This window comes from Malania oleifera, chromosome 1 (assembly GCF_029873635.1).
Source record: "Malania oleifera isolate guangnan ecotype guangnan chromosome 1, ASM2987363v1, whole genome shotgun sequence".
Taxonomy (NCBI): Eukaryota; Viridiplantae; Streptophyta; class Magnoliopsida; order Santalales; family Ximeniaceae; genus Malania; species Malania oleifera.
In genome coordinates, this window is record NC_080417.1 from 14307670 (window position 1) to 14379758 (window position 72089).

The 72089-nt window shown below is 36.3% G+C and overlaps 3 protein-coding genes across 4 annotated transcripts; all 3 read left to right on the forward strand.

Annotated features, from left to right (window-relative positions):
- Window positions 1-19202: 19202 nt before the first annotated feature.
- On the forward strand, window positions 19203-28281 carry LOC131163621 (microtubule-associated protein RP/EB family member 1C). Its single transcript, XM_058120240.1, has 6 exons — window positions 19203-19386; window positions 19497-19652; window positions 19753-19859; window positions 27262-27472; window positions 27555-27668; window positions 27764-28281. Exons 1-6 carry the CDS (start codon window positions 19279-19281, stop codon window positions 28040-28042), a joined length of 975 nt encoding a protein of 324 aa, XP_057976223.1. The 5' UTR covers window positions 19203-19278; the 3' UTR covers window positions 28043-28281.
- Window positions 28282-28935: 654 nt separating this feature from the next.
- Window positions 28936-29549, forward strand: LOC131163637 (uncharacterized). Its single transcript, XM_058120274.1, has 2 exons — window positions 28936-29068; window positions 29156-29549. Exons 1-2 carry the CDS (start codon window positions 29030-29032, stop codon window positions 29375-29377), a joined length of 261 nt encoding a protein of 86 aa, XP_057976257.1. The 5' UTR covers window positions 28936-29029; the 3' UTR covers window positions 29378-29549.
- A 317-nt stretch (window positions 29550-29866) lies between these two features.
- Window positions 29867-52663, forward strand: LOC131163628 (ADP-ribosylation factor 1-like). Of its 2 annotated transcripts, none has more exons than XM_058120251.1 (7): window positions 29867-30084; window positions 30189-30342; window positions 51073-51143; window positions 51658-51777; window positions 51921-52039; window positions 52175-52270; window positions 52355-52663. In XM_058120251.1, the coding sequence occupies exons 2-6, from the start codon at window positions 30195-30197 to the stop codon at window positions 52263-52265; spliced, it is 549 nt and encodes a 182-aa protein (XP_057976234.1). In that variant the 5' UTR covers window positions 29867-30084; window positions 30189-30194; the 3' UTR covers window positions 52266-52270; window positions 52355-52663. The 2 variants fall into 2 exon arrangements, with proteins under 2 accessions (XP_057976234.1, XP_057976244.1); XM_058120261.1 differs by having other exon boundaries at window positions 52175-52265.
- Window positions 52664-72089: the final 19426 nt, after the last annotated feature.

Sequence of the window (72089 nt, forward strand, 5' to 3'; positions counted from 1 at the left end):
AGAAGTTAAATAAAGCAGTTTAATTGAGAACACATGCACCGAAAAGCAATAAAGTAAAAGTGACATGCAGAGATGTTATCGAGGTTCGGCCAATTGCTTACGTCCCCGCCTTGGTTAACAAGCACAAGGATCACCACTATACTTTGCTCAAACGGGTGGAATGACACCTAACAAACCAGGTCAATTAGCATAAGACTGACCTTAACCTTTACAACCAATCCTTGTTGGGCTGGATTACCACCCCCTTAGGCCACGCCTGGAAACACTCAGATTTTACAATCAAAGAATATCAGTACAGTGATTATGCTTTCATGTAAAGCAAATATGTACCCTAAAACGCTCAGTCACATACACCACAAAATGATTTAATATGTAAGTTCAGTGTGGTCTATTATTTCAGCTCTCAAATATATTTGCTATCAATGTAATGAGTGCGTGAGAGTGCCAACAAGCAATCTTTGTATCTCAAGATATTTAATCAACGTGTTCACACAAGGATATCAAGTAAGTCTCAAGAATATCAATCAGTAGGATATCTCAATCACGTAAATGTCAAATAATGTTTATGCTTGGTTTGCAAAAGATATTTAATCTTTGTATTCAACAAAATGATATGTAAGTCAATGAATATTACACCAAAGATTATTATCACATTAACAAATATCTTTTCAAAAAATATGTCAAAATCAATCACCCAAGATATTTGAGAATGTTTTTGAAAAAAAGTTTTTGCAACCCAAAAACAAATACGAACTTCCTAAGATATTGTAACGAGTATGTAATACTCAGAAGTTTAATACAAGTCTTCTTAGGAGAGACTTATTAACAAAGTCCCCTAAGAACACTTAGGTTGAGCTCTCAATAAAATCGAATCAATCAAACAAAGATGGGAGAGCAAACCTATCAAAACAAACACTCAATCAACTTACAAAGAGTTTAAGCAATAGTAGAGGGTAAGTATGAGTGAATGGAGTATAAAAATGAGTAGTAGGATTTTGAGAGTGAGAGAGAATTTCTTAATCGGGTTTGCTAATCGAGTTGCTAATTATCCCAAATAAAGGGGTATAAATAGACTCCCCTTGAATTATAACCATTAGGGACAAGGTTGAGATTATTAGAAAAGATTTAATGATTTTTAACTTATTTTAAATCTGTTTAACCGAGTTAACCGTGGTAAAAAATAGGTTTAACCCGAGAGCACCGGTTGATCAGGACAAATTCGGTTTACCAAAGTTCTTGGGGTTTGGTCGATAGGGCCAAAAATGAACTATCAGTTCGATCGACCAGACATGTATGTACAAGGGCGATTTTTCAAATTAGCGAGGTTCGGTTGACCAGGGTCATTTTGAACTATACTGGTCAGTCGACCATACCATTGGGTTCCCACACATGGGAACTCGGTTGACCAGGTTGGTGGTATACAAAATTCTCTCGGTCGACTAGGAAGTTAAAGTGTTGACTTTAGGGAGGTTCGGTCGACCGGGGTCAAATGAACTGACATAACTCCGTCGACCAGGCTGTGGTCAACTTGTTGACCTAGATTGGGTTTCGGTCGACCGGGGGTAAAATGAACTACACAGGTTGATCAACTGAAGGTGCACAACTTGTGCATTTTGGTCTTGTTTTATCCAACAATTACCCTAGTTAAGTGTCTAACACATACATGTATAATAGTGAGTGTCCTATGGTCATTTCTAGGTCTAGTTTTAGTTATGATTCAATTCGAGCTTACCTATTAGACCATACATGTGATGTGTGTGATGATTACAAGTAAAAACCCTAATTACTATTACAGGCCATTTACATAAATGAAATATATTACAAAATAAAAGTAATTAGGTCTTCATTCTTCACTTTCTTTCATGTGCATTAAGATCTTCCAATTTAAGTTCCTGTACAAAACCTCAAACACCCATTAGCTATAATGAGTATTTATCATAATCAAAATCGGGCGTGACCTGTAAGGTCAACATAAAATAAGACAACTAAATAAAAACAAGGGAAAGAGAGAGATAAAGAGATAGAGAGAGAGATAGATAGATAGATAGATAGAGAGAGAGAGAGAGAGATGAGTGGCCGAATGGTGTATTCCACACAGCAGCAATAGCTGTTACCCTTTCCTTTGCTATGGCACAACTCCAAAAAAAAAAAACCCTCCAAAAGCACACCCACATTAAAACCCTATTCCTTTTTTTTTTAATAAAACCTTAAAGCCTGCTGTCCTACTCTAAAGCGGCGCCTTTTTGCTTCCCATCGCATGGGCCTTACATGCATGGCCCATGCAAATCCCTACGGCCTCTAGCTTGGCTGCTTCAGCGCACAGCCCAACTACATTTAGTGCATGGCCTATGCATGCATGGACCTCCCTTGCTTTCCCTTTTTCCTTGTCTTCTCACGGCCTCCAACACATGACAACCTTACGAATTTCATGGCCCAGTTGCATGGCGCATGCATGCATGCATGTCATGGCCCTCCAAATTTCCTACGCACCGCCCAAGCCCCAAAACAAAACCCAATGACCTTTTCATGAAATTTCTCTCAACCCTACGCACACCAGCTTCCTCCCCTCTCTGCCGCACAACATCCTCTACTTTAATTGGAAACCCTTTGGGCTTGGCTTTTAGTTTACGGCTCACTGTGGGCCAATGCAATAATTTAAAGCCCAAGTTGGGCAGGTTACTTCTTCTTCTTCTTTCTTCTTGTTGGCATGATGGTTTCCTCTGGAAGTCTCAATTGGGTAAACCCAACAACCCAAACACTTACTATTCCTGCATGCATGCCTTTATTTGTCCATCAATGCTCCTTTTGTTGTTTTGTATTATTGTGCACAACCACCGTAATTTACATTTTTGTGTCTCCTTTAACTTCCAAAAATTATCCTACAATAATTAAACATGAATATTCATAAATTTATGGCAAAATAAGATAATTATCTTAATATTATCAATTGAGTTCAATGATCAAATACTTGACATAATTAGGCATTTAAATGAAATTACAATCTTTAATTCATGATTTTAAACACCTAATTACGCAACTTGACGCGTAATCAGACTCTTTGTCTTAATATTTTATTTTCTTCGATCTCATCGTTGAAGCTTTGTGCCTACTCCGATGCCGACTGGGCTAATGATCCTACTAATAAAAAATCCACTATCGGCTTTTGCATATTTTTAGGTGACTCCCTTATTTCCTAGAAAAGCAAGAATCAAACAGTTGTTTCGCACTTTTCCACCGAGGCTAAATATCATGCAATGGCGTCTACCATGACTAAGATTGTGTGGTTATGTTGGTTGTTGGCTGATATGGGTGTTATATTTTCTGCTCCTACTCCTCTGTGTAGTGACAATAGGAGTGTTATCCAAATTGCACGGAATTCGGTGTTTTATGAACATACCAAACACATTGAAATTGATTATCATGTCACTAGACACCACCTTCAGCAAGGGACTATTACTTTGCCCTTTGTCCCCTCCTCCATGCAGGTTGCTAACTTATTTATGAAGTCCCACACCGTCCAGCGCTTTTGTTTTTTAGTTGACAAAATCTTGATGCTTCTTGCTGCTACATCATGAGTCTGAGGGGGAATCTTAGTGATAATAATTATTTGCATTATATAATGGTAGAATAGTCTTTTCCTTTTATTCTTGTAGGTTATATAAGTCATCTTTATCTCTTGTAGAACCCTAATGATTTAATGAAAGCTTTTTCTTTTCCCAATCTTTTGCTCCTCTTTGATTCTAACAGTTTTGTCATTTCCTTTTATACTTTTTCAAATATATATATTAGTTTTCACAAAAATGCTTTGTCATAATACTCAATTGGTAACATTAACAATCTCACCTATATGGTGATCCTCTAAACATTGGTCGTGTTTGACTCAAAATTGGTTGCATTAGCTAGGGACCTCTAAAAGAGCATGCTTATACTCTTCCAAATTTTGAAAACATAGCAAGTAGGAGATCATTCCCCAACTCTACGAGCAATAAATATCCACTCAATATTCACAATTGTTGGAATATCTTCATCATATAACTATACCCTACGCATCTTCCTAACACTCTGATAATCATAGTATATGTGGTGTTATCACTCTATTCACCCTCCTTGTCAAAGGAGGTGTCCATCCAACTCTTCAAGACCATCCCCATAAAAGCTACTTTCCATGTACACCCCCCACCCTCCCCCATTAGCTTTTCATGAAGGAATACTTGATGTTGAATATATTTATAAGACCATGATACACACTCTCCATGAAATTGTAGCTCTTGATCTGATTGATTTTTCATGCCACTTTCACCTTCTTGTCATTGTGAGCAACAAGATCTCTTTCCTTGTGAGATAATACCTACTATATTCATCCATTACTCATATTTTAAATGTAATTAGGTCATTCTTTTTCGAAATAAAGTTTATCTTAAAGTATAATAACTTGTGCTTTCTAGGCATCACATTTGGTTATTTTTAATTCAAATATAATGTTGTCTATGTATCTTTAGCCTCTAATTTAAATTTACATTTTACTCCTCTCCCCCCTCCCCCACCTTTTTTGGTGGCCAAGATATTAAATTGAGAAAAACCAATCCAGCACTTCACACATTTAATTTTTGAAGAACTCCCACTCCGTGGTAGATGACATGGTGATAAGATTGTTGTCTATCTAAAAATTTGCACACAATGAAACTCATTAGTAATCGATGGCAAATGTGACACGGTAATTAGTGAAACAACTCCCTGCGAGTTCCTCCTCCATATATGCCTTTGTCCAAATTGGCTAAACAATTGTGGTCGACATGGCACCCTTTTATGGATATTGTAATTATTTGAGTGCAATCGCTTCTAGTTCAATATGTGAGCCTTGCCTTTTTTTAAAAAAAATGCATAATTTAGTATTGCAATGAGCGGAAGCACATCATAAATACCCACACGGAATAAAAATATATTAAACTGTTAATTAAATAAGTGAAACTAACTATAGAGGGATTTCGGCATTTACTCTATTATTGCTGCGGCTCTTTAACATTTGAATTTAAATACCTCAAAATGTCTATAGAAAAGTAAATAGGATGAAAGTAACTTCTTTTATTTGTAAGATTTGAATCCTAAATCTCTCACAACCACCCTAATTCTTTACACTAAGTTAGTTTCCTTGGGGCTAAAAAGTAGGCCAAAATAAATGTCTGAATGTTTTTATATTATTATTATTATTTTTTTCATGATAGCACATTTGTTTTTGTTTAAACTATTAAATTCTTCTACTTTTACTATTATATTCTTAAGAACAGTTATTTTTATGGATAAAAAATAACCTTAATAGTAATTTACCTGTCTTTCTTTCATTGTACGCAATTTGGATGTAACTTATTCTTTCCTTAGTTAAATACACAATCCATGCTCTTAGCCTCATTGTATGCATTTGACAAAACACACCCAAAGGACGACTCCTATTGTGACGGCCCGAACCCGCCAAGTGGGGTCCGGGTGTCACGCATTCCATTTACCTGTATCTGATACTATAACATCAATTATGCAGCGGAAAAATAAATTAACATCCTTTATAACATACCAGAGTTTTATATATATCCCAAAAGATAGCATTCTCCAATACCCAATATTCAAATATATACATTTCAGAAAACCTAAACAAAACCCCAAAAATATACATCAAAAGTCTATACCCTCTCTCTCTAAAAAATGCTACGCAAAGCCCTGAGCTCATTGAGCTCGATCACGCAGAGGTCCTGAAAAAGATGAAATTTATATCGAGTAAGACACATCTTAGTAAGACGGAATAAATTAACACCAGTGTGTGGCTATCATGAGGTTTGTGTACAAAATATAATCATCATTTACAAATTAATCCACAATTATAAAATCATTCTCTGTCCCTATTCACACACATGCAACATATTTTACTAATGAGAGTTCCCAAGGATATGGGCGATTATTCGCCCATATAAGTCGCACCTCTCTACTCTAATACCTTATGCAACCTATGGCTAGAACTGAAGCCTACTGTTTTCTTTTTAAAAATTTCCCTTTCTTCATTCCTTTATGATTCTCCATAAATAAATTTTTTTGGTCTCTACATTCTCTTTTCTTTATAAAAACTTCATCCTCAAAATTTCGCTACTCGTTCATTTTCACATTTCTACAATCTATTAATTATCTAAATCTCATACAATTCAGTATATACCACCATCTGAATTTCTACATTAACTACAATTAAATAAAACCTTCATTATCTTAAACATATACTCGTACCTACCCACTTGGCAATATCTGCCTTGGTCAGGATCATCGTGTATGCATGTGCTGGACCACCTCCACCTCGGGGTACATTTTGGTTTCCTCGTATCTGATTCGGTACAGGTGCATTGGGTAGAAGTTCACAGCAATTCCTTGCAATGTGTCCTGGTTTACCGCACCTATAACAGTTAGGTTCCCCAGTTCGGCAGTCACCCCTATGCCTCCTATTAAATCTACGGCATACAGGGTAAGATGAATCATCCTGATAACCAGGATAACCCCGATCCCTCGTCTCCTACCTCGGACCCACAATATCCATTTCTCTCTTCCATGATCCCTGACTAGCCTTATCTTGAAAACTGGGAGGTGCATGCCTCTTTCTATGCTCTAATGACTCTGTACTACCCTGCAAGCTCTTCTCCAGTACCGAGGCCTTATCCACCAAGTCCGAGAAGTTCTGGACCTGGAACCCCACCACAAATTCAAAGATCTTTCTTCTCATACCTTTTTCGAATATTGTGGCCTTTCTCGCCTCATTCGAGATCTTTCTAGGATCCTTCCTTATTTCTACCTTGACTTGATGAGCTAAACCCCTCAACATTGTGGAGGTATCAAAATCCTCTTCACTTGAAGCCTCCGAGTCATAAGTTCCTTCTCTAGTATCTACATCCTTACCTCTAGGATCCATCCTAAAAATAGGACAGAAAAAAGTTAAGAATTCCATTATCATAATCTACTCAACACAATCATTAAACTAAAATCCAATATACTTCCAAATTCTCAACTTAAGGACCAGTCCCATAGTTTAGAAACAGAATTATCTAAGATTTTCCGTGGTTTGTCTGAAATAGTCGACTGCTTTAGAAAAATCAGAGAAAGCCATCGACGTACTTCCTCCTTCAAGCTACAATACAAAATCCTATAACTCTCAACTCTTAATCTACCAATTTCCTATCCTCATTGTCATATGTTCCTATACTCTAGTATTAATCATCCCTAAGTTTGCAGAACCTAAAACCTAATACTCTGATATCACCTTGTGATGCCCCGAACCCACCAAGTGGGGCCTAGGTGCCACGTGTTCCATTTACCTGTATCTGATATTATAACATCAATTACGCAACGGAAAAATAAATTAACATCCTTTATAACATACTAGAGTTCTATATATATATATATATATATATATATATATATATATATATATATATATCCCAAAAGATAGCATCCTCCAACAACCAGTATTCAAATATATACATCTTAGAAAACTTAAACGCCAAAAATATACATCAAAAGTCTATACCCTCACTCTCTAAAAAATGCTATGCCAAGCCCCGAGCTCACTGAGCTTGATCATGCAGAAGTCCTGAAAAAGATGAAATTCATATCGGGTGAGACACATCTCAGTAAGACAGAATAGATTAACACAAGTGCATGGCTATCATGAGGTTTGTGTACAAAATATAATCATCATTTAAAAATCAATCCACAATTATAAAATCATTCTCTATCCCTACTCACACACATGCAACATATTTTACTAACGAGAGTTCTCGAGGATTGGGGTGATTACCCGCCCATACAAGTAGCACCTCTCTACTTTGATACCTTATGCAACCTATGGCTACAACTGAAACATGTCAGGGCACTTACCTTACTCAGCAAGCCCTCAGGTGGATAGTTTATCTCGTATTCACACACATTCACACAAATGTTTATGGGCAGAAGTTCTTGAGAATAGGGAAGATTACCCGCCCAAACAAGTAGCTTCCCTCTGCCCTAATACGTTATGCAGCCTAGTATGGCTACATCTGATATTAATCAGGGCACTCGCCTTTCTCAGCAAGCACTTGGGCGAAGAGTTTACCTCGCCCCAATAAATATGATACTACAATATATAATGCATTTATACTTTACTCTGAATCTGATATCTCTTTTACATTCATCTCTTCAAGTTCTTAGTTTTCACACTTCTCAGTATTTCACATCACATAAATCTCACTTCCATATTTCACATTCACATTTCACTTTCTCTATATTCCCGTATGTATTCATATATTTTGTTCTCATTTTAATCACTGGTTAAATTAACAATTATGCATTTAGAAATCACTATCAGATGGATAACACACTGTCATGCTTCCCCCCATGATGGGTAGTGCAACCCGTAGGCTGGACTTAACCCTGGTCAGCCCACCAGAGTTAAATCAATAACAACCTCTTCAGTTTGTAAGTTAGATTGGCTGTTCCCATAGTGGTCTAGACTCCATGAGGGACTCAACCCTTCTCAGCCCAATCGACCATCCTATCTCCACACTCTCTCTAAGACGTGTGGGTGTACTAAGCTTTGCAGAAATCAAGCGCAACAGTACTGTGCCTGCTATGGTCCACTAGGGTTCTCAAATCATACATTGCAATTTAACAATCACATTCTACTCTGATTAAACAATACACATGCAATATAACCCTATACATTTCATTATTTCCAACATGTCATACATATATCACAACTCAACTCAGTATATTCATTTTACTCATGCCACACATTTTAAAAAATACGCATAAATGTTTATCATCTAAAAAAATAAGCCAACGCATATTCATCATCTGTTTTACTCAAAATACACATTTAATGATCTCCACAATTTCCATAAAATCCACTATTTTAATCATTCAATTTTTGCAAAATAATAACTATAGCCTTAGGTTCAAAAACCACAGTTCAAATGGTTGACTTTCAATACTCGTAGGATAATCATATAAATACACAAATAATTTCCTTTTTAACTGCTGAAATCACAAATCTACTAGCTTAATCTATTCCCCTTACATGGTTTCCTAAACTACACTAGTAGGGACCCCAAAATGATGCCTATGACGCTCACCCAAACCCTGATTCAATAACCCTAGTTTATCAACTCAAACTCTAGATCAACAACTATTAAACATTCTCAAGCCTTTACACCCCTTTTAAATAATCATATAATAGACAAACGGCTCATTTCTACCCTTACCTTAACTTTGGGGTAAAGCCTAAAAAAACCCCGTTCGGAAATCCACTCCGCTAGACTTGTAGAGAATTTCTCCTAGATTCTCGTAGCAGCCGATCGTCGAATCAGGCAATGAATGGTGAGATATTGAAGAGAGAAGGTAAGGAGCGTCGTTTTTTAGGGAGAGAAAATGAGAAAATAAGTGTTGGAAATGACGTCTTTGTCGATGAGTTACCAAAGAACATTTGTTGACGAAAGAAGGACTTCATTGACAAACCCTAAATATGAAATTTATGTCGTTCGCGATCTATTCATCGACAACACCTGAACTTCGTCGACAAACCACTAAAGGACATTTGTTGATGAAAATAGGGGATTCATCGACGAAGCCTACTGTTTCCTTTTTAAAATTTTCTCTTTCTTCATTCCTTTATTATTATTCTCCATAAATAAATTTTCCGGGTCTTTACACCTACCGTATATCCTAACACAATATTCCCTACTATAACAGGTTTATAAAGTGGTCTATGCATGTGTTTCTAACATTTCTTCATTTTCAATGTAAGACTATGATAGAAATGGATTTGATAAATGTAAATCAAGAAAATGACTTTTTATTTTTTATTTTTATAAACCAAGTTATATACAACAAAATTTTGAGCATTACCTACGAGAGTTTTTAGTTTTAAGAAATTGTTCAAAAAAATGTGCTCTTCCTTTAAAAAAAAAAAAAAAAAAGGAGATGGTAGTGCACAATACTCTTTTTTTCTTTTTCTGGAATTACATATACTCTTCTAGTGACGATAAAGTAAACTATATTTATAAGAGGGAAAGAATTTGCACGAATTCTGTTTACTACTAAAAATCTGAATTTTAAATCTCCATTATTTTATTCCAATTCTTGATAAATTTTTGTTAGGGTTTGGCTTAGGGCAAATTTGTGGATATCTACAAGGCCGTGTGTGTGGAGGCAAGCCCTTCCTCTCCTAATCCAATAATGTAAGTTTGCTTTATCTTTTTTGGGCATGGCATGTTACAGTGAACAAAATATATTCCCACATCATATGATTACTACTAGCAAGCACTGCAGTGGTCCCAAATGTAGCCCGTTTGAGGGCAAAGGACATTTCACAAAAAGAAATATGGGCCCATGGCCAGGCCCGCAAAGTGGGTCTGCTAAAGCCCAGAAAGAAGGCCCAATCGGCCTAGACCTCTAATTATTAGGTCCCACATCAATTATATTAAGCTACTTCTAAAAGAATAAATACAAATTTTTTATAAAGACAGATTTTTTTATAGTACTTAAAGTGACAAAATATGTGATGTCACATGTGTCTTACCCATCCTCTCCCACTATCCTTCAAATTTTAGAGCAATCATTCATAATGGTGAATTGGTTTTTAATTTTATTTTACTTATAAATAGTACATCATGTAATCTAAGAATCCATTAATTCTTAAATTTAGAAGGGATACTAATATAATTTTTTTTCTATTTATAAAATAGAGGGATGTCAGGTAAATTTAGATTTGTATGTGTTTAGTATTTAATATTCTATTTTAGCATTTAATTTTAACTTAAATTTAATATGGGCGTGTAATTTAAAGAAACTTCTCCCAATAATCATGTACTCTTTTATGATTATGTTTTGAGCAATATTGCAATGTTAAATGATAAGGGTTTGTATCATCATAGGTTCATATGTTAGTAGCTGAGTGAATAAAGCAGATGGGATGCACACTATTTCATTCATTCAACTATTGACGCATGAGCCCATAATGACACAAATCTATGTCTTTCAGTACTTTCCTTATGTTTATGGGATAATATTTGGTTTTGTTTTGTACCACTTTATTGTTTTTTTTTTTTTCATTTGACATGGTGAAATATATTAATCAATGAATGGGACATTATCTGATGAAATGATAAAAATAAAACAAAATAAAAACTCACGTTGACAAGCACTAATATGCAGGTTTGAATTTGATTTTTGGTCACTTCTAGCAGCATTGCGTGATGATGGGGGATGTCTCAGTTTAATGCCTTTTGACATAATATATTAAATGTTTGAATCCGGAGCTCTCAAATTAGAAAGTATGGAAGAGATGGGCCCCTCCATGCAGACTATGCATCTTTGCACTTCTTGCCTAAACGTGAGACATGTGATTGTAGTCCCACTCTTGATAATTGGATCGTTTAAGAGCAATCTTGTAAGGGATAATTGAGTGGGATGTTGCCTGTCACATGCCTCACATTTAAACTATAGAGGCAATGACACATTGAGGGGCTTATCCTTTGTGTAATTTCTCTTTCTAGACATAAGAATTAGTCTTGCTTTTTATTGTTTTGATCAAAATTATTATTTTTATCTAATTGAATTTGGAAAAATATTTTTAACAGCCTTATTTTCTTTAAAATTAATTTTAAAGTTGAAAGTAAAATACAATTGCAAATAAAAAAAAATTATAATTGAAATTGAAATTTAAAAAATGTGCCATTTGATTTCCTCCCCTCGTTTTGAACATTTTGCTACTAAATGGCATGCTCGACAGTTAGAGGTGTCTGCTCCCCAACATTTCATTTTGTACATCCTCTTCCCTTGTCAAGACTTAATCCTATTATTCTTGAAAAAAAGAAACATGTCAGTTATGATTTTTTTAAGAGAATGTTTTTAATCATGAACTTATAATACTACGAGTTCAAATATCTCTAAGGGCAGCTCAGACAGTAAACTCAAGACTTTCCTAATTAAACAATCAAGATTCGAATCTTGGGTTACGACTTTTCATTTGAAATAATACTTTAATATTTAAGTGGAGAAAGGTAGAAGAACAAATTCATTATTCCAGCAAATTAAAAAAATATTCAAAAGAATCTAAGACATCATCATTTTAATATATATATGTTATCATCGTCTTGTTGGGAAAAATATAATATATACAAACAAATTCCCACAAGTAAATCAATGGAGTAATGCAAACAATAAATAAAAAAATGAGACACAAGAAATTTAACGTGGTTCCCTCAAATGTTGAGGTACGTCCACGGGACACAGTGGTCCAAATCCACTATCACCAAATATGTTGTACAAAGTGGATACAAAAGGCATAAGCCTTACAAATACACAATAGTGTATAAACAAATATAACAAGATGGAAATGTCTCGCCAAATAGTCTGAACAAAGCTCCCAAAAGAACCAAAAAAAAAAAAAAAAACACATCCAGCAAAATACCAATATGTTGTTGATAAAAATAGCTTGAGTTGCAGGAGTGACCAACGGAGCTGCTGCAGAAAAATGGAGAGGACTAGTGGCTCTAATACTGGCTGCAGGCAGAGGGAGCTTGTATTTGAAAAACATAGAGTGAAGTCACCGCAAGCAGGAAAAAATACAGATGAAATACAAAAGAGATGAAGGGGCAGCATGCTACCCCTGCGCGTGAGGCCTTGGAGCGTAAATCAAAAAGCATGCTGTAGCTGTTTTCCTTTCTGGGAAGCCAACAACATTAAAGAAACCAATTTTCCAATTTGTTGGGCCCCACAAGGAGGGAAACCCAACAAATCTCCCCCTCCCGACTTATGGGGACAACTCCACCAATCCGGCCAAAACTCGACACTCCACATGCTTGTCTCTAGTCAATGCTTTTGTCATCATATCCGAACCATTATCATCGGTGTGAATTTTGTTAAGTTCCAACAATTTCTTATCCAACACATCTCGAATCCAATGATATCTAACATCAATATGTTTTGACTTTGAATGAAAGATAAAATTCTTACTCAAATGAATTGTACTTTGGCTATCACAATAAAGAACATACATTTCTTGTTCCATGCCCAACTCTTTTTAGAATCTTTTCAACCAAAGCAATTCTTGGCAAGCTTTCGTAATGGCTATAAACTCGACTTCCGTAGTAGATAGAGCAACACATTTCTGTAATTTAGATTGTCATGTCAGAGCTCCCCCTGCAAAAGTCATCAAATAACCCGAAGTGGATTTTCTAGAATCAACATCACCGGCCATGTCGGCATCTGTGAATCCATGGAGCGTAGATTTATCATTTTCAAAGCACAAGCACACCTTTGAAGTGCCTCTAAGTTATCGGAGAATCCATTTTACTGCTAACCAATGCTCCTTTCCTGGATTAGAGAGAAACCAACTAACAACTCCAACAACATAAGCTAAATCCGGTCTTGTACAAACCATTGCATACATTAAGGAACCAATGACCGAAGCATACTGAATTTTCTTCATCTCTTCCTTGTGTTTCTCATTTGTAGGACTTTGTTTTGTACTAAGTTTGAAGTGACTAGCAAGTAGGCAACCAACGGGTTTTGCTTTATCCATATTGAACCTCTCAAGCACTTTTTCAATGTAACTTTCTTGAGACAACCAAATTTGCCCTTTTTCACGATCACGAACAATTCTCATGCCAAGAATTTACTTTGCTGGTCTCAAGTCTTTCATAGCAAAAGACTTGCTCAACTCTAACTTCAACTTGTCAATCTTGGAGAAGTCATGTCCTACAATGAGTATATCATCAACATAAAGTAAGAGAATAATATAAGTACCATCCAAAATTTTTTTCACAAACACACAATCATCTAAAGAGGTTTTTGAGTAACCATGATCAGTCATGAGAGAATCAAATTTCTTATACCATCTCCGTGGTACTTGCTTCAACCCATACAAACTTTTCTTTAATTTGCACACTAAATTCTCTTTCCCCTTTTGTTTGAAGCCTTCGGGTTGTTCCATGTAAATTTCATTTTCCAAGTCACCGTGTAAGAAAGCGATTTTCACATCTAGTTGCTCAACTTCTAAATTCAAGTATGCTGCCATGCCAAGAACGACCCGAATAGATGACATCTTCACAACCGATGAGAATATTTCATTAAAGTCAATTCCCTTTTTCTGACCAAAACCTTTTACCACAAGCCTAGCCTTGTACTGAAGATTCTTTCCATCATTTTTCAGCCTAAACACCCATTTGTTTTTCAAAGCTTTCTTTCTAGGAGGAAGTTTAACTAAATCATAAGTGTGATTGTCAACTATGGAATTCATTTCCTCTTGCATAACTTCCATCCATTCAACTTTTTTTTCATGGTTCATGGCTTCTTGAGAGCTTTTGAGTTCCCCTTGATCCGTTAGAGTAACATAGTCACTTGATGGATATTTAGTTGAAGGTCTTGGCTCTCTTGAAGACCTTCTCAATTGAGCTTGCTCTTGAACTTGTTGCTCCCCCTCATTTTCATCTTCAACATCATTGGGAATTTCATCATTTCCAACATCTTAAAGAGGTGGAAGAACATCTTCCATATTTTCATCATGTGCCAAAGGTAGAGAAGGTAAATCTAAGTCAACAAAATCATTTCCATTAGATTGTGGTTGCTCAACCGTGCCCAAATCTTTAATTGTTTGATCTTTGAAAAATACAACATCTCGGTTCTAACAATTTTCTTGTCAACCGAATCCCACAATCTATATCCAAATTCATCATGTCCATAGCCAAGAAAAATACATTGCATTGTCTTGTCATCAAGTTTGGATCTTTCATCTCTTTGGAATGTGGACAAATGCACGACAACCAAACACTTTCAAGTGATCGTAAGTGACATCTTTACCTTTCCAAATTTTTTCAGAAACTTCACCAAGTAAAGGAGTTGAAGGGGACAAATTAATCAAGTCCACCGCTTCAACCCAAAAATGATTTTGGCAACTTCGCATGAGGGAGCATACATCTCATTCTCTCCAATATAGGGCGGTTCATCCTTTCGACAATACCATTTTGTCGAGGGGTTTTCTTGACGGTCTTTTGATGTCTAATTTCTTGGCTGTAACAATATGCATCAAATGGGCCAATGTACTCTCTACCATTATCCGAGCGCACACATTTCACTTTCTTTCCAGTCTCCTTTTCAACTTTAACCTGAAAATGCTTAAACACATCTAAAACTTGATCTGTAGTCTTCAAAGTGTAAGCCCAAACTTTTCTTGAACAATCATCAATAAAGGTAACAAAATAATGTGCACCACCATAAGATTTAACTTTCAAAGGATCACAAACATCTGAATGTATCAAATCTAAAACATTAGATTTTTTAGTAACAAATTTTGTACGAAAAGGAGCTTTATGTTGCTTACCGACCAAACAATGAACACAAGCTTTAAGAGAGGTATCTTTCTTCCCGGGTAGGAGCTTTTTTTGAACAAAAACTGCATTCCTTTTTCACTTATGTGCCCAAGCCGCTTATGCTACAAATCGGTGGAAGAGTGACTTTCAATTACATTCACAACACCATTACCAATTTTACCTTGCATCATATAAAGTGTACCAGTCTACTTGCCTTTAGCTACCACCAAATTACCATTTGTGAGCTTCCATTTTCCATCTCCAAAATGGTTGTCAAACCCTTCATCATCAAGCTTTCCGGTAGATATCAAATTTAGTCGAATATCGGGTACATGTCTCACATCTTTGAGCACCAACTTGCATCCCAAATTTGTTTCCAAACAAACATTTCCTATGCCAACAATTTTTAACAAACCTTCATTTCCTATCTGAACAACTCCGTAATTTCCTTTGGAATAAGAAGTGAAGAAATCTCCTTGAGAAGTGACATGGAATGACGCACCGGAATCAATAACCCAATCAGTTTCTTGACTTGTCAAATTAATGCAACTTCCATCACAAGCAACCATGAGATCACCATCAGATGCAACTGAAGTTGTGTCTTCTTGCTTTTTCTCAAATTTTTTCTCTTTGTTTTGTTCCTTGAATTTCAATTTTCTACACTCCTACTTCATATGCCCTTTTTTATAACAATAGTGACACTCAATATCTTTTTTTCGAAACTGAGCTGGACCGACCTCTTGATTTATCATTATGGTGAGAATATCTACTTTTGCTTCTCCCTCTCCCCCAATATTCTGTTACAAGTGCCTCTGAATGAGAAGAGCCAACTAATTTTCTTCTAATTTTTTCATTCAACAAGCTGCTAGTTACTTGGTTCATAGTAACAATTCCATCGGGAGCCGAATTACTAACTGTTACAACCAAAGTTTCTCAACTTTTTGGCAAAGAGCTAAGAAGCAATAAGGCCTGCAATTCATCATCAAAAACTATTTTCATAGTAGTAAGCTGATTGATAATATTTTTCATCTCATTCAAATATTCGGTAATAAGACCACCATCTTTATATTTCAAATTCACCAATTTTCAGAAAAAAAAAGCTTTATTTGTAGCCGACTTTCTATCATAAAGACCCTCTAATTTTTTCCACAATTCATGTGCCGAAATTTCGGTAGAAACATGATGAAAAACACTATCATCAATCCATTGCCGGATAACACCAACGATTTTCCTATTAAGCCTATTCCACTCATTATCACTCATGTCTTTAAGCTTTTGGCTATCAGCCTCAATAAGCCCATCCAAATCTTTGCAAAATAAAAGATCTTGTATTTTTATTTTTCAAATTACCCAATTGCTTCCATTGAAGTTAATCATACGACCAACACCACCATCCATGATTTACACAAATTTAATGCGTACAAATAACACGACTTTGATACCACTTGTTGGGAAAAATATAATATATATGAACAAATTCTCACAAGTAAATCAATGGAGTAATGCAAATAATAAATAAAAAAGTGAGACACAAGAAATTTAACATGGTTCCCTCAAATGTTGAGGTACGTCCACAAGGCACGGCGGTCCAAATCCACTATCACCAAATATGTTGTACAAAGTGCATACAAAAGGCTTCCTTATAAATACACAATAGTGTATAAACAAATATAGCAAGATGAAAATGTCTCACCAAATATTCTGAACAAAGCTCCCAAAAGAACCAACCAAAAAGAAAAAAAAAAGCACATCCAGCAAAATACCAATATGTTGTTGATAAAAACAGCTTGAGTTGCACGAGTGATCGGCGGAGCTGCTGCAGAAAAATGGAGAGGACGAGTGGCTTTAATACTGGCTGCAGGCAGAGGGAGCTTTTATTTGAAAAACAGAGAGTGAAGTCACTACAAGCAGGAAAAAATGTAGATGAAACAAAAAGGAGATAAAGGGGCAGCATGCTACCCCTGCGCGTGAGGCCTTGAAGCCTAAATCAAAAAGCATGTTGCAGCTGTTTTCCTTTCTGGGAAGCCAACAACATTAAAGAAACCAATTTTCCAATTTGTTGGGTCCCACAAGGAGGGAAACCCAACACGTCTAAATTACAAAAAAAAAAAAAAAAGAGAAGAGGAGAGGTATTGCAAACGTATGTACGATTGTATCCCTCTACTCTTCTGTCTTTCTGTCACGACTACAATAATCATGGGATGGTTATGGGTTTGATTTGAATTTTTTATCTTAAAAAAGAAAAAGAAAAAACTCTCCCTCACACATACACACATATACACACACCTCAAGTAACCTTTTGAGTTCGATTTTATTGATAGAAAAAGAATGGAGCAAAGGATTTGAGGATCCAAGATATTTATACCTAAATCATTCTTAAAACAATCATTTATGATTTGTTGTAATTAATGTTAACAAAATCATGAAATTTAAACACTTTTAAAGATAAACATTTTTCAAAATATGAAACTAAAGCATTCAATTAAAATTTATTATGTTACTTTTTTATACAATTTTATTAAATATAAAACTTAAGAGTCTATTTAGTTTTGAAAAACAATTTTCGTTTTTCATTTTAGTTTTCTAAAAGTTAGCAAATATTTCATTTTTACAGTATTTATGTGAAATAAAGGAATAATAATAGACTATTTTGGTAATATTTTTTTCATAAAAATGTTTTTATTTTTTATTTCTAAGTTTTTAAATAATTGCAAAAAAAAAAATGTCACCTTATTTTTATAAAATTTATATATAAAAGTTAGAAAACATCTTTTCATTATTTTTCTAAATTTCAAACTCTTACTTTACATATGAGAGCATAAGATTGGAATGTTGAACTTTAATATGTGTAAATAATGTATAATTTTTTTCTTCTAAATTTACACAAATCCATAATTTCAGATATTATCTTACATAAAATCTGAAAATTTTAAAAACAAGTTATTTTTTATGATTGTTTTAAAATCTAAAAATAAAAAGTTATTTCGCACATTTAAACAAAATCTTTATTTTCCACATTTTAATATGAATCTTGAAAATTTTTAAAAATAAGTTAAAATTTTCATAATTCTTTGGAAAAAATAAAAGTTAGAAAATAGAAAATGTTTTCTAAAGCTAATCAAACTCTAAAATTATAAATATTTTGTACATGACTAGAAATTCCTATTGCTATACCTAAATGTGAGAAATGGCGGTGTCACAAGTTAGAAAAATTAATTCTTCATTTCACAATTACTTTTTACTTGATCTTTCGAAAGAAAATACTCAGTGTCACAAACCCATAATGATATGGGTTCACGTGACAAGGCCTCACTAGGTGCAATAGTATAGGGTCCACATTATTGTATGAATGAAGCCCTCTCACATGAGTTCGTGTCATCACAAGCCCCTAATGCATTGCATACCTCTTTTCGAATGTTAAAATATATGTAACTTTTAACTTCTAAACTTTGAAAAAGAAAAAAGAATAATAATAAAAAAATTAATTATTTTTAAAAATCAAAGCAAGATTTTAAAATTTTCAAAATATATTTATAATCATCCCTTTTTATATTAAAAATGTTCAGTAAAAATTTTAAAAATTATATTGGCACTTCAAAAAATTTAGTGTTTAACTGCCAATAGCACCTCCAAAAAAGAAACAATTATTTCTAAAATTTTAAAAATAGAGAATTTGAGGGTAGTGGAAATGGAGCTACACTCCCGTTATTTCGCGAGATTTCGCGAGATTTCGCCTGCGGGCGGCGCGTTCAGGCAACGGATCAATTTTGAAATGAAAGATCCCGCTCGTTTCTCAATTTAAATGACCTTCCTCTCTCTCTCTCTCTCTCTCTCTCTCTCTCTCTCCAAATTATAAAAATCAGAGAAACGTTACAGAGAACAAGAAACCTTACACAGAAACTCGAAAATGGCGACGAATATTGGCATGATGGATTCGGCATATTTCGTCGGCAGATCAGAGATCTTGGCATGGATCAACTCCACCCTGCATCTCAGTCTCTCCAAAGTGGAAGAGGTATGATTTCTCCTCATGTTACTATAGATTTTTTGCCTTCTTTGTGTTTAGTTTTTCGGTTTTGTCAAAAGCATAGAATGATTTATCAATAGAGGATTTGTGGATCGCAGGCATGCTCGGGTGCGGTTCAGTGTCAGCTGATGGACGCGGCGCATCCAGGCATCGTGCCGATGCACAAGGTGAACTTCGACGCCAAGAACGAGTACGAAATGATCCAGAACTACAAGGTCCTTCAGGACGTCTTCAACAAACTCAAGATCACCAAGGTGATTTTCGTGTTTTGCACTCTTTGAGGGTTTGTTTTGTTTGCCTTTCGGTTTTTGTTTGCTTGGTTGTTGATGTGTTTGTTTTGTTTGAGCGATCTAGCATATTGAGGTGAGCAAGCTCGTGAAAGGAAGGCCACTGGATAATCTGGAGTTCATGCAGTGGATGAAGAGATACTGTGATTCGGTCAACGGTGGTGCTCTGCACGGGTAATTTTATTCCCCTTTTTACGGAGCTGTCGGCCCTTTCAGTTTCCAGCTTTTTTTTTTTATGGAGCAATTGATACCTTGATTCACAATTTTCACAGCAAAATTTTGGATATCCGAGCTTTCCCACAGTAAATACAGTGCCAGGACTTTTGAAATCTGATCTTTTGATTCTGTTTTGATCCTACATCGATCTCATCTGTTTTTGATTGTCTCACTAATTTTATTAAGTTTACAAATGCATATTTCTAGGTCATGAAAGTAGAACTTAACACTGATTGATCAAAATATGAAGGTTCGATTAGGCCAATGATTTAAGATGATTTGGAATGCATATTGAAAATTTGATTGCAGTAGAAGCAGCCAAGGGGCAAGGACTGCCTGCTGTGGGTAGACAAATTAGAAATAGTGACAAAGAAACAATCCATTGTTAGACTGCTTCAATATCAATATTTGTGATGATGCTTTTCAATACAAAGTGAAGTCAAGTGAGAAAGTATGGGGCGTATAGACATCCAAATGCCCTCGATAAATGTTTGTTCATCTTTCTTAATTTCAGGTTTGTTTATTTCTGGTTATTAGTATTTGGATTTCTCTCAAGACAACAATAACTCTTTGGAGGATTTCCCTAAACTCCATCAGCTTGCTTGATCCCAAAATTAGCCAACTTTAAGCAGAAAAATCAGAATATTTTTAATCTTCCTGATATTTTGACAGGGAAATTGTGTCTGGTTGATTTTTCCTGAAATTGATCTAAGAGCAACAGGATTGATTTTGTTGTGAATGTCATCATTTTTCATATTAGGAATTGAGCCATTGTTTTGACCCCTGATACACAAGAAGAATTTTTGTCTCTTGTTGGATTAGTGTGAGGATATTGTAAGAATTTGCCTACGCTTGCTGTGAGTGTGAGCTGCACAGCAAGACAGATAAAAAAAGGGTAGACCAGAACAGAGAACAGAGAAAGGAGAGGAAAAAGAGATGGAGAGGGACTTTCTGTATATTTCTTCCATGGCCAAAGGACTGTACAAGAGCTATATATGTATGCAAGCCAGAGAGAGAATCAAGGAGGCAGTTAGTTGCTAACTGTGGGAATGAGAATAAGAATAAAAATCTGGTATTCCTAACAAAAAAAACTGTAACGAGAAGAGGAATAATAAAATAAAAATAAAACAAGAAAAGGGAAGGAATCTGAGCTGTTGGGGACTGCAGCTGGCAAGATGATCAGCTTCCTTCAATCTTCAACAGCCCCCCGCAAATGGAGAGTAGATGTCTTCTACTCCCATCTTAGATAAACACGAATAAAAAGCCTGTGAGCCTAAGCTCTTTGTGAGAATGTCTGCCACTTGCAGCTTGCTTGTCACATGCTTCGTTGAGATGCAACCCTCTTGAATCTTGTCTCTAATCAAGTGGTAGTCTATTTCTATATGCTTTGTCCTCTCGTGGAATATGGGATTGGTGGCAATGTGTATAGCTGATTTGCTGTCACAGTACAAAAAGGCGGCTTGTGAATGAGCAATCTGAAAGTCTCTAAGCAGGTACCTCAGCCAAGTCAATTCACAGTTGACATTTGCCATAGCTCGGTACTCTACCTCTGCAGAAGACCTAGAGACCACACTTTGTTTCTTTGACTTCCAAGATACCAAGGATTTTCCAAGGAACACACAATACCCTGTCACGGACCTCCGAGTGTCTGGACAAGCCCCCAAATCTGAATCACTAAAACCTCCAAGTTGAATTTCTGAATCTGTGGGATAGAATAAACCTTGTCCTGGTGACCTTTTGATGAACCGCAGCACCTTGTGAGCTGCCTGTAGGTGTGGCACTCTTGGGTTGTTCATGAATTGACTTAGCATTTGGACTGAGTAGGCTAAATCAAGCTGGTTATGGTTAGGTACAACAATCTGCCGATCAACCTTCTATAAAGAGCAGGCTCAGGAAGTAATTCTCCTTCTTCTTTGGACATTCTCACATTTTGATCTAAAGGAATCTTTGATGGAGTAGACCCAATGGTACCTGAGTCTCCTAAGATGTCCAAAGCATATTTGTGTTGGCATAAAAAGATTCCCTTTGCTGTCCTGGCTACTTCAATACCCAAAAAATATTTCAACTTGCCAAGGTCTTTAATTTTGAATTGGTCATCAAGAGATCTCTTCAATTGATCAATTGCATCCATATCATTTCCAACAATTATATCATCCACATATACTAAAATAGCCGCGAAGGAGCCTTCAGTTATCTTTGTGAACAAGCTATAATCTGCCTTGGACTGAACATACCCTTGGTTAATGATGAAATTTGAGAGCTTTGAGTACCATTGACGTGAAGCTTGTTTGAGACCATACAAGCTTTTGTTTAACTTGCATACTTTTCTCCCATTTTCATTAGGATACCTTGGGGGCAACTCTATGTACACTTCCTCCTCTAAATCCCCATGTAGGAAGGCATTGTTGACATCAAACTGCTGCAAAGACCACCCTTTTACTGCTGCAATGGCTAACAAGGTTCTCACAGTAACCATTTTTGCCACGGGAGAAAAGGTTTCATGATAATCTAGCCCCTCTTGCTGTGTGTACCCTTTTGCAACGAGCCTGGCCTTGTATCTTTCTATGTTACCATCAGCAAGAAATTTGATTTTGTAAACCCATTTACAGCCTATTGGTTCTTTGTCAAGAGGTAAATCCATAATAACCCAAGTGTCATTGAGTTCAAGAGCAGCAATTTCAGTTTTCATGGCCTCGACCCAATTGGATGATGTGCTGGCTTCTAGGTAAGTTTTAGGTTCAGTGTGTGAGGTTATGGAGGTCACAAAGGTCCTGTGTGGTGTAGATAACTTATCATAAGATATGCTGGCACTTAGGGGAGAGGGCTTTCCTGGTAAGATTTGATTTTTCTGCTTGTCCAAAGCCTGAGATGGGAGAAGAAAGCTTGACTGTTGACATATGTAATTTTGCAAATGAGTAGGAGCTCTCCTTATCCTGGTTGATTTTCGGGGTAAGTGTGTATGGAGGTTGTCATGAATTTCTGTTTCTGGTCTGGAGTCATTTTGCAAGCTGATCAGTTCGTTGTTTTGAGAATCAAGTGATACAGCAGGCATTGGCTCTGCTTCTGAAATGATATTGGGGTTGACAGTGTGTTCAGAGTGACTAAAAACAGGAGTGGGGATGGAAATAACAGGGTTCTGAGCAAAACTCAGTTTGTTTGGATTTGGCAGTGAGTTAGTGTTGCTGAGATTTCTGTCAGGAAGACTGTCTCTGTAAGTTTTGAATGGAAATACACTTTCATAAAACACAACATTTCGAGATATGAAAATCTTCTGAGTATCTAGGTCCAGAAGTCTATATCCTTTGACACCAAAAGGATAGCCAATAAATACAGACTTTCTAGCCCTTGGATCAAATTTATGTCTTCCATTGGCCAAGGTGGTAGTAAAAGCCAGGCACCCAAAGACCTTTAAATGAGCATAGCTGGGTTTCTTTTTGAACAAAATCTCAAAGGGGCTTTTATGATTTAATAATGGAGATGGAGTTCTATTAATGAGGTATACAGTCGTAAGAATGCAGTGGTTCCAATACCTCAATGAAATGCTACTTTGAAATTTTAATGCTCTTGCAACATTTAAAATATGTTGATGTTTCCTTTCAACAGTAGCATTTTGTTGAGGTGTCTCCACGCATGTTCTTTGGTGCAAAATCCCATGTTTTAGATAAAATTCTTTCATGTCAAACTCACCTCCATTATCACTCCGAATGGTTTTCACTTTTGTTTCAAATTAAGTTTCTACCATTGCACAAAAGTTTTGTAAATTGATGCTGGCTTCTGATTTTAATTTCAGTGTATAAGTCCAAGTACACCTACTGAAATCATCTACAATAGTCAGAAAATATCTGCAGCCATCATGACTAATTTCATTACATGGTCCCCATATATCACAATGTATCAGTTCAAAGCTCAAAGCATTTCTTAGATTGATGCTGGCTAGCAGGAAAAGGTAGCTTGTGTTGTTTAGCTAGTGGACAAATGAGACATGGGTGATCATCAGAGGGTTTTGGTGTGCTGACTTTGCTATTTGTGTCAAATTGAGAGTAAGAGGAGTGGCCTACTCTATAGTGCCAGAGATAAAAACAAATCATTGTTGTCGCTGATAGAGGTTGAAAAGCTGGTTTTGAGTTTGTATTTGGATAAAGCATCAGATAAAGCTGAAGGAGAGACTTCCTTTTGCAGCATATGATAGAGTCCTCGCCTTACTTCACCCATCCCAATCGTTGTCCAAGTTAAAAGGTCCTGAATATAACAGCAATCAAAGAAGAAAACAAGACAACAATTTAGTTCTTGAGTCATTTTCTTTGCTGAAATTAGATTAAAAGAGAAACTGGGGACGCAAAGGACATTATGCAGTGTGAGATTGTTGGTGACCTTGACTGTTCCTATATGAGTAACAGGCACAATCTCACCATTCGGTAAGGCTACAAAGGAGGAAATAGTTCTTTGGATAGAATGGAATAAAGAGTTGGAGCAGATCATGTGGTCTGTTGCTCCAATGTCAAGAATCCAAGGAGTTTCTGAGATATTGTTGGATTTGGGAGTAAAAGTAGAGAGACACAATGATATACCAGAGATTTTGTGAGTATTTGCATCTGAGGATGAAGGTGTAACCATGGCATGGACATGATTGGCCGAGGGAGTGAAAACTTGGTTGCTGGAGACTGGTTTCAGGAGGGCGAGAAGCTGATTATACTGCTCTTGAGTCAGCGACATTTGAGATTTGTCTTTCAGAACCTCCTGCTCAAGACCAACTGCTGCATTTGCATTTGCCAGGTTCATGGCAGGTTTGTTCCTCCCTTCTCCCTTATATCCTGCTAGGTATCCATGGAGTTTGAAGCATTTGTCTGCTATGTGGCCTGGCATTTGACAGTGAGTACATGTGGGCTTGTTTGGATTTGTTTTGAAGCATCTCTCCAGAGAGTGTCCTGGAATTTTACAGAAGGTGCAGTAATACCTTTCCCTTCTTTGTTGCCCAATAGATTGTTAGTTAAAGTTCCCTTTGCTCACCATAGCCATAGAATCACTTCCTAGGCTGGTTATAGAGATTTCTCTTCTCTTTTCTTCTTGCTGAATAATGGAGTAAACCTCATTCAGGCTGGGAAAAGGTTTGATTAACAGAATCTGTGCCTTAATGGCCTTATAAGTATCATTGAGCCCCATTAAGAATTTCATCACACTGTCCCTTTGCTGATTGTGAACAACAACCTTTAATCCTCCACAGGTACAATTAGGGATTGACTCATACTTGAGTAATTCATCAAGCAGAGTTTTAAGTTTAGAGAAATAAACACTCACTGAGTCTTGGTTTTGCTTTAGGTCTGTGATGCCTTGTTTCACTTCGAAAATCTTTGGAGCATTTTGCTGAGCAAAACGTTGCTCTAGCTCCAGCCAGAGCTGATGTGCAGTCTCTGCATATGTAGTGCTAGACTTGATGTCAACTGCCATTGTGTTCTGTATCCATGTGATCACAATATCATTGCACCTCAGTCAGTGTTCCATTAGAGGATCATTGGGGTCAGAAGGCTCACGGATGGTACCATCAATGAACCCGAGCTTGTTCTTGATCCGCAAAGCCCTTTTCTTAGATCTGGCCCAAGAATAATAGTTGCTGGAGTCCAAGGTGTGCGTGACAAGCATGGCACCTGAGCCATCGCTGCTGCCAATGTAATAAGGACTGGTGGGCTGTGTTGGGTCGTGAGAGGCAGCTCTTGACGAATTGGTGTTTGGTTGTGCAGGAATGGTGTTTGGCGGTGGGTTTGGAGGAGTGATTTGGCTGGTATTGAAGGATTCATCCATAATTGGCTCTAATACCATGTAAGAATTTGCCTATGCTTGCTGTGAGTGTGAGCTGCACAGCAAGACAGATAAAAAAAGGGTAGACCAGAACAGAGAACAGAGAAAGGAGAGGAAAAAGAGATGGAGAGGGACTTTCTGTGTATTTCTTCCATGGCCAAAGGACTGTACAAGAGCTATATATGTATGCAAGCCAGAGAGAGAATCAAGGAGGCAGTTAGTTGCTAACTGCGGGAATGAGAATAAGAATAAAAATCTGGTATTCCTAACAAAAAAAACTGTAACGAGAAGAGGAATAATAAAATAAAAATAAAACAAGAAAAGGGAAAGAATCTGAGCCGTTGGGGACTGCAGCTGGCAGGATGATCAGCTTCCTTCAATCTTCAACAGATATTGGTGCTATTCCATTTAACAATACACAGTATTCTAAGTTAAAATTTACCACATGGAAATCTCTGTAGGTTTCTTTGCTTTGGTTTCTAGTTCCAGATAACCCCAAGACATGAATTGGTCTTGTGGATGCATTCCGTTTTACTTTTGTGAAAGAGGCAACTCTTTCTATTCCCAGTGCTTGGGCTAATTTTAATGTTTTCTTAATTTGTTCATCAGAACTCTCTTCAATTCTTTTTCACTTTCACGGTATCGTCCTTTTTTTTGTGCACGTCACAAGATTGAGGTTTTATTCGCTAAAAGTCTAAAATTTGTATTAGTGTGTAGGCAAATTAGCATATTTTTAATCTTCTTGATGTTTTAACAGGGAAATTGTGTCTGGTTGATTTTCCCTGGAATTGTCTAAGACCAACACTCAATTTTGTTGAGAATGTCATAACTTTTCATATTGAAATTGAGCAATGTTTTGACCCCTGATACACACCAAGAATTTTTGTCTCTTGTTGGATTAGTGTGAGGATATGGTGAACTGTGGATCTATTTCATTTATGATTTTACAATACACAATATACTAAGTTAAAATTTACCACATGGAAATCTCTGCAGGTTTCTTTGTTTGGGTTTCTAGGTCTATATAACAACAAGGCATGAATTGGTTTTGTGGATTCTTTCAGTTTTTCTTTTGTGAAAAAGGCAACTCTTTCTATTCCCAGTGCTTGGGCTAATTTTAATGTTTTCTTAATTTATTCATCAGAACTCTCTTTAACTCTTTTTCACTTTTATGGTATTGTTCTTTTCTTTTGTGCAAGTCACAAGATCAAGGTTTTATTCACTAAAAGTCTAAAATTAGTATTAGAGTGTAGAATATATTTGAATTTATTTAGATGCTTATACAATCATCTTCACAAGTATTTCATTTTAGAGGAACTGCTGTTTTATTATCAAGTTCATCCAGCTGCCCTGTCGTTGTCTTCCAAGTTACATTTCTTAGAATGTGTTAATTTGCAAGGTGATTGGACAGACCTTTGTTACTTTATTAGGATGTAATTTGCAAGGTCATTGGACAGACCTTTTGTCATAACTAGGTTAAAAATTCAGTATATTTTTCAACAAAAGGTTCTTTTTCACATCAATCAATTTCACTATATATGATTTTGTTCTTTACTGTTTATATTAGTTACAATCCTTTGGAAAGGCGGGAGGCTTGTAAGGGAGGAAAAGAAGTGACTAAGAAATGCGCCCCACCTACGAAGTCTGCAACTACTGCCTCTAAAACCCAATCCTCTCACAATGCTCGAAGGCATGATGCATCTTCCGTAAACCAAACAAATCAATCAGCTAAGGTCCCTAGATCATCTTCAGGTGGAGGGCCAGCTTTTGATGAACAGGTACTCAGCAAGCACTTCTAATGTGTAAAAATGCAAATGTTATTTCAAAAATATTTAAAAAATAATTTTAATGTTAATGCAGATCACTGAGTTGAAGCTCTCAATAGACAGCCTTGAGAAGGAGAGGGATTTTTACTTTGCAAAGTTGAGGGATATTGAGATACTGTGCCAGAGTCAAGAGATCGAACAATTACCTGTAATGTCCTCCAAGTCATTTTTCTGGAGCCATTTAAACTAAGTTTGAATAAAATACATAACAGATCATGATTTGTCTCTTTAATTTCTTTTCAGATTGTTGGGGCAATAAAGAAGATCCTTTATGCTACGGGTGATGATGCATCAGTGGTAGTAGAGGCTCAAGCCATGTTGTCAGCCACCCAGAAACAGGCTGAACAGCTGAGTCCAATTCCTGAGGTACCAGAGGACAGGCCAAAGCTTGAAACCCAGAAGAGAAAGAACATTGTGAATCTGGAAGTTGATGTTGCAGCCAACACCACTTTGTCTCCAAGGCAAAGACTTTCTGATGTTTCTGATGTCCATTGCAGTGGCTCACCCCTCTTGACCTGCTGATTATTTTCTTGTGCTACTGATTTTGAATTCTTGATTCTATCTGGGTTTTGTTCCCTCTTACCATCCTCAGAATCTCCATTCCATTATCAGAGTTAAGAGGTGCATGTAATAGTAATACATAATACATAGTAAGGACAAATAATATGATGTATGCTCCTCATTTTAGGAGACCCAATTTGTTGTCCTTTTTGTATGCAAAGAACTCGATGATCTAACAGATTATACTTTGTTTTGCAAAATTTGTGGTACTATGACTTTACTGGTCTCCATGCTGTCATTCAATCTTCAGTTTTTATAGACCTTGACCTATTCTCCTATCAGTTTATGCATGTGTTCATTTTTATTCTTGGGGCAGGCTATTTTATGTTTGGGAGATCTAAGTGGTCTACATTGTTCTTTATGATAATTGTACTCAATTTGGTTATAACCATTTACAAAATATTCAATTAAAATCAATCATCAAAACTAATGGCATGCGAGATTGCTAATGGTTACAAAATGTGTCATACACTGGCTTGGCTTAACAAGTCCACCGTGTTGAGCGTGTGGACAGTTTCAGGCCCAGATGATTCTTGCAATCCCAAACCTTGTGATTGTTATGATAATTATGGTACCTATTGGGAAACAAATGCATCAAGCCATCTTTTAAGAGAGAGTTACACCTCAATGGATGCACATGTTCAAATCCTAGAGAGATAGGCCTGAAATTTTGGATCTGATCATCAGCCTTTGGGTAAAGAAGCCCCAAGCGCTCACACCATGATGCAGATTTGGTAAAAGAGGGAGTGGATTTAGGACTTCTGTTAATGTAATTTGCATATCACTCGGTCATTTCGGAGTGTGGGGAGACTGTCCATTTTAAAGGCCAAGCTGGCCACCCCCCCTCAAAGAAGCAAGAACATGAGGAAACAACTGAGAGTAGCCTTTGCTATTCAAACAATCTAGCACACATTCTCCATCCTTTGTCTCAGTCTGAATTACTGTGAAATGGAACGGAGCTCTAACATGAACACATCCGCAAGAAAAGTATGCAGCCAATGGTCTTACCTATCTGTCTCAAATGCTATAATCTTTTTTATATTCTAAATCAAATTTCATGAATGTGAAAATCAGGGGAATGAGATGGCCAGTGCACAAGGTCCAGTGGAATCAAAAGTGGACACGGTAGATTACCGGACACCAGTGGGGCAACACCAAGAGCAGAGGCCTGTGCAGGTGGTTCACCAGTTACACCCCAAAGAGGAATCAAGCACCGGCGGAGGGGTCCTGGCTGAGGCTGCAGCTGCTGTGACTAATACCCTCCAGGCTGCCAAAGATGCCCTCTCTGGAAAATAGCCTCATAAGACCATATCGCAAATATTCTCTCTTCTCCTCCCCCTATTAGGATGAATCCGTGTATCAATTTTATTTTAATATTGCCCTTGGCTGCAACTTGATCATCAATTGTGGTCTTAGTTTAAGGTTTTCATATGGATACTTTTATATTAGAGATCTCATATTCGAATTCTACGGTCCTGCAACAGAACGAAAAATGCCACGAAGTGTAGCAAATTTGTACATTTAAATCTATATACATTATAAACTTCGATTGGTGACGTAGCATCATGTGAACCGTTTGATCTATTATAACAAACACATACCATGCATCTGGAGCAAGAGAAAAAGCAAAAGCAAACCAACGCACACCCCGCCCCACTTGAGGATTGACCCATTGAGTTGTAGAGCACAGCCTCAACCCATTTCACGGATTCAAAAATGATGGGGGTGTCGTCAAAAAATTCTTGCCCAATTGAGAATGGCTACCACCGAAAGCACACCAAAGCTGCTTCACTTTATTCTCCTCCAATTGGCAATGCCCATGACCCGAATCCAATTCTTCCCAATCCAATCTTTATTATCATCTACTAGACTACACATGGACATGATGAGCTCTGTTTTGCTTCTCTCTGTTTCTCATCAATCTCAGCTCTAACTTTGTTTTCCCTCTTCAGTGTTTTCCATACCAATCCTTCTCTTTCCTCTTTGCTCTTCTTCGATTTAAGGTGCTGTAAATTGTCATCAGTTCCTTCTTTTTTTCTTCCTTTTGGTAAAATTGGTTTGCAGATTTTGTGGTTACCTTTTTGTTGTTGATTGAATGAAAGTGCAGTAAGCGATGGGTTTGATGATATCGCGGCTGCTGAAGGCGATGTTTGCAAAGAGGGAAATGAGAATTTTGATGGTGGGACTTGATGCTGCCGGGAAAACAACCATACTGTACAAGCTGAAGCTTGGGGAAGTTGTTACTACTATCCCAACCATTGGTACCACTCCTCTTCGTTAAATTACACATGTTCTTGGTTTTCTCTCTTCTTTGTTTGCCAAGGCTAAATTTTCCATCTCCTAAATAAAATTTGTGAATGTGAAGTTTCATGACAAACAAATACGCAAATTAAGATATTCCACATAAATACATTTTTTGTCACAAAACATGGGTAATACAATATCTCAAGTATGAACTTTGGATCAGTATCAGTAACACCAAGAAGAACGTAAAATTGAACCATGCCGTGTGACATATAGTTCAACTTTCCATTCTCGTTTGGGTCATCTCTTGTAGGCTTTATGCCTGTTTATCTTTGGTCATGTCTCTTTCTTTGGTGGGTGGTTGGCTGTGGGCATTTATGCCCTTTGATCATCTTGGCCTATGGACCAGGCGATTGTAGAATATAGAATATAGTAGTATTAGTTGTAGGCAAATAAAATAAAATGAGAGAGAGAGAGAGAGCCTTAGATTGTTTTTAGAGTTTGAACTTCAACTGTACTAAAGAATATAATTGTCTGTAGAAAAATAGTTCAAATGTTGATGATAATGATAAGGATGGGTCAAACCCGACGTTTCAATTTATTATTTTTCAGAACTGAAATTTGTCAAGTGCATCAAGATTCATAACAAAACTAGTAGTTTGTTTAACTCATAATCTTCAAAATTTTTAACCTTCAATTTTGTAAAGTTATTCCTAATTTATTAAATTTATAAGGAAGCCAACATAGAAGACAGAATGATGTACGAAGGAAAGCTTTAGGATGTTTCAGTCTATGAAACCGTCGATGGTTCTCTTGGTTGTTTATCGTCAGTTTTATTTCTGTCTGAAACCATCGACGGTTTGCCCTGTAATCGTCGATGGTTTCCCTTTTGTTAAGTTTGTTTTCTTCTGTTTTCAGTATTAGTTTCTTGATTAGTTAGTAGTTAGACGGTTTGTTAGTTACAATTTTAGTGTATATATATATATGAGGTTTGTTGATGTACATGTATGTAGGCAAGAAATAATATAAATTGGAGATTCAATTTCACTTTCCAAGATTTTGTTTTATTTCTCTGTTTCTTGCAATGTATTTTTCATTTCATTCTGATATGGTATCAGAGCAAGGTTCTCGATTTTTGATTGAAGATTTTTTCTAATCCATATTTCATCATGGAGAAAGCTCCGGTTCAATCTTGGTTTCTCAACCTTTAAATGGTGAGAATTACTTTACGTGGAGCAGATCAATGTTAACAGCTCTTAATGCCAAGAACAAGACGGGTTTTGTGGACATAATGTTTTCTCAGCCTGAAGATTAGTTTGATCCGTTGTACATTATATGGTTCCGATGCAACAACATGGTCCTTTCATGGATCTTGAATTCTCTCACATGAGAAATTGCTGCAGTGTCATCAGCACTTTAATTGCTGAAGAAGTTTGGAGGAATTCGAAATCAGATTCAAACAAGGTAATGGCCCCAATTTATTTCAGTTCAAGAAAGATCTTACTTCATTAGTTTAAGATCGATCTTTTGTTAGTTCTTATTACACAAAGTTGAAAGTTGTATGGGATGGATTTTCTACTGTGAAACTCATTCCCAGTTGTTCTTGTAATCCATAATGTTCTTATGGAGCTTTAAAAACAGTAATTGAGCAACATCAAAAGGAATATGTTGTTCAATTTTTTATGGTTCTTAATGATTCTTTTACACATATTCGAGGACAAATTCTACTCATGGATCCAATGCCATCCATTGATAGAGTTTTATCTCTCACTTTACAAGAAGAAAAGCAAAGAAAGGTGGTGGGATCAATTTTGATGTCTAATATTGCTGCTTTATTAAGTAAGAATGCTTCTGGAACAATGGCCAAGAATCATCAGAAGCAACGTCTCAGGCCTGTTTGTACTCATTGTGGTCTCACTAAGCATATGGTCGGCAGATGCTACAAGTTATATGGATACCCACCTAGATATCGTTAGAATCCACTAACTAAAACATCTTCTACGCATCAAGTTTCATTATCTTCCAATGACCTAGATTATTCTTCCACAAATCCTCGGTTTCCTTTCACCAAAGAACAGTGCCAACAACTTCTTTCTTTCTTACAAACCTTTTCACAAACACCACCTCAACCCACAACCATGAGTGCTATGAGCAAATCATTTGCTGTTTCAAATTCTTGAGTTTATCAGGTATGATTAATCTACCTGAATTTGTTTCTAAGCAATCAAATTCATGGATAATTGATAGTGGTGCTACTGATCACATGGTTAATTCTATTTCGAATTTCACTACAATTACCTCTGTTATAAACACATCAGTAAAATTGTCTAATGGAACATGTGTTCCTGTTACATATATTGGAATTGTGAAAATATCATATTCATTAATTCTTCATAATGTTTTGTATGTCTCATTTGTCTCTTTTAACCTCATTTCAGTCAAAAGACTCACAGAAAATTCTTGTTGTTTGTTGTTTCTTTCTCATTCTTGTTTTATACAAGACCTACACTCATAGAAGACGATTGGAGTGGCTGAGCAAGTAGCTAGATTATATCTATTGCAAGCTTCTGTTATGAATTCTAGTGTTCTTTCTACTGCAAATTTCACTTTCGCTGTAAATCTTCCATCTTTCGATCTTTGGCATTTCAAACTAGACCATCCTTCTTTTCATAAGATTCAAAGACTACAAAAGAAGTTGCCTGACATACATACTCCTTCATATTTCAATTGCAATGTTTATCCATTGGCAAAACATAAAAGATTGCCATTCAATACTAGTCATTCCATCAGAAATAAAATTTTTGATTTGATAAATTGTGACATATGGGGTCCTTTCTCTATTGAGTCAATTACTGGCTTTAGATTTTTTCTTACAATTGTGGATGATCATTCATGTTGTACTTGGGTATATCTAAAGAAAAATAAATTAGACACTCATTCTCTAGTTTAGTCATTTTTTAAGCTCATAGAAATACAATTTGATATTCATATCAAAACTATAAGGACTGATAGAGGGGTTGAGTTTGATATGCCTAAATTCTATTCTTCTAAAGGAGTCTTGCATTAGCAAACATGTGTTGCTACACCTCAACAAAATGGTGTAGTTGAGTGTAAGCATCAACATCTATTAAATGGGGCAAGATCTCTTAGATTCCATGCCAATTTACCCCTTGTTTTCTGGAGTGAATATGTTCTCACAGCAGCTTACTTAATCAATAGAACATCTTCTCCTTTTCTATCTGATAAAACACCATATGAGGTGTTATTCTCAAAACCACCAATTTATACTCATCTTAGAGTATTTGGTTACCTCTGTTTTGCATCTACTCTATCTCGTAATTGCTTTAAATTTGCACCTAGAGCTCATCCTTGTGTTTTTCTTGGATATCCATATGGCACCAAGGGATACAAACTATATGACTTAGAAACCAATGTCATTTTCTTATCTAGAGATGCAATTTTCTAAAATCTATATTTCCATTCAAAACTGGTCATGATCTCCCTCCTCCGTCTGTAGTCATACTAGTTCCTCAAACAGATGATCTCATTCCTATTGATATATTCACATATCCTATAACTCAGACTACTCAAAACATTCCTTCAAATCCTATTGATACTATTTCCAACTCCATGGATGAACCAGTAAATACTTAAGCTCTAACTACTTCTCAGAAAAATCTTGATTCTACTCCTTCACAGCCTACGATTAGAAAATCCACTAGAATTCACAACATTCTATCATATCTTGTAGATTATCATTGCAACTTAACTAAATTGCATATGCCACTTCATCATCTAATTTTTTAAGTAAAGGTCTTCTCTCAGGTGCTTCCTATCCAATTTCTATTTTTCTATCATATTCTAATCTTTCTTGTTCTCATAAAGCATTCACACTTTCTATTTCTTTGCAAAAAGAACCAACATATTTTCGACAAGCCATTCAACACACTCAATGGTGTAATGTCATGGCTGATGAAATTCAAACTTTGGAAGATAATAAAACTTGGACTATAACTCACTTACCTCCTAACAAGCAAGATGTTGGATGTAAATGGGTTTAAAAAATTAAATATAACTCTAATGGTTCTGTGGAAAGATACAAGGCCCAATTAGTTGCTAAGGGTTATACACAACAAGAAGGATTGGACTAGCTGGAAACTTTTTCTCCAGTTGCCAAGCTAGTTACTGTATGAGTTTTGTTAGCCATAGCTGCATCCAAGAACTGGTCTACATCAACTGGATGTCAATAATGCATTTTTTTGCATGGATACTTGGAAGAGGAGGTGTACATGTCCTTACCTCCTGGTTTTCATTACAATTTGAAGGGATCATCTACTCAAGTGGAGTTTCTACCGTTTGCTTAAGCTACTTCTACTAGCTCTCAGCTTGTGTGCAAACTGCATAAGTCTTTGTAGAGTCTTAAGCAAGCATCAAGACAGTGGTTCTCAGAGTTTTCCTCTGCCTTGCTAGTTTATGGTTTTGTTCAATCTTTAGCTAATCGCACTTTGTTCACTCGACAGAAAAATAATTTGTTTATTGCTTTACTGGTTTATGTAGATGATATCATCATTACTAGTAATGATGACAATGTTGTAGCTGTTTTAAAGAAGTATCTTCATTCTCAATTTAAGCTCAAAGATATCATAACTTTGAAGTACTTTCTTGGTCTTGAGATTGCTCATTCCACAAAAGGAATTGTAGTCTCACAAAGGAAGTATGCTCTCGAAATATTGTATGATTACTAATATTTGGAATGTAAACCAGCTTTATTTCCTATGGATTAGAACTTGAGATTATCCAAAACCAAAGGCAAGCCTCTCTCAGATCCTTTTTGTTATAGAATATTAGTAGGCAAACTTCTTTACTTGACCATTACAAGACCCGACTTGTCATTTTTTGTTCAAATATTAAGTCAGTATGTTGCAAATCACACTGAAGCTCATTTGGCTACTGCTCATTGTGTTTTTAGATACATTAAAAGCAATCCCGGTCGAGAAACTAGAAGATCCATTACTGGTTTTTGTGTGTTTCTTGGACAATCCCTCATTTCATGGAAATCCAAGAAGTAGAGTACTGTGTCTAAATCTACAGCAGAGGCTGAATATCGTGCCATGGCAACGACTACATGTGAAATTACTTGGTTGAAACATTTGTTGAAAGATTTACTTGCAATTCAGTGTAAACTAGCTGTGCTTTTTGTGACAAGAAGGCTACAGTGCATATAGTTGCAAACCTAGCTTTTCATGAACGTACCAAATATATTAACATTGATTTTCATATTGTTAGAGAAAAATTGTTGGTAGGCACTTTGAAAGCGTTACATGTTTCTTCAACTGGTCAGTTAGCCGATATTTTAACTAAGCCCCTTGGTTATAGTCTCTTCTATAATATTCTTTCCAAGATGGGTGTTATAAATGTTTACACTTCATCTTGAGGGGAAGTATTAAATTTATAAAGAAGCCAACATGGAAGGCAACATGGTGACCAAGGAAAGCTTCACGACTTTTCAGTCTATGAAACCATCGACGGTTACAGATGATTTTATCGACGTTTTGTTCTCTGTCTAAATCCTTTGATGATACCTTCGATGGTTATCTTGGTTGTTTATTGGCAGTTTCATTTTTGTCTAAAATTATCGCCGGTTTGCCTTGTAACCGTTAACGGTTTCCCTTCTATTAAGTTAGTTTTCTTCTATTTTCATTATTAGTTTCTTGATTAGTTAGTAGTTAGATGGTTTGTTAGTTACAATTTACGTATATATATGAGGTTTGTTGGTGTACATGTATGTATACAAGAAGTAATACAAATTGGACATTCACTTTTACTCTCCAAGATTCTATTTTACTTCTTTATTTCTTGTAGTGTATTTTTCCTTTCATTCTAATATAATTCACATGTTGAGATGTTTTGAAATCATGTAATTTCAACTCACATCTTATCGCGCACATTCTCACACACTCAAACAACCAGTTAGAATTAGTAGAGATGGTCTAAAAGCTAGCTTTTTAAATGGTATGTGTGTGTGTGAGAGAGAGAGAGAGAGAGAGAGTTAAAAAAGGGTAATAATAATAATAATAATAATAAAACTTAAATGAAAGGATGAGAAGGTTATTTATAGGGTTGAAATGCATGTTATTAACGATTAGTGAGAGAACTATAAGAAATTTAAGCAACCTATTAAAAGGTTAAAAGGGGTCGAGCCTCACTCAAAGTGAATTTGGCTTTCCTTTTCTAGGTGAACTTCTACTTTTAAAGATTAAAATTACCGAATAACTTTTTTGATTTTTAAAAAGTTTGCTTTTAGTTTTTTAAAAAATATTTAAAAGTTACGAATTTGAAACTCTTACATGTCAAAATTAAAAAATTATTCTATTTCATGGATATGCTTAATTTTTTTTCAAACGTTAAAAACTTATCCACACATTAATCACGTTAAATAAATAGATATTAATTTTGCTCATTTCAACATTTTCAAGAACGTTATTACATTTTTACCAAGCATGGAAAATCAATTTTTCTTTAAAGACCTCAAAATTTCTACCATTTCTTTCTTTCTATATATATATATATATATATATATATATATATATATATATATATCCTGCAATAATATAATATTACTCTTGATACCTGTAACAATATCCACTATATCATCTTGGACCTCAAGTGGTACCGAGGATACCTGTTCACAAAATATACCACCTATACAACGGAAAACATAAAAATACATTACCTTTATTTACAATACCAGAGTTTTAGTAATTCCCAAAAATATACACATACATCTCCCAAAACCAAACATAGTGCCCTAGGGCATGGCCAAAAATATGACTCCCAGCTCAAAAACTTACTCTACGGCTAGAGCAATACAAAAGTCCCTTCTATCTCAGAGCACGCTCCGCACGCCTAACTGGATTACCTAAAACGGTTGGAATGCTGGGGTGAGACACTTCTCAGTAAGACGGAATATGTTGCAAGTGTGTGACAAATGAGTTTACTTGAATATAAACTTTAAAATAAACTTTCTATTTGAACATACTTATAACTTTAATAGGTAGTTCCCGTTCTCTGTAAAACTATACACATATATTTATATAACTGTGAAAGCTTCCCTGGATGGATAATTGTATGCATGAATTAACCCCGCATGCTTGGGTTGTGCGGCCCGTGAGCGGGACTTAACTCTGGCTGGCTTAGCAGGCTAAGTCAAACTATAAACCTTCGAGTACAATTGGCCCCCTCAACATGGTCTCACTAGGGAGCTCATCGTCTCTCCTCTAGGCATAATTGACTATTCCACACTCTATCTGAGAGGTGTGGTTGCACTCTATACTGTGTTAGCTATGGTACCGTGCTCTGTAATCTGTACTATCCATCAGAGATATGATACTATATAATACTATGTCTATATATTACTATTTTACCATGATTCGGTATAAACTGTAATACCATAATTCTGTATAAACTGTAAATCTCTGCTCTGTAATATCTGTATATCATGGTTCTATAAAAGTTGTGCATAATCATGGTTATGTAAAAACTGTATATTCATGGTACTATAAAGGCTATATAAAATTCTGCATTTAATCTCTATACTATATCCGCTATTTCTCATGCCATACAATTTAAATAAAACTCTTTTACTATAATCTGTATGAGAAGAACTGTGTTTTCCTGCTATATGAAGATAATACATGCATATCATTTGTAAAACTTTACTATAACCCAAATTTCTGAATTTTCACAAACATATAATAGATGTAAATTCAAATCCCATAAACACATATTATACTTCAATTAATAAAATTTTCAAAATTAACTATTTATCACCCTTACCTCATTTCCTAAGGAAACGCCTACAATAACCCTAAACCTGCGCCTGCGGCATTCACACCAAAACCCTGTATTCCACCAATCCCAATTTATCAATTCACCTCAGAATTATGTTCATATTCACATTCCTAGATCTATACACCCATTAAATTAATTAAAATACCAATCAACATTATAAACAACTTCCTCATCTTAGTTTGGGATGGTGTCTGGGGTTCTTAGAACACAATTATGCTTCGGTCAAATTGAAGAGAATCGCCGCTAGGCCCTAAATATAGAGTCTGATCGTCGATTGGGCGATTCTAGAGAGAGAGAATGAAAAGAGAGAGAGAGAGAGAGAGAGAGAGAGAGAGAGAGAGAGAGAGAGAGAGAGAGAGAGAGAGAGAGAGAGGGAGCTTCACAGCCTTTCAGAGGAGAGAGAGAGTTTTTTTTTTTTTTAAACAAGAAAGTGACATGCAGCCCTTTATAAGCATTTTATCCCTGGAAAAAACCGTCGACGGTTTTCTTAGGCTCTCAGAAAATCTTCGCCGGTTTTCTCTTTAACTAGCCCAGTTTTTACCGTTTGCCCATTTAACCAACTGCGGTAAAACCATATAACCGTCTACGATTTTCTTAATACTCTAGAAAATCATCGCCGATTTTCTCCTCACCAACCCATTTTCCATCCTTTTCTTATTTATTCTCAATATTATATTTTTCGGGTCTCTACATTCTCCCTTCCTTACAAAATTTCATCCTCAAAATTTGCCATTTATGTTTTATATATATATATATATATATATATATATATATATATATATCAAACTATGAGGAAAACTCATTGCAATTTAATTAATTACCCTCACTTATGGCGGAGGAATACCGTGGTTACAAGAAAGAGTTTTGGGAGATTACAATCATTCAAAGAAAAAGAAAACTCTCTCAAAACCATTTATAACCTAAAACCAAAAATACTAACTATCCTACCCTATACTATAGAAGTCAAAATATACACACACTGTTATTTATTTTATTCTTAACATCTCATCTCTGATCTTCACTGAACAAATGTGGATAATGCTGGCGCTTCTGTTCCTCTAATTCCCACAAAACCTCCTCAACTGCATGGTTGCACCATAATACTTTTACCAGTGGAATCCTCTTTGTGTGTAACTCCTGTTCTTTTCGATCTAAAATCTGTACAGGCACTTCTTCATAAGAAAAGGCATCTCCAAGCTCTAGTGCCTCATAGTTAATCACATGAGAGGTATCCGAGACATATTTTTTCAACATCGATACATGGAATACGTTATGAAATCTAGATAGAACTGGTGGTAAGACTAACATGTAAGCAACCAAACCCGCTCTTTCAAGTATCTCAAATGGCCCAATGTACCTACGGCTCAGCTTACCCTTTCTCCTGAACCTCATCACCCCTTTCATCGGTGCAATTTTAAAAAACACATGATCTCCTACACCAAATTCCAACTCTCACCGGCGAGTATTCGCATAACTTTTTTGCCGACTCTGAGCTGTCCGGATTCTATCTTTATGAGTTTGACTTGATCTTAAGTTTGTTGAACCAACCCCGTCCCCAAAATCTGTCTCTCACCAATTTCATCCCAATATAACGAGGATCGACATCTCCTGCAATATAACGCCTCATATGGTGTCATCCCCGATAGTTATTATTATAAGCAAATTCAACTAATGGCATGTACTAGATCCACCTACCCTAAAATCTAATACACATGCTCCCAACATATCCTCCAATATTTGAATTATCCTCTCCGTCTGTCCATTTGTTTGAGGATGAAAGGCCGTACTAAATGGCAGTTGTGTACCCATGGCTCTTTGTAAACTTTTCCAAAACTGCAATGCGAACCGTGGGTCTCGGTCAGAGAAGATGGAGACCGACACTCCATGTAATCTTACTATCTCCTGTATATATATATATATATATATATATATATATATATTTGCCAACCTACTCATGGAGTAACCAACTCTGATGGGGAGAAAGTGGGTAGTCTTTGTCAACCGGTCTACGATTACCCAGATACCATCATGTCCATGTAATGCCGGCGGTAACCCTGTAACGAAATTCATAGAAATATAATCTCACTTCCACTTAGGAATGTGGAGTGGCTGTAATTGTCACACTGGTCTTTGGTGCTCTATTTTTACCCGCTAGCATGTTAAGCACTGCTCTATGTACTTAGCTATCTCTTTCTTTATATTACTTCACCAAAAGGATTCCCAAAGATCCCTGTACATTTTAGTGCTTCCTGGGTGCACTGTATACAAGGATCGATGTGCCTCTTCCAAGATGGTTCTTTTAATATCAGGATCTGCAAGTACGCACAGTCTGGACCAAACCTCAGGACACCATCATCTGAAATAGTAAAATCAACTCCCTGTCCACTCTGTACTTTATCTTTAATCTTTACTAATTCTGTATCTTGCATCTGAGTGATCTTAATTTTCTCCAGCAAAGTTGGCTAAAGTACCAAGCTAGCAATAAATGCCTGGTGTTCTTCCTTTACCACCTCTACCCCAAGCCTTTCCAAATCCATTCTGATCTGATGCTGTATCACCACTACTGACATAAAGGCATTCCCTGATTTCCGACTCAAGGCATTAGTTACCAAATTTTCTTTCCCTGGGGAGTAACTGATGGTGTAGTCGTAATCTTTAATTAACTCCAACCATCTCCTCTGTCTCATATTCAATTCTTTTTGTGTAAATAAATATTTCAAGCTCTTATGATCTGTAAAGATCTCACATTTCCCACCATATAGATAATGCCTCATGTTGGCTTTAGTGTATTCCCAAGAGGGGGGGTGAATTAAGTATTTAAAATTTATTCCTAGGTTTAGCTAATTTCAATAGCAGTATTTCATAACGTAGGGTCTTTCAATATACACATAAACCCAAATGCGCAAATAATATATGGAAATTAAATCATGCGCATCATTCACACAATAACATACACATGCAGGAATATAAATTGCGAAAATATAAATAGACACACGATATGTTATCGGGGTTCAGCCAACTGTGCCTACGTCCCTGCCTTGGCTCACTAGCACAAGGATTCCACTACAAGCTCACTTAACGGGTGGAGCGGCACCGGTTATAACCAGGTCAATTAGCCAGGCTGATCTCAACCTACACCTTACTAGGATGGTGCACCTAACTTTCCTAACTGGGTCTAAGCCAATCTGGGACTATTCAACAGGACTAGTCTCCCTCTTCAGGCCTGTTCTTGGAATATAACAAATTTAACCAATAATATGTGTACACGTAAAATGCTTCTTACACTAAACATATATGTACCAATAAGCTCAACTGAATAATGCACTCATGTATGATAGGATATTAAGCTCAAGTGAGATTTTGTTAACTCATGTGTTAACTCTCAGCTAAATGTATATCAATGTATGTGTGAGAGTAAGACTTTTGATCTTAAGCTAATATGCTTCTTGTGTGAATAATCAAACGGCCTCTACAACCCTAAATAAAAATCAGAAAAATATTTCTCAAATATAAAGCACAGTAGATAATAGGGTTTTAAGCTTGCTAAAGATAGTTTTGTCAAAGCATAAATCAAACTTATGAATCTTGCAATGAGGATGCAAAATCTTAGGTCAAATAAGAATTTTTCCCAATCAAATATTTATGAGTGAAATATTATGGGAAAAATCTTAAGCAACTCTTTAAAAATCAATACACAAGAAAATATAAATGAGAGAGAGTTTGAGCTTGTATAAAGATTATGTAAAAACAATCTTACTCAAAATAAATGGCTAGATGAGTATAAGAGAAGAGATTTTGGCAATGAGTATGAAAAATATGGAAGTATAAATGATTTTGGCCAAAAATATTTTCAGAGGAATTTGGATAATCTTAAAACCCTAATCTTGTGCTAGTTTTGCAAATTAGGGTCTATATATATAATTTGAAAATTATAGCCGTTGGGGACACGCTGGGTATTTTAGAAAAAGATTAAGTGAGTTTAATTAAAATTAACCCAATTTAAACTCGGTAAAAATTGGGCAACCCGAGAGGGTCGGTTGACCATCTTGATGGTTCAGTCAACCGTGGTGCACAATTCGGTCGACCAGGGATAATTTGAACTACGAGTTCGGTCGACCAGACTTGAGGTGATTTTTGATTTTCGAGGTTCAGTCGATTAGAATGTTGGGACATCCCCCGAGGTGGTTTGGTCGACCAAAGCGTTGCAGCTCATTTCTGGTCGGTCGATCGAAGAGTCAACTTGTTGACCCTAGGGAGGTTCGGTCGATCGAAGGTGTTCTGTATGTATTGGTTCGGTTGACCGAACATACGAAAACTGTGCATTTAAGTTCTGATTTCTATATAAAGTCACCCTTCTCACATAATTCTCATTTCTAAGTTATAGGGGACTTTTCATGTGATATTTTGGGGTCCTAAAGTCAATCTATGGTCTTTGAGAGATAACTCCAAAAATTTGGCGTTGGTCGACCGAAGGGTGCCCTAAGGTCATTCGAATCCCTATGGTCATTTGAGCTTATCAGTCCTATCATGCATGCAATGCATTAATTATTACAGACCATATAAGATTACAGACCCAAATAAAAACTTAAATTAAAATACAACAAATAAAAATTCAGGGTCTTTATTCTCTTCAAGTCCATGTGCACTAAATTGGAATCTCTACTTGAACCTGCACACAAACTCATTAACCATTAAATAGCACAGTATTTGTCATGATCAAAATCGGGTATAACCCATAAGTTCAACACCTCCAGATCTTTAAGGTGTACACCACTGCTGCCAACTCTAAATCATGCATCGGGTAGTTTTTTTCGTATTACTTGAGTTGCCGAGAAGCGTATGCCACAACCTTTCCTTCTTGCATCAATACACACCCAAGTCCTCTCATAGACGTGTCATTGTAGATCACATAATCTCCATCCCCTGATGGAATGATCAAAACTAGTGCAGCGACGAGCCACTGCTTTAACTCCTGAAAGCTCTGCTCACATTTGTCGATCCACTCAAACTTCATACTTTTCCTTGTGAGTCATGTCAAAGGACTTGATAATTTGGAAAAACCCTCTACAACCCGCTGGTAGTATCCTACCAGACCCAAGAAACTTCGGATCTCCTGAACATTCCTCGGCCTCGTTCAATTCACCATCACTTCTATCTTGCTCAAATCTACTGAAATGCCACATCCAGAGATTACATGTCCAAGGAATGTAACTTCCCTAAGCTAGACTTCACATTTCTTAAACTTAGCGTACAACTTATTTTCTCTTAACACTTGTAGCACCATCCTCAGATGATCTTCGTGCTCCTTAAAACTCTTTGAGTAGACCACAATATCATCAATAAAAACAACAACAACAAGCTGGTCCAAATACTGGTGGAATACCCTGTTCATTAGATCCATAAACGCTGCTGGTGCATTGGTCAATCCAAAGGGTATAACCAAAAACTCGTAGTGGCCATACCTGGTTCGGAAGGCTATTTTTGGGGACATCTTCTACTTTAATTTTTACCTAATGGTATCCCGACCGAAGATCAATCTTAGAGTAGAACCGGGTTCCCTGGAGCTAATCAAATAAGTCATCAATACGAGGAACAGGATACTTGTTCTTTACTGTCACTTTATTTATCTCTTTGTAGTCTATACACATCCTCATCATCCCATCTTTCTTCTTTACAAATAAAATTGGCGCTCCCCAAGGCGACACACTAGATCTAATAAACACTTTGTCTAATAATTCTTGCAACTGGTTCTTCAGTTCTTCTAGTTTAGCTGGAGCCATTCTGTAGGGTGCTTTAGAAATTGGTGCCGACCTTAGAAATAGATCAACAACAAATTCAATTTCACGATCCGGTGGTAAATTAGGTAACTCTTCTGGAAAAACATCTGAAAATTCCTTGACTACTGAAATATCAGCAAGTTTCAATTTTCCTTCTGGCACCTCTTTTATACAAACTATGTATCCCCAGCAACTGTCCCAAAGTAGTCTCCTTACTTGAATAGCTGACACCAATTGTGGTGGGGCACGCACACAAAACCCCACGAATTTGAATTCCTGCTCTCTAGGAGGCCTAAATATCACCTCTTTCTAACGACAATCAATACTGGCATAGTTAGCTGCTAGCCAATCCATACCTAGAATCTTATCAAACCTCTGCATATCTAATACCACAAGATCAATTGGTAATACTTTTCCATGAATGCCCATTGGACAGCCTCTAAGCACCTTTTGACACCTCACTACTGACCCTGTCGGTGTAGCTACTAACAACTCGGTGTCTAAGAGCTAGGTTTTTATCCCACATAATTTGACGTACCCCATAAACATGAAAGAATGTGTGGTCCCTGAGTCAAATAAAACAACAGCTTTATATGATAAAATAGTAATAGTCCCTATCACAACATCGCCTGCAGCCTCAATGTCTCCCGGTGTCATCGTATAGACTCTTGCCGGGGCTGTGTTCCTCTGCTGGCCTCCTCGGGGTGCTTGGTTATTTCTCTGGAATGGTCTAGGAGCTGGTAAATTTGCTGGTTAAGCTTGAAAATTTCTTGCAATGTGCCTGGGCTATCCACACCAATAGAAAACATTCTCTCCTACTCGGCAATATCCCATATGCCTCCTGCCACATCTAGGGCAGATAGGACAAGCCTTCCTGCCCTGATATCCATGGTTTCCCATCACTTGCCTCTGACTTCCATTGTACCCGCCTCCTCTCCATGGGCCTTGACTAGTACTTGCCTAAAACCCAGGAGGCGTGGGCCTCTTTCTTTAGCTCTGTATCCTAGTACCCCTATGCCTAATCGCCTCTGCTACAGTGGCTCTGTCGACCAACTCTGAGAAATCCTGAACTTTTAAAACAGACACCTATTCATAGATTACTTGCCTTAAACCCCTCTTGAACTTCCTTGCCTTCTTAGCATCATTTGGGACAATATATAGAGCAAAACGTGATAGCTCAATAAATTTCACCGTGTATTGCTAGACCGTTAGATGCCCCTGCGTCAAATTCAAGAATTCCTCTACCTTAGCTTCTTTGACAGTGGCAGGGAAATATCGGTTGAAGAACACCTCCTTGAATCGGCTCCAAGTCATGACTACTAGTACAGATCTCTGTTCCTCTAACAATTTCATGGCTGTCCACCACCTCTCGGCCTCACTCGTCAACTTATATGTAGCAAAGAGGACATTCTATTCATCAGTACAGTATAGCACCATCAGTATTTTCTCAATTTCCTACATTGAATTTTCAGCAATTACAGGGTCGGCTCCTCCTGAAAATGTCGGAGGATTCAAGTTAGTGAACTGCTGGATCATGCAACCTTGTTAAGCTAATAGACAGTCCTGCTCTCTACTATTTCGGGCGATTTCTGCCATAACTTGCTATGCTACACTGCGCACCACTTGATTAGAGTCATTACCACCCATACTGGAAGACCTTACATCGCTACTACCACCAACGTGTGCATTGCTATTTTTGGGGTCCATCCTGCAATAACACGAAAATAATCTAAGAATCCTAACTACATAACACAACTATTATATTAATCTAACTAAGATATCCTCATACCACCTATCTACTATTTTAAGGCTCAGTCCTACCATTCAGAAACAGAAACCAACAATAGTTACCGTGATTTTCCTGAAATCATCATCCTAGAAAAAACACATAAACTACCCCGAAGTTCCTGCCTTCAAACTGCGAGACAAAAGCCTAAATTCTTACCTTAGTCCCTCACATTGACTTTACCAAAATATCAGTCCATCCTCTACCTATCTTTATCAAAATCAATTCCTATACTCTGGTATTGTTTTCTGATGTGTACTAAAGTCTACCGAACCTAGCAACCTTGGTTCTGATACCAAACTTGTAACGACCTCAAAATTACTGCCATTTTTTTTCATTCTTTCTTTCTTTATTATATATATATATCCTGCAACAATATAATATTACTCTAATACCTGTAACAATACCCACTATAACATCTCGGACCTCAAGTGGTACTGAGGATACCTGTTCAGAAAATATACTACCTATGCAGCGGAAGATATAAAAATACATTACCCTTATTTACAATGCCAGAGTTTCAGTAATTCCCCAAAATATACATATACATCTCCCAAAATCAAACACAGTGCCCTAGGGCATGCCCAAAAATACGACTCCCAACTTAAAAACTTACCCTGCTGCTAGAGAAATACAAAAGTCCCTTCTATCTTGGAGCACGCTCCGCATGCCTAACTGGATCACCTGAAATGGTTGGAATGCTGGGGGTGAGACACCTCTTAGTAAGACGGAATATGTTACAACTAGTGTGTGGCAAATGAGTTTACTTGAATATCATAATTATTAAATTAACTATGATAACATTTCAATGTAAAACATCTCATAACTCACACCTATGCCATTTTAAAATAAACTTTCTATTTGAACATACTTATAACTATAATAGGTAGTTCTTGTTCTCTGTAAAACTATATACATATATTTATATAACTGTGAAAGTTTTCCTGGATGGATAACTGTATGCATGAATTAACCCCGCATGCTTGGGTTGTGCGGCACGTGGGTAGGACTTAACTCTGTCTGGCTTACCAGGCTAAGTCAAACTATAAATCTTTGAGTATAATTAGCCCCCTCAACCTGGTCTCGCCAAGGAGCTCCCCATCTCTCCTTTAGGCACAATCGACTATTCCACACTCTATCTGAGATGTGTGGTTGTACTCTATATTGTGTTAGCTATGGTACCGTGCTCTGTAATATGTACTGTCCATTAGGGATTCGATATTATATAATACTATGTCTGTATATTACTATTTTACCATGATTCTATATAAATTGTAATACCATGATTCTGTATAAACTGTAATACCATGATTCTATATAAACTGTAATTTTTTGCTCTATAACATCAGTATATCATGGTTCTATAAAAGTTGTGCATAATCATGGTTCTGTAAAAACTGTATATTATCATGGTTATGTAAAAACTGTATATAATCACGGTTCTATAAAAATTGTATATTCATGGTGTACTATAAAGGCTATATAAAATTCTGCATTAAATCTCTATATTATATCCGCTATTTCTCATGCCACACAATTTAAATAAAATTCTTTTACTATAATCTGTACGGGAAGAACTGTGTTTTCCTGCTATATGAGAATAATACATATCATTTGTAAAACTTTACTGTAACCCAAATTTCTGAATTTTCACAAACATATAATAGATCTAAAATTCAAATCCCACAAACACATATTATACTTTAATTAATAAAATTTTCGAAATTAACTAGCGTAATATATTCCCCTTACCTGATTATCAAGAAGCCTGCTAAAATACTATATTTACGCTTGCGGCGTTTGGAACTCTAAAATCCTAAAATCATATAATCCCAAAAATAATATCACATTCACATTTTTCCTCGGACTCACTTACTCCATTTAACCAAGGAAACATCAAATAATTAACTATTCATCACCCTTACCTTATTTTCTAACGAAACGCCCGCAAGAACCCTAAACCCGTGCCTGCGGCGTTCATACCAAAACCATGTATTTCACGAATCCCAATTTATCAATTCACCCCAGAATTATGTTCATATTCACATTCCTAGACCTATACACCCAATAAACTAATTAAAATACCAATCAACATCATAAACAACTTCCTCACCTCAGTTTGGGATGGCGCCTGAGATTCTCATAACACAATTCTGCTCCGGTCAAATTGAAGAGAATCGCTGCTAGGCCCTAGATATGGAGTTTGATCGTCGATTGGGCGATTGAGTGAGAAAATGAAGAGAGAGAGAGAGAGAGAGAGAGAGAGAGAGAGAGAGAGAGAGAGAGAGAGAGAGAGAGAGTTTTTTTTTTTTTTAAAAAGAAAATGACATGTAGCCCTTTATAAGCATTCTGTCCCTGGAAAAAATTGTCGATTTTCTTAGGCTCTCAGAAAAACGTCGCTGGTTTTCTCTTTAACCAACCCAGTTTTCACCGTTTACCCATTTACCGGGCTGCGATAAAACCATATAACCGTCGACGATTTTCTTAATACTCCAAAAAACCGTCACCAGTTTTCTCCTCACTAACCCATTTTCCATCCTTTTCTTATTTATTCTCAATATTATATTTTCCAGGTCTCTACATTTTCTCTCTCACAACTTTTTTTTTTTTTTCAATGGGAGAAAGGGAATAATAATTTTACAAAACCACTATCTACTAATTTTCTTTAGTTCCTTTATAGAAATTCTTCTTAATCAAGCATGTTAAGATTAATACAAACTTTATTAATCTTTTTGCACACAAAATATTGTACAAGGTCATCCTTTTAAGAGGACTAAACTAAGAGTTAGAGAGAGCTTCACCCCCCTTCTCCATCCTATTTTAAGATGAACCTTCCTTTTAAAAAACACAGTTTGTTATAATATGTTTGATAAATAATTTTAAATAGTTTATTTTAGCTTTTTTTTGGAAACTATTAAAAGTTACAAATTTGAAAATTTTAGGCCCTAATTTGGAGCTCAAAATATATTAGGAAAAGAAAAGGAAAATAGTAAGGAATCCTCATTTTCATGTTTGGTTATCAAGAAAAGTGAGAAAGAAAATGAAAAATACACCACATTTATAAACAAAATTTTGATTTTATACATCATTAATATGTAGTTTTTCCTAATTTTTAATCATATTAAAACAAACTTTCATTTTTGATAATATCTAATAGAGAAGGAAAATATAGGGGAATATAAGTTTCCTCTTTGTTTTCTTTTTCTTTCTTTTCCCCTCGTAAAATCTCTAATCCAAATAGATCCTTAAAAGTTAAAAATTAACCTTTTCTAAAAAATCTTATTCTATTCCATGGATGTCTTTAAATTTTTTTCCCCAGAAATTACAAAATTATTCACATTAATTTTATCTTCTAAGAAAACATTTCCATTTTGGTCGTTTTAAACTTTTTCAAGCATCATATGACTTTTCATCAAACAACAATAATCAACTTTTTATATGTATCAACTTCTTTTTTCATAAAGGAACCAATTTTTTTTTTTAACAAAATTAATTTTTATCATTTTATTTTTAACAATTTCTTTTCTAGCCAAAGGTGGATCAAACTAAGCACTACCTCAATTTGAGTCCAAAGCAAAAATTCTTCGGGAAATTTTAGGATAGAGACTAGTCGGGGGTCCTATCAAATATTCGGCCACCAATCTTAGCATATATGTGGTGAGCACTCCCTCCTCTAAAGGTGCAAGCATGAACTACTTAGTAATTTAATAATAATCACGAAAATTCCAATTCAATATTACGGCGAAATAGTAAATTAAGACATCTATATTGGAACAGCCGTTCATATTCTATTTTAATGAATCACTCTTATATAACTTTCATTGATATATGATTCAATAAATCAACTGAGCAACCAACTACTCTACTATAAGTAAGATGTATAAGTTAAAAAGTATTCGAAATTGCTTATACTATGAGATCAATATTTCAACTATATACTCTAGTATTATAAAAGTATGTTGGCCTAGTTATTTCACCCAAAGGAGGTGACTGGTGTGATATAATTTTCAAAGAATTTTAACTTTCAAAAAAAGAAATGTGAAAGCAATCTCATAAAGAGACAAAGCAAAATGACAAAGATAGTAATTAATTATAATTAACCTAATTGGGCATTCTACAATCGTAATTAATAGTACACATACACTAAGCTCATGTATTCTTGTTCTAACTAATATTTAATCTAAATTCAAAAGCAATGAAGCAAATATTGTTTAACTGTGAATACTCATAAACACTTGAAACTTTGAGATCAAGTTGGAAAGAATTTGGTAAATACTTGATTAGATGTCTGATGAGTGGTTTAAGAATTCATGAGATGTTGCATGAGTTGTATCATGAGATTGCTTAAACAATGATAATATTTTATAAGTCAACCTATTAGGCTACTTATATAATGATAGATGCAACTTGATTTGACTGACAAGGTTGTTTGGACAGTTCACTAATTAGATGTTATATGGGCCAATTAGTGCGATTGCATAACAATGCTAAAACAATTTGGGAGTGGGTTTTGAGATTCTCCTGGTAGTATGTTTTGAGATATATAAACAACATTATAGTGAGAGCATTCAAGAAAAATCACACTCAAAAAATTTTAAAATCTCTTCTTTTTAAACAATCTTTTACTTCCAAATTTTCATACATAGTCATTAGGTTTAGCACACGATGAGAACATTCTATGTTATCTTTTTGTGTGTATATGCAAACATAACATTAAAATAAATAATTTTCCCATTAATTCAAATAATTTTCTAACAAAGACAATATTCCATGAATTATGGAAATTGTTTATGAAGATAGAAAACTTCAAATATTTGCAAAAGAAAATTATTAGCAACACTAATTAAAGCAATAAGGATAAGGATAGCAACTCCAACGATATTGTAAAATTTTGTCTCGTGATGACAAGTCATATCATGATGCAATTAGAAAGAGGTCCACTCATTCAGTAAATTAAGCTATTAAACTTCAGATAAGTCTTAATGTTGTGAATAATATAAATACATATAAACCATCCCAAATAAGTTTAGCATTTTTATTATTGAGTCAAGCATATTTCATTATCAATAATTAATCAAGCACCAACAATGAGTTTAGAAAACATCAAAATCTCGCCTCCAGATAATAAATTCAATACAAAACATTGTACATAATAAATAATTGTTGTTGTCATCAAAATCAATCTCTTAGAAAATAGGTGATATATGACAAGAACATACACTTCCTTTGCCTCAATTATTGTTTATGTTTGTTATTGAGGGCATTGAGCTTATACATCATACTTATAAATTGAGATATTATTCAAAAATACTTATTTTTATTTTTACTTTTAGGTTTCAATGTGGAAACAGTTGAATACAAAAATGTTAGCTTCACTGTGTGGGACGTAGGAGGACAAGATAAGGTACTAAACTTCCTCAACATCCATTGTATTGTGGTTCCTTGTGATCAAAGTGATAACTTTTGCAGGTATCTTTATGTTTCTAAAATGCAATATTGGTAGCATGGGCATGGGCATACACGCCAGCACTCTTTCAATATTCCACACTTAATGATCCATTAGGATGCGGTTGCATTTTAAAAATGAAAGCTTTGGTTTTGTCATTCAAAAGAATGAAAGAGAGAATATAAAAATCCAACTTAGGAAATTAGAGGAAATATTCTTATATGCTACATCCTTTACACTTTTTCCTACCTCTAAGAAGGCATGCTCAATGTGTGATTGTGCGAGTGCACATTAAATTCCTTAAGGTAAGAAAAGATTTTCTTTTTAACATCTTGTTCTTGCTTCTTTAAATGGACCATTGAGACTTTTATTTTGAACAATTTTAGCATGTACTTAATGGCATATTTAAGAATCCTATTATTTTCTTTCATTCGCATTGTCATCAACATCATTTCGATTGGGTGCTTTGTAGATTCGACCTCTATGGCGACACTACTTCCAAAACACCCAAGGTCTTATTTTTGTGGTGGATAGTAATGATAGGGAAAGAATTTTAGAAGCCAGAGATGAACTTCATCGGATGCTTAGTGAGGTCAGTACTCCACCAAAGAAAAATCATAACATATGAAATTCTCATCAAACAAACCAAAATTTGATATTAGCTCTCCTCAACTATAACAAAACTCTTTCCTTAAAAGGGCTTCCAAAAAACTAAGGAGATACCTTCTCTTGCAGGATGAGTTACGCGAGGCGACATTGCTTGTATTTGCCAATAAGCAAGACCTTCCCAATGCAATGACTGTTTCTGAAATCACCGATAAACTTGGCCTCCATGCACTTCGTGGCCACCGCTGGTAAATCCTGCTCTTCTCAAAAACGAGATCATGGCTAACAAATTTTCCCATTTCATATTGAAACTTATCGATCTATCAATGGTATATGTCTCACTATGCCATTTCTCTATATTGTTTGGGAACTGAATAATGCAGGTACATCCAAAGTGCTTGTGCCACATCTGCACAAGGACTATACGAAGGTCTTGATTGGTTGTCCAGTACCATCACAAGCGGCAAGACATAAGTCAGGCCCGTCATTTTCTTCTAACCTTTCTCCCCAACTAGAAGGCATAAAGCCCATAATCTAATTGGATTGTTTGCGTTTGTTTACAGGCGGGATAAAAAGCTGTGATCAAACCTCTGGATTTCTTCTGTGAAGCCATTCACAGAGCCATGCCAACTAAAAGTATGAAACATTTTTACATGTGAAAAGCCAGCAACATGCAGCTAGCTAGTATGTAATGCGTTTACATTAAATATACATATGCAATATATAGTTTTGGGTGCTAGACTTATAGTCTATAAAAGGAAATATGATCTGAAGAATAGTCTAAAGCAGTTGTCATGACTTCCAATAACAGCTGTTGCATAGTCTAAAGCAGGCCCCATCAATAAACAAGTAGAGTGAGTGTATGATAGCTACAACATTGAATGACGTTGAACTTATCTCCACCCAACATTTTGCATGTTTTCACATTTACGTCTATGAAATTGTGAATTTTAATTAGGTTCATTTAGTTGCTAAAAATATTTTTTATTTTTTATAGTTTTTTAAAGAATTTATTTTTTTTAGTTTTCCAAGATTCTATTAAAATGATAGAAAATAAAGAATTTATTTATCTATGTAAAATATTTTAATTTTTTTAAAATTTTAAAGCAACTATAAAAAAATATAACTTATTTTTTAACTTTTCAAAATTTAAAAAAGATAATATTTGAGATCAAGATTTTGGGGCTTGGATTTGATTTTATATGGATACGGAAAAAACTAAAATACATAGTCCATACAAATCAAAGTTTAAGTTTCGGATTTTATACTTCTATATGCAAATCAGGAAGTAAGAAATTTTAAAAAATAACAGAGAGATATTTTACAACTTTTCTATGTGAATTTCAAAAATTGAAAAATAAGGTAATATTTTTGTAACTATTTGGAAATTAGAAATAGAAAACAAAAATATTTCCTCAAGAAAGGAGTGTCGAAACTTTTATTATCTTTTACTTATGTTATACAACTATTGTAAACTTAAAACAAACAGTAACTAATCCCATGTCAAATGTGAAGGAGAGAGATTTTAGCTCTATAAAAATGGTTCATACTGCAATTATATATGTAAAACATCTTTTCTAGTAGGCTAGTAATCAGAGTTGGGCTTGAGACCTCACCAAGACCCTGGATTTAGTAGGAATGTGGCCTATGTCGATGGACTACCACATATCTTCATGAGACAGGTCACAAACTAGATAGGCTTCAAGAGTGCTACTGTCATATTAAGACCATACATGGCATTTGTTTCAGTAGGTTTGCCCCAAATATAAAAGCGCATGCTCAATCAATTACTGCTTACTGCCTCTGCTAGCTACCACTCGTTGAAAATTTCCAAGTCCAATTTCAGATTCAAAGGAGAACCCAGAGAAGGGGTGCCAGTACATGTTAGCAATTTCTCTGTAATGATACCAAAAGGATCATCATCTTTTCTAGCTGTGACCAACCACTTCCATATATTTTCTATTCTACCACGTGAGTACCATTACTGCATTGTTTGACCATCCTCCCATTTTGGCAGTTGGGTACTCCTATTTTCTTACTAAACAACCTTATTCAACATGTTTATTGTTGAAGATGAGCTTTTTCAATTTCCTCCGGTTGCCACCCAACTCTTCAATTCTTGGCATAAAAGATTATTGTTGTCACATGGTTTTCTGCAAGTTGAGAATGACCCTTTTCTTTTCAGTAAAGGTCATGCATGTGGCTGTGGAGCAGTTGAACCCCATTTTCTCTTTTATTTATGAGGCATAGTCTCTTTGGTTGCACCCACTAAAGGCAGAGATAGAGAAGGGCTAAAAAATACAGAAGTCTGTCTTCAGCCTTGCTCACCACGCTGTGGACAGGAGGCTTGTTTTTTGTTTTTTTCTTTTGACGCAAAACAAATGATGTCTATCTCGCTTGAAATAGATTAACTATATATTTGATACATAAGAATAAAATAAAATTGAGAGAAACGAAATTGTCAAATTTTTATTCTATTCGATTACATTTGCGAACCAAACATTAAGCTTGAAACTAATGCCCTTGCCGAGGAAACAGATGTATGGGGAAACATGGAGGGCAGGTGCTATGAATTATGGTTCTACAGTTTTGGGAGACAGGCTGGGCGTGGAGAGGACTGTTGGGAAATTTCCAATTGATCACTGTCCCTTTGTTTGGTCGTACTAACCCAGTGCGCCACCCCCACCCCCCAATTATCACCCAAATGAAGCTAATCCCAATTACAAATGTAGACTCACGGGTCTTCCAATTTAGAATTATATTGAATTTAGTAAAGATATAGTATATAATTGTATTGAAATTTATTCAAAATTATCCAAATCCAAATCCAAAGTTTGGCACCCATGCTCCCAAACGTAGTGTAAGGGTCCGTTTCGATCAAGAATTTTACTCACTTTTTAGAATATCTAGACTATTAAGGGTCCGTTCTGATAAGGGACTTTCTCTTAACAAAGGAAAGGAAAATAAAGAAAAAACTAATTTTCCTTTGTGTCTTCCTTCTCTACGAAATATTATCAAAAATGAAAATTTATATAAGTATAATTAATTTTTTTAATATGTAATATTAATATTTATTTATAGATTTGAAATATTTTTTATTTTATTTCTCACTTTTCTTAATAACCAAATACGAAAATGTGGATTCCTTTATACTTTCCTTTTCTTTTCTTAATATTTTTTCTTAAGTTTCAAATGGGGCTTAGAAGAACTATGAACTCCTCTATCGGGGAAATGATTAAGTTTTAGAACAATCCTTCCAAGTGAAGGATTTCAATGATAGAAACTCTTCAATCGAAGCAAAACTTGTTGTGAGGTGAGCATTCTTCCAATTTAATCCTTCATGAAAATGCGTGAGTTGAAACATTATGCTTCCCCTCATTTCTGATTTCTTAAAGTATAGAGTCCATTCAAAAATGAGAGTGACAAAATTGATTTGAAATGGTTGAATTCTTCATAGTATTATTTTGCAACAACAATAACAATAAGCCTTAAATCCCACCAGGCTGGGCCAACTACATGAATTATTTTTCGCCAATTCACCAAATCAAGAGTGTTTCCCTCTATTAGATTAAAGATTATTAAATTCTTCCTCATTAGCTCTCATTTCAAGTTATTTTAGGTCTATCCCTATCCCATTTCTTGTCATACATAATAAATAACTCACTTCTCCTTATAAGTACTTGACTAAGCCTGCATTTCAAATGTCCAAACCATCTAAGTCGCTCCTCCTTTATCTTATTTTCAACTAGTGTTATGCCTAAATTATTATGTATATAATTATTTATTATTTTATCTTTTAATGTTAAAGCACTCATCCTCTTTCACAATGCTATTATCCTTTCCATCAACTTTTTTTTTTTTTAATTATTATGCTAATATTTGGGAGGTTAAACTTTATTACTTAGATCATGATGTGTGAAAATTAAAATGAAATAGTTGTTTATGGTATGACTCTTATACTTGGGATTTACAAACAAAGGAAAGGGAAAATATATGGATGCTTCTTGGTGTGGTGTAGCAGTAGGGACTCGTCGATGAGTGCCCTGTGCTCGTCGATGAGGAGATACCGAGAGCCAACAATTCTCAGAGTTGAAGACTCATCGACGAGAGGATAGACTAGTCAACGAGTGACCTTCTTTGACTCGTCGACGAATCCCTTGTACTCGTTGACGAATACGCCTGGGCTGCAAGCAGTTTTTTGAATTTTGAATTTGAACATTGGGATGGTTGGGTAATTGGAGGAAAACCTCTGAGAGACTGTTATATATGTTATTTTGGGCGTGTATTGATAGTGAGAGTGATTATTTGTGAAGTGTATTGTGTACTTTGATATTTTCTTTGTGAAATTCTTATGTCATTGCTTTTATGGATGTAGGCTTTGCCGAACCACGTAAATCTTGTTGTTGTGATTGTTATATCTTGTTTACTAGTTGTGATTGATTTGCTTGTTGCATTTTTATTCCACTGTGCATCCTTTATCCGATCAGTGTTCACAACAAATTGGTATTAGAGCGATTATTGTTGTCATCACATCGGGATCGCCTTCTGCAAGATTCGACATCATCAAGTTTGATGGAACCGAGAATTTTGGTTTATGGTAGAGGAGAGTGAAGGACATTCTTGTGCAATAAGGAATGACTAAGGCTGTAGAGACCCAGGAAAATATAATAAAAAGAAAAGAAATGAAAGGAGGGAATTTGGTTTGGGGAAATCCAAACCGTCGACGGTTTGTCTAGGAGCACAAAAAACCGTCAACGGTTCTCTTTTACTGAGGAACATTTACGGGTAAAACGGGGCGGGTTAAAAACCTAAACCGTTGACGGTTTTCTCTATAGCGTGTTGGTGTATATGTGTGTAATGCCCACCTCCCACAAATTAATTGGCACACTTACCTAACGTATGGTTCAGATAAGGTCGAAGCGGTAGACCGCAATGGTACTAAGAAGATAGAAGACGTTCTCCTCCGAGACACAGGGGTCCGGGGGTAGCACCCTCGGTGGGGGGTATGGGGACAACGCCCCCCGAGACGGTATGACCTATCCAGTATGAACGGTGGACACGGTATGTCAAAGACGGCCATTAATGTAATGCCCCAGAAAATTATATACATGGAAGTGTAAATACAAAAATATATAATATAAATAAATAAATATTATTAATTATTAATTATTAATTATTAATTAATTAAAAATTATTAAACTGAATTAACTAAATATAAGGTAACTTACTTAATTCTTAAGGAAGGAACCTTTCTTGAGATTGAAATCTCAGGAAGGCAGAGGGTGCATCTTTCTCTCCTCTCTTTATCCTCCGTCAACTCTCCCACTCTCCTCAATTTCTCGGTAAATATTCGGTCGATTGGAAAGCCAAAGATATCGCTACGTTCCTATCTCCGCCACCAACTTTCCTACCAGAACAGATTTGTCGTGGGAGCGACATAGGCCTCACTCCTGGGAAAAAGGTATATTTCATCTCTTTCCTCAAATTCTCTTGGAATTTTCAGCTAAATCAACGATCGGACACCACCACGGGATCCTAATCTCGATAGTCATCATTTTGACCAGAGCAAATTTTTAATTTGGGGGTCCTAGGCACCACTCCGAAGCGAAACTGGAATTTAGGGAATTAAGGAAATTTGTTATTTTCGGGGGTTTAATTGTTATTTGAAATTCATGTGCCTAGGAAATGTTAAAATAATATTTTATTTAGGGCTAATTTGATTAAATTAGGATATATGATATGCAATTTTATATAAAATGAATGGTGGACAATTGAATATATATATGAGTGCGTTTAAATGTGAAATTATGTGACAGATGATGTGAATGAGTTGGAAATTATAAAATACTAAATTGTTTGAGCAATACTAGAAATGCTTGTGAAAATACTAGAGCTGTTTATGAAATGTAAGAGTTTGAAATAACGGCCAATGGTCGGGTATTGTTTGATTGACCAAGGGTCAGGATTATTATTTGATGGTCGAGGACCGAGTTTTAATTGACAGTTATACGCCAGGTTGTATTTTGTGGTCGGGGGCCAGGTTTTTTGGAATAACAGGAAATATAAGTGTGATGATTTTTTGGGAAATTCAGTGTTTTATTGGAAATTTATATATATGTAATTGCAGGATTTTGAGATTGGTACGCCGAGGACGTGAGGGTTGAATTGGAGGCAAGCCTCCCAGTTAGATAGGTAAGGAAATATACTATGTCAGTTGATGTAGAAATACTTACTAGTAAAATATGATATATGATTATGGGTGTTTTCAAAGTAAGTAAATTATACAATTCTACAGATTTCAGTACATGGGTTTTTTTTAATTAATTGTGTGTCATAAGAAATTATCAGTATAGTACAGATATTATACAACTTTCATGTTATCAGAATTTATGTAATTTTACATAGTTAAAATATTCAGTTTTCTCAATACCAAGAGTATACAGTTTATACAGAAAGCACGATATGTAGTAGTAGCCAGAATTAAGATTTATACAGATTATGATTTTTACAACTTATACAGAACCATAACATTCAAATATATCAGTTTATTCAAATCAGTTTACTACAACATTATGGTTATTTCAGTTAAACAGAATCATGGTTAATCAGTAATATAGATATATCTGTTATATGTATATATAGTATCAAACCCTGATGGGCCCGATCAATTTTCAGAGCACGGTACTGTTGCTATTTCAGTTCAGAGTGCAACCACATATCTCAGATAGTATGTGGATTTTCAGCAGTCGATCGTGCCTTTGTTGTGGATAGGCTCCTCGTTAGTTAGGGATGAGGTGGTTGATCTGACTATCGAAGTTCAGTTGACTTATCTTGGTCGGCCAACCAATGTTAAGTCCCGCATATGGACCGAACAACTTTGTCATGAGGGATTAATTCATGACTTTCAGTTATCCATCCAGAGAAATTTTCTCAAATATTATTATATATCTAGATTTACAGAAACCGCAATCATACTTATAGATATTAAAAGTATTTTCAATAAAATATTCAGGAAAATAGTTTATGTTAAGCAACATAGGTGTGAGTTATACGGTATTTTATTTATATGTGTTTTCTCAGACTCAGTAGCTTACAACATACAATACTTTTAAATCAGATATTATAGTTATGCAAACTCATCTATCTTACACTGGTAATAGCATATTTCATCTTACTGAGAGTTGTCTCATCCCAATAATTTATGACTTTCAGGTGAACTAGATAGATGAGCAGATCAGACTCAGAGGTAGGAGGACTATAGTACCACCCTATCTGTAGGGTGAGTATTTTTAGGAAAGATGCATTTTTGAATGGTTCCCAGGAGATCAGATGGAAGATTTTTGGAAATGTTCATGTTGTATGTATATTTTGGGAATACTGAAACCCTGGTATTGTAAATGTGGATGTATGCATTTTTGTTTACCGCTGCATAGGAAATTTTATGGATGTTTAGGCTTCCCAGTCCCCACTTGGATCGGGGTAACGTTATAGATTTTATTTAGGGTATCAGAGTAGTATAATTTTATGGTATATATATAAAAAAAATTGTAAAAAAAACAAAATCAAGTCATTACTACTAATGTCAAAGATGGTCACTAATGTCGAAGTCGGCCTTGGTAGGTGAGCCACTAATGTGCTTCTTCCACAGACCATAGGCTATAAATAAGACTCCCCCCCACCGGAGCACTACACACATCTCGACTACAAGATTGTGTCCTCTTTTGTTTTTCTATTTGTTGTCCTTTCGCCATTGAAGCTCATTTAATGAGTGCATGGTTGGACAGATTGTTGTAATCCGATTGTTGTAATAAAATTTTGTGTTATTTCTTCATTCATTTCTTCAAAATAGATCTTGGTGTTGTTATTCTACATGGTATCAGAGCTAAATACTACTAAGAAGAAACAACTATAATTGTTGAGACGTTGTAATGGCAGGAACTTCATCTTCAGCTACTGCATCTCCACCAACACTTCGGATATGTCCACCAGCATTCACAGAAGGAAAGCTCGACGACACGAATTACACTTTATGGAAGTTCAAGATGAGTGTTATTCTGGATTCATATGAACTACTTGATACAGCTCAAGGTATGGATCCAGAACCGATTGGCACGCCTGATCCTACCAATCCTAAGGTTATCATCCCTCCAGATGCTACCCTCGTCAAAACATGGAAGAGGCGAAATGCAAATGCACTTTGTCCTATTGTCACAAGTGTATCTGATTCTATACTTACGTTGATCCAGCATAAATTCAAGGTTGCAGATGCTTGGAATGGTCTGAAGAATCACTATTAAACAAGGAACCAGACACGAATTCAGAACTTGGAGAATTAACTTACTATAGAAAAGCTATATGACAGAGAATCGGCAGAAGTATTCATCACCAAAATCAAAAATCTGTGTGATCAAATGGCGGTAGTGGGCATAGCAAAGACCAGTGAGGAGTTAGCTCAAAGATGTATTCGAGTGCTGCCATCAAAATATGACAGTCTGGTAATTTCTCTTAACATGCAGATTAGAACTCTTGCACTAACCTTTGAGGAATTTTGTGTTTTACTACTAGAGGAGGAGATGAGGCTGAGAACCAGAGAAAATGAAAGCAGTAGTGCTTTCACCGTGCAGATCAAAGGCAAAGACAATAATGTTGAAAAGAAAAAGAGAAAGAACAATAAGAGATTTTCTAGTACGTGCTATTACTGCAACAAGAAGGGGCATGCAACCAAGGATTGCAGAAAGCGTATCCACAATGAAAAGAATGGCACGTTAAAGTCTACGTGGAATGTTAGATAGGTAGCAAATTGTACTGAACCAAAATTAGATACTTTCATGGTTATAGAAGAAATGTGTTCAACTGCTCAAACAGTACCAAGAGATTGCTCATGGGTACTTGATAATGGAGCTTCCCGACACATGACCAACAAAAAGGACTGGTATGATTCCCTTAAGCCTCTATATAAACCTATGAATGTGATTGTCGGAAATAATGCAAAGTGTCCAGTAGAGGGCACTGGATCTATTTCCTTAAAAACCACGAATGGTTAAGGTAAAACTCTTTCAGATGTCATTTATGTTCCTCAAATTTCGAGGAATCTTTTATCTGTAGCTGCTATTACTGACTGTGACTATGAAGTACGATTTATGAAAACAAAAGTTAAGATCATTGATAGTAATGACAACATTGTGGGCGAAAGTATTCAAAAGAATAACCTGTATGAGTTAGTGGCACTTGCCGCAACAACTAGAGATACAACAAGCAGACTTTGGCATGAAAGGTTTGGACACATCTCCTATACAATTTTGAAGGAGATGAAGAGAAAGGACATGGTGGTTGATCTGCCTATAGTAGTTGATACTGCAAAGCCTTGTGAAGCTTGCATGCTAGGCAAGCAACATTGTATGTCATTTCCATAAGAGAGCAACAACAAATCAAAGCTTCCTCTAAAGCTAGTATATGCATATCTCTGTGGTAAAATGACTACTCCTGCACTAGGAGGATCTTTCTATTTTATGTTGTTAGTCGACGATTATAGTAGAAAGATGTGGGTGTACTTTCTTCGTGATAAGGTTGAGGCAATTGTAAAATTTAAAGTGTGGCATAAACTTGTTGAAAATGAGACAGGTTTGTAGTTAAAAAAACTTTGAACAAATCAAGGAGGTGAGTTCACATTAGGGGAGTTCAACAATTATTGCAGTGCATTTGGCATCAAGCGCCAATTGTCGGCACCAAAAACTCCACAACAGAATGGCGTTGTGGAACGGCGAAATCGCACTGTGATGGAGATGACCAGAGCAATAATGAAGACACAAGACCTTCCAAAATCATTTTGGGCAGAAGCTGTTAATACAATTGTGTATATCCTCAACCGATGCTTCACTAAAGTTTTGGGGGACAAAACACCTCACGAGGCTTACTCTGGTAAGAAAACTTCGTTTCTCATCTTAGAACATTTGGTTGCAGATGTTTTGTGCATGTTCCAGATGACAATCGAAGGAAGTTAGATGACAAGAATCGAAAGTGCATCTTCTTGGGATACAGTATAGAATCGAAGGCAAATCGTCTGTATGATGTAGAGGCAAAGAAGATCGTCATAAGCTGAGATGTGGTATTTGATGAAGGACCACACTCAGTGGGAGATAGAGATCAGCCCACTTTATCATCAACCGATAAAGTAACCCACCATGTGCCTCACTCAGAGCAACAGATTGAGGTGAATGATGAAGAAATTCAAAACCAGCCTGTTGTACCAGTAGCACTTGTTCATAAGTCACACCCCAGGTGGGTCCAACAGCTCTTTGACGAAGGCAATCCAGAATCTGTGAATCAAAGTTCACAACCTGATGGACCTCGAAGGTCGAAGAGAATAGAGGAACAACAACGATCAGCAAAACACTTGGTAAATATGGCCTTAATGGCTGATATAATCAATACAGTTAAGGAACCAAGTAGCCTATATGAAACGCTGGCTGATCCGAAGTGGAGAATGGCTATGGAAGCTGAATATGAAAGTATCATAAAAAATTATACTTGGGAGATTGTGGATCATCCCCTTCATAGGAAGGTAATTGGCATGAAGTGGATATGGAAGGTAAAATATAAAGCTGATGGTACTTTAGAGAAGTACAAAGCATGCCTTGTTGCACAAGGATTTTCTCAGGTGGAAGGTTTTGATGTTACTCAAACCTTTGCACCAACAGCTCACATGGAAACAATCCGTCTGGTTTTGACTACTACTGCACACAGAAGCTATGTGCTATTTCAAATGGACGTGAAGTCTACATTCCTCAATGGTCATCTTAAAAAGGAGGTTTATGTGATGCAACCACCTAGATTTGAATTGCCAAATTCAGACAACAAAGTATACAGGTTGAAGAAAGCCTTGTACGGGCTGAAACAAGCCCCCAGAGCTTGGTACTAGAGGATTGATTCTTTCTTCACCAATTATGGATTTTGTAGAAGTACCTTTGATGCAAATCTATATGTCCTGAAGGAGAATGAGATGTATGTAATAATTGTATTATGTGTAGATGATCTTGTGCTTACAGGTGACCACGATGAGAAGATCAAAAGCATCAATGAAGGCCTATGCTCAGAATTCGAGATGACAGACTTGGGGCTACTCCACTTCTTCTTAAGCATTGAAGTGTGGCACCATCCAGGAGAAATCTTTATTTCTCAGCAACGAAATGCTCAAGAGTTATCAAAGGCATTTAGGATGGCAGAATACACTCTAGTGGTTACTCCAATGGAAGTAAACATTAAGCTCTTCATTGAAGATCCCTCTCCACTTGTTGATACAAAGAGGTATAGAAGCCTAATTGGGAGTTTGGTGTACCTGTGCAACACAAGGCCCGATATCAATTTTGCAGTTGGTATTCTAAGTAGATTTGCAAATCCACAAGAAATTCACTGGAACGTTGGAATGAGGGTCCTCAAGTATATAAAAAGGACTCCTCATTTTGGCATCTCTTATACATCAGGGAACTCCTTAATTGGATATTGTGACTCCGATTGGGCAGGAGATATTGATTCCAGAAAGTCAGTTTCTGGATATCGTTTTCTCTTTGGGAATGGAATTATCTCATGAACAAGCAAGAAGCAGCCAACAGTGTCGCTATCATCCACAGAAGCCGAGTACAAGTCAGCTTGTCTCACCTCATGTGAAGCTGTCTGGATAAGAAGACTTCTTACTAATAGGGATAACGATAAATGTTGCAACTCCAATTCACTGTGACAATCAAAGTTTCATAGTTATCAGTAAGAAGCCGATGTTCCATGCAAGAACCAAGCACATTGAGATTCAGTATCACTACATACGAGAACTCATTGAGGATGAGGTTGTTGAGATGGAGTATTGCCTAACAGAAGATATTCATGCAGTTGTCTTCACCAAAGCATTGGGTAGTTCTAACTTTCATAAGCATCAGGATGCTCTTGGTATTAGTTCAAGAGCGTAGGTGGACATTTGAGGGGAGGGGGTGTTGGTGTATATGTGTGCAATGCCTACCTCCCACGAATTAATTGGTAGACTTACCTGACATATGGTTCAGATGAGGTCGAAGCAGTAGACCGCATGGTACTACAAAGACAAAAGACGTTCCCCTCTGAGACACGAGGTCCGGAGGCAGCGCCCCCGGTGGGGGGTATGGGGAGCAATGCCCCCCGAGACAGTATGGCCTATCCAGTGTGAAAGGTGGGCATGGTATGTCTAAGACGACCACTAATGTCAAAGACGACCACTAATGTCAAAGTCGGCCACTAATGCCAAAGACGGTCACTAATGTCAAATTCAACCACTAATGTCAAAATGGCCACTGATGTCAAAGTCGGCCATGGTAGGTGAGCTACCACCACCTACCATGGTAAGTGAGCCACACATCTGCTTCTTCCATGGAGCAAAGGCTATAAATAAGACTCCCCCACCGGAGCACTACACACATCTCGACTGTAAGATTGTGTCCTCTTTTGTTTTTCTATTTGTTGTCCTTTTGCCATTGAAGCTCATTTAGTGAGTGTATAGTTGGATAGATTATTGTAATCCGATTGTTGTAATAAAACTTTGTGTTATCTTTTCAATCGTTTCTTCAAAACAGATCTTGGTGTTGTTATTCTACAGGTGGCTATAAAGAAAGTTTTGCGAGATGTTTTCAAAAACAAAATCAATTCCTTCTTCATTCGCTCTGAAACCCTATGGTTCTTCCCTTTATTTTCTTTGATTCTCGCTCCACAAAGGTCTGTTTTGATGATCCGGAACCATCACAAGGTTCATGGGATCGTTCTCTGCAAAGTTACCGGAGTGGATCGTTGAATTAAGATTTCAGAACACCATCCCATAATCAGGGTAAGTGAGATATTTTAGAGTTTTATTGTTAGATTGAAGCATTCGGAACCTAGGAAGTATTGAATAAGAGTTGTCTGAGGATTTGAGTTGATAAATTCAAATTATTGAATCAGGGTTGGTGAGCGCCACAAACATCGTTTCGGGATCCCTACTAGCGTAATTCAGGAAACCAGGTAAGGGTTATAGTTTAAGCCAATAATTTTTTATGAATTTACTGGTTAAAATGGAAATTATATGTGTGTATAAATGTATATGATTATCATGTGAGTTTTAAAAGAAAATTCAACCATTTGAACTATGATTTTAAGTCTAAGGTTGTGTAAATATTATTTGTGAAAATGAAATGTGGAAAGTAATGAATTTTTTGGATAATTGTGAAGGATATTAAATGTGTATTTTCAGTAATCTAAACGATGAGCATGGGTTGGCTTTTTTTTTTTTCAAAGGGGATAATTATGCGTATTATTTGAAATGTGTGGCATAAGTAAAATGAAAATACTGAGTTGAGTTGTGATATATATATATATATATATATATATATGTATGACATGTTGGAAATACTAAAATGTATTGGGATTATATTGCATGTGTATTATTAATCAGAGTAGGATGCGATTGTTAAATTACAATGTATGATTTGAGAACTCTGGTGGACCATAGTAAGGCACAGTACTGTTGCGTATGATTTTGGCAGAGAGTAGTGCACCCACACGTCTTAAAGAGAGTGTGGAGACGGGATGGTTGATTGTGCTGTGTAGGGTAGAGATTCCCTATGACGACCTGCTTAATTTCCACATTTTTTTTATAATATAATCAATATCACAAATCTCAGATCAGCAGATTATAATCCACCTGGACCCGTGGGTACCAAGGATACATCAGAACACATAACGGAAGCCTAAGCAGCAGGAAACATACAATCATATACATATCATTATATCATACATCACAATACCAGAGTTACTACAATCACTGTATATATATACACAACACTCAACCCAAAAAGATGTCTTAAGATCATTTCCACAAAATCCATCTGACCCTATCAAAATACTTACCCTTCTGGAAGGGCAGATCTACCGTACTAAATTAGCGGGGCTTTACCCGCTCTCCTATCAGGGGCTCTTTAAATATTTATAAAATTCGGGGTGAGACACCTCTCAGTAAGGGAAATAAACTAATACTAGTGTGTGACAACATGAGTATCCCGTGTTATACATATATTGTATAGAAACATATTTAACAATTATTATGTCATATCTGGGAAATCATATATATCATCATAACATGATAGAACATACTACATTTTCATAATCATATTTCATCTCATAGAATATAATACAAAAACATTCCTGGTAGGTTAGCTGACTGTTGTCATGTATTACCTCCACATGACTGGGTTGTGTGGCCCGAAGGCGGGACCCAACAATGGTTGGCCGACAACTACAAGTCAAAAGTACAGTCTGTAAGTCTGATGAGTATGTCAGACTTGGTTCGTACACTAGGGGCGCTCACACACTTCTTAAAAACCACATTGACCATCCAATCTCACACCACTCCGTACAAGGACGTTAATACAAATATCATGAAAATGAAGACCATGGACACATAGCAACGGTTCCGTGCAAGTGCTAGCCTAAACCAAGTCAATCAGGTTCTGATATCATATAACATATACTAAAACAGTAATACATGGATATTTCATATTATTAATTATCAAATCAATAATATCCTTATGCATATATACGTATATCATGAAAATCATCGGCCTATACGTTGATATTACACATTTTATCATAGCTCGGCTCGTACGCCGACAAATCATAGCACAGCCCGTACGCTGGCAAATCACATCCATAGCACGAAATCACATTCATAGCACGGCCCGTACGCCGGCAAAATATATATCCATAACTCAGCTCGTACGTCGGAAAATCATACACATAGCACGACCCGTACGCCGGTTTTTCATTATAAAAATTTGTATTATTAACACATTCCCAGAAACAACATTTCATAACAATTTCTACTCATGCCACACTGAACAGGTTTTTCATATATTCAACATATCATCATTTTCAACAGTGTTTTCTCAAATATAAATCATATATATGAACATTTTAATTTCCCTAAAATCAAGTGCTACATATACATATATTTTCTTAAAAAGAACTAGTTTAGTTTATCCCCTTACCTGATTCTTGAAAAGCCCCTAAGGAAATCTGTCCCGCACCCGCAAGGTCTCAAACTCAACACCCTGGAAATGAAAACTCTCAAAGCAAGTTCAATATTTTTACGCGTATAACATTTTTTACAACTATCAAAAATCCAAATATTGAGTAGAAACCCTTACCCTGGATCTGGAATGGTTTCCACTTCAGCCCCATCGACGATCCGCTCCGACAGACTTGCAGAGAACTTTCCCAGGAGCGTCGTGGTGGCTTCAGATCGTCAAACCAGCAGAAATTCGGCCCAAAATCGAAGAGAGAAGGGGAAAGGACTAAAGGGTAGGAGAGAGAGAAGCTCTACGCAGAAAATTTCGTCCAAAAATGAACTTTCGACCTATTTAAATTGTGGCCTTCATTGACAAGTCACGTCACCTCGTCAATGAGGTCAATACAAAATTCATCGACAAACTCTCCCCTTCGTTGACGAAATTCAGAAACCCCAAAATCATCCCCTTGGTATTTCCTCGTCGAAGAGCCCAATTATATTTTAGTCGAAGAATTCCATCCTCGTCAACGAGCTCCTATTATACCCTCATCAACAAGGAGCTGAAAAACTCCTGAGATTTATCCTTTCAAAAATGCAACGTCGTCGACGAACGCGAAGTCGACTGCCTCCTTCTGTTTCCGGTTTCCATTTCCCTTTCTTTTATTATTTAAATACCATTATTGTTCGGGCCGTTACATTCCCCCTAGAGTCTAGACCAATGTGGGAAAGCCAATCTGACTTACAGACTGAAGATGTTGTTTTCTGATTTAGCCTTGGTGGGCCGACCCGGATAAAATCCAGCCTTCGAGCCACACAACCCGTCATGGGGGTAAGCATGACAGTGATTATCCATCCAATAGCGAGTTTTATATGCATAATTGTTTAATTTAACTAGTGAATAATTTGAGAACAGAGCATGTGAATGCAGATGTGAATATAGAGAAGTATGAAATCAGAGTAATGCGAAATGTGAATATGAAATGTGGAAGTGAGATTCACGTGATGTGAAATGTGAAAGTGTGAAATCGGAGTAGCACAAAGAAAGTGAATAATGTGATATAAAATACTGAGAACATGAAAAGATGAATGATACAGAGGTAACAGATACAGAGTAAAGTAAATATGTATTATATATGGTAGTATTATATGTATTTTGGGGCGAAGTATACATTTCGCCCGAGGGCTTGCCGAGAAAGGCGAATGCCCTGATAGGTATCAGATGTAACCATACCGAGCTCTATAATGTATTAGGATAGATGAAAGCTACTTGTATGGGTGGGTAATCTTCCTTATTTTAGGGAACTTCTGCCAGGTAAACATTTGTGTGAATGTATGAGTACGAGATAAACTATCCACCTGAGGGCTTACTGAGTAAAGTAAGTGTCTTGATATGCTTCAGTTGTAGTTATAGGCTGCATAAGGTATCAGAGCAGAGGAATGCTACTTGTATGGGCAAGTAGTCACCCTAATCCTTAAAAACTCTCGTTTTATTAAAATACGCTGCATGTATGTGAGTAAGGATAGAGAATATTTTCATAATTGTGATAATTTTACAAATGATGATTATTTATTTATACACAAACCTCATGATAGCCACACACTAGTGTTAATTTATTCCGACTAATTGAAATGTGTCTCACCCGATATGAATTTCATCTTTTTTAGGACCTTTGCGTGATCGAGCCCAGTGAGCTCGAGGTTGGAGTAACATTTTTAATAGAGTGAGAGAGGGTATAAACTTTGGTTGCATTTTTGAGTTGTATATTTTGGGGTTGTATTATATTTAAGTTTTTTGAGATATATATGTTTGTGAATACTGGATATTGGAGAATACCTTTTGAGATTTTAGATATGTAGAAACTCTGGCATATAATTGAGGAGTTGTTATTATTTCCGCTGTGATTGATGTGAGAAAATTAGATACAGGTTGATGGAACACATGGCACCCGGGCCCCACTTGGCGGGTTCAGGGTGTGACAAGGTGGTGTTAGAGATATATTTTAAATAACACTTCGGACCCTAGTTTCGGGTTCAGGGCGTTACAAAGGCTCTACTTGATACTCAACTGGAAGGAATGGAAGAGGTAACATGGATAGATTTGAAAGCAAAGGCCACTTCAACAATACGCTTGTGTTTGGCTGACGAAGTACTCTATCGAGTGATGGAGGAGGATTCTCCAGCGGCTATATGGCAAAAGTTAGAAAGTCGGTACATGCGCAAATCTCTCAATAATAAACTTTTTTTAAGCAACGTTTGTATTGACTTGAGATGGTTGAAGGATCAAACTTAGATCAGTATATTAATGTCTTCAATCAAATCATTAGTGATTTTATGAGAGTTGATGTTAAGTTTGATGAAGATAATAAGACTTTGATGTTGTTAAACTCTTTGCCCTCGACTCATACCTATGAAAATCTTGTCACCACTCTTATGTGGAGAAAAGAAACTCTTGATCTTGAAGAGGTAACAAGTGTTTTGCTAAATTTTCATCAAAAATTGAAAATATGTCATGAAGGAGAAGGACTTGTGGTAAAGGGTAATAATGAGCGAGACAAAGGAAAATCCAAACATAAATTAAGTCAGAAATCCCAAAATCAATCCAAGAAGAAGAAAGAAATTTGGTGTTATAAATGTAGTAAAAATGGGCATGTGAAACCGGAGTGTCAGGATTAGAAGAAGGGATATTCGAAAAAACATGAAGGTACTTCAAAATCTGTGAATGTTGTTCAAGAATGAGGTTTGGTGTGTAGTGATGGTGATGTTCTATCAGTTTCAACAAGGTCAAAAAAAATATAACGAACTCTTGGATACTTGACTTGGCATGTTCTTATCACATGACTCCAAACAAGGAGTGGTTCAACACTTACATGTCAGTGAATTCTGGAGCAGTTCTTATGGGTAATGATACTTTTTGCAAGATCATTGGCATAGGAAATGTAAAGATAAAAATATTTGATGGTGCTATGAGAATGTTGTGTAATGTAAAACATATATCGGAGTTGAGAAAGAGTTTGATATCACTTAGAATTTGGATTGTAATGGTTTCAATTACAAGTTTGAAGGTGGAGTTATGAAAGTATGAAAAGGTAATCTGACTGTAATGAAAGGGCAGAAACTGGATGGGAATACCTACACATTGCAAAAAACTACCATTGTAGGTGGAGATGCAACTATAGATACTGAATCAAGTGAGATCATCTTATGGCATATGCGTCTAGGGCATATAGGGGAGCACGACATGAAGGAACTACACAAGAGGAAACTTTTAAAGGGCTTGAAATCATGTCAGCTGGAATTTTACAGGATTTATGCTCTTGGAAAACAGAATAGGGGCAAAGTTCATATGAGCTATACACAAGACAAAGGGTATTCTTGATTATGTGCATTCAGATGTTTGGGGTCTAGTTAGAGTTGCATCAAAGGGTGGACATGTGTATTATATGAGTTTTTTATTAATGATTACTCACGAAAGGTCTGGGTTTACTTTATGCATCACAAATCAAATACGTTCGTCAGATTTAAGATTTGAAAGGCTGAAGTGAAAAACCTGACATAGAGGAAAATCAAATACTTAAAGTCGGATAATGGGGCTGAGTACGCTGATTCTCGGCTTATGGAGTTTTGTATGGAGCAGGGCATCAAGAGACACTTTACAATTCGCCGGGCACCTCAACAAAATGGTGTGGCAGAACGGATGAACCAAACTTTTGCTGAAAGGGCTTGGTGTCTCAAATTAAATATAGGGCTACTGAAGAACTTCTGGGCCGAGGCAGTGAATATGACTTATTTTCTAATCAACCAATCAGGCATCACTAAAAGGTACAGTGGCAGAAGAGGTTTGGACAGGAAATGCAATAGACTACTCCCGATTGAAGGTATTCGGGTGTTCAGCCTATGTTCATGTACTTAGTGAGGAGAGGTCTATGCTTGACCCGAAGTCTCGTCATTACATCTTTTCGGGATATCCAGAGGGTGTAAAGGGGTACAAGTTGTGGGACCTAACGGCAAACAAGGTGGTGATCAGTAGGGATGTAGTCTTTGATGAGAAGGCTATGGTGAAGCATAGTCAAGAGTGTGATGAATGGAAACAGGAGCCAGAAAGCTGGGGCACTGATGAACATGTTGTGCAGGTGGAGTTGGAAGCTCAGGGCAATGACAATGATCATGGTCCTATAGTTGCAAGGAGCTCTAACTCGGGAAACCAACAAGTCGATGATATTCCTATACGGATATCCAGACGCACTGTCAGACCTCTACCAAGGTATGGATTTGAAGAGTTAGTATTTTATGCTTTCTTTACTAGTTGCAACAATCCAACTACATTTCAAGAGGCAGTGCACGGCCAAAAGAAAGGTAGGTGGATGGGTGCGATTGTTGACCATATAGGTCATATCCTGTTTTGATAATGACAAATAGCTTTGTATCTTACCAGTGTCTTGAGTTTTTGCACAGGACTATTCTTAGCATGTAATGACAAAGATACAGATGATGCCATAAGAGAACTCAATGCTCACACCATATGATAGCGTCTGGAGAAGCAAAGGAAATGAAGATCACTATTCTCAATTGTATTTTCATTTAAATTTGTGAGTCTATAATAATATGATTTGTAATAATTGCATTACATGTGTGATAGGATGCATAAGCTCAAAAGGCCATAGAATGACCTTAGGGATCACCTTCGGTCGACCTTCAGTCGATCGACGTCAGATTTTTTGGGTTAACTCAAGGCCCTTAATTAACCTTAGTTCACTTCATGAAAAATCCCCTCAAGCCTAAATGCAAAAATATACAAATAGGGATAATATTATATAAGGTCAAAAGAAGAAGAAAAATTTTCAAAGGACCTCGGTCAACCGAATAATTGGCGTTGTAAACGCCTCGGTAAACCGACCAGTCAAAAAGTCAATATGTTGACCTAGCTGGTTGACCGAACCAAATTGAACACACCGTCCATGGTCGACCGAACCGTGTTAGTGACATCTTCCACCTTCCTCATCCGATCGAACATTCAGTTCAAAATGAGCCCGGCAAACTAAACCTCATGAACTGGTGGACGGGCGATCGAACCTCGAAGGTTTGGGAAATCACCTCTGTTCGGTCAAACGACTGTTTCCTATAGCAAACCAAATCTTGCAATCATTTCTAAAAGGTTGTGTTTATTTGGGCAACCGTTGCTAAGGGTCGGTCAACTGAACCTTTTGATTTGAAATTTTTTAACTGTGATAAAATGAGGTTAATTT

Excerpts from the sequence above, each read along its gene's own strand:
- LOC131163621 (XM_058120240.1), top strand. The coding sequence starts at position 19,279 with ATGGCGACGAATATTGGCATGATGGATTCGGCATATTTCGTCGGCAGA. Across the intron at positions 19,387-19,496 it reads GTCTCTCCAAAGTGGAAGAG|GCATGCTCGGGTGCGGTTCA; the intron begins GTATGATTTCTC and ends TGTGGATCGCAG. Across the intron at positions 19,653-19,752 it reads ACAAACTCAAGATCACCAAG|CATATTGAGGTGAGCAAGCT; the intron begins GTGATTTTCGTG and ends TGAGCGATCTAG.
- LOC131163637 (XM_058120274.1), top strand. The coding sequence starts at position 29,030 with ATGGAACGGAGCTCTAACATGAACACATCCGCAAGAAAA. Across the intron at positions 29,069-29,155 it reads TGAACACATCCGCAAGAAAA|GGGAATGAGATGGCCAGTGC; the intron begins GTATGCAGCCAA and ends TGTGAAAATCAG.
- LOC131163628 (XM_058120251.1), top strand. The coding sequence starts at position 30,195 with ATGGGTTTGATGATATCGCGGCTGCTGAAGGCGATGTTTGCAAAGAGG. Across the intron at positions 30,343-51,072 it reads TACTACTATCCCAACCATTG|GTTTCAATGTGGAAACAGTT; the intron begins GTACCACTCCTC and ends TTTTACTTTTAG. Across the intron at positions 51,778-51,920 it reads TTCATCGGATGCTTAGTGAG|GATGAGTTACGCGAGGCGAC; the intron begins GTCAGTACTCCA and ends CTTCTCTTGCAG.